The 72,089-nt window shown below is 35.3% G+C and overlaps 3 protein-coding genes and 1 long non-coding RNA gene across 4 annotated transcripts; 2 read left to right on the forward strand and 2 right to left on the reverse strand.

The window, feature by feature from the left end:
• Positions 1 to 3,388: 3,388 nt before the first annotated feature.
• On the forward strand, positions 3,389 to 6,067 carry LOC126670390 (uncharacterized). The gene is made up of 3 exons (XR_007638719.2): positions 3,389 to 3,532; positions 3,623 to 3,698; positions 5,854 to 6,067. It is a non-coding gene; the product is annotated as an uncharacterized LOC126670390 (long non-coding RNA).
• An 8,381-nt stretch (positions 6,068 to 14,448) lies between these two features.
• LOC126670684 (probable polyamine transporter At3g13620) lies at positions 14,449 to 16,216 on the reverse strand. Its single transcript, XM_050364495.2, has one exon. It carries the CDS (start codon positions 15,992 to 15,994, stop codon positions 14,603 to 14,605), a length of 1,392 nt encoding a protein of 463 aa, XP_050220452.1. The 5' UTR covers positions 15,995 to 16,216; the 3' UTR covers positions 14,449 to 14,602.
• Positions 16,217 to 26,062: 9,846 nt separating this feature from the next.
• Positions 26,063 to 29,770, forward strand: LOC126670583 (uncharacterized). Its single transcript, XM_050364348.2, has 3 exons — positions 26,063 to 26,269; positions 27,513 to 27,893; positions 28,578 to 29,770. Exons 1-3 carry the CDS (start codon positions 26,131 to 26,133, stop codon positions 29,252 to 29,254), a joined length of 1,197 nt encoding a protein of 398 aa, XP_050220305.1. The 5' UTR covers positions 26,063 to 26,130; the 3' UTR covers positions 29,255 to 29,770.
• An 18,391-nt stretch (positions 29,771 to 48,161) lies between these two features.
• Positions 48,162 to 50,154, reverse strand: LOC126667182 (phytoene synthase 2, chloroplastic-like). The gene is made up of 6 exons (XM_050360138.2): positions 49,698 to 50,154; positions 49,501 to 49,551; positions 49,174 to 49,346; positions 48,864 to 49,099; positions 48,552 to 48,744; positions 48,162 to 48,475 (listed from the first exon to the last, which is right to left on the reverse strand). The coding sequence occupies exons 1-6, from the start codon at positions 50,008 to 50,010 to the stop codon at positions 48,257 to 48,259; spliced, it is 1,185 nt and encodes a 394-aa protein (XP_050216095.1). The 5' UTR covers positions 50,011 to 50,154; the 3' UTR covers positions 48,162 to 48,256.
• Between the last annotated feature and the right edge of the window lie 21,935 nt (positions 50,155 to 72,089).

The raw sequence follows: 72,089 nt of genomic DNA on the forward strand, positions 1-72,089 counted from the left end.
CCGCTAGGTCTGGAACTTAATCCTGTGGTTGTGATCAGACTGCTGGCTAGCTGGTTGGACTAAACACACAAAGAAAACATGATAAAATACATCAATATATATTTCCTAAAAAATTTCTAGGTCCTTAAACCCAGATCTAGGTCAAACATATAATCATTTAAACATATAGCACTTATGGTCTGTTTTTTTTAAAACCATATTATAAATTCTCGTTTTGAGAAAACGTTCTAACTTCTCTCTAGAAGTTATTTTAGGTATCACAATACCTAAAGAAAACCATTAATAGTATAGACCTAATTGTCAAAACAATTCTCGGTCATATATTAAGTATTTAGCAAAACCGATTGCTAAATCTTTAAAACCGTTTAAACATTGACTTTAACTCTTTTAAAATCCGTTATAAACGTTTAACTTTACTTTTAAAATCTCCTTTTGAAAGTCTTTAGGTTTAGTTTTATAACTCATTTCACTTTCTTCCAAAACAAGTTATCGTTTTAAAACGTTTTCGTATCAGCAAAACTATGTCAAGTTCTTAGGGCAAAAAGCCCCGAAAAGTCTCCATCTGTCGGCGTCTCGGCACGGTGCAGGATCGTGCACCTTAGGGTAGTGCACGATCGTGCACAACTGGTGCACGTTCGTGCACCCCAGATGGTGCACGTTCGTGCACCCTCTCATAGTGCACGTTCGTGCACCAAATGGTGCACCCGAATGCACAGCCCCGGGAAAGTTGATTTCCCGGGCTTTCCAACGTGCTTTAAATCCATTTTTCCGCCCCTAACACGTATACACATTCCAATCTATCCATATTCACGTTCGAAACGTAAAACTAATACGTTTACGTTTGATTCGATACGGTAACCGTTTATAAACGAATATATATTCGAAATATATCGATATATCTCAAAATAAACGTTTAATAAGGATATAATACCTCGATTACTTGAGTAATTGTTGAAGAAATGAGGTTAGAATCGAGAAATCATCGAAATAGGTCGAAACCTAATCGCCGCCGTTGCACTGAGAGCTTCTGCTCTTATTTCATTTGAAAGGAAATGAAAATATGGCTTCTGCGCCTTAAAATCATAACTTAATGTTTTATATATGATTGGTAAAAGTACATTTTAGTACTAGCTCAATCATGCACTTTAAACCAACTTTTAAACTAGTCGTCCGTAGACTAAACGGAAACGATTTTCAAATTTCGTGAAAATTTTATCAAAAATCAAATAAAATATAACGAGAATAAAAATATAATTTTTACTCCCATCCGACTTATATTTTAATCTTAATAAATCATTTTTGATTTATTAAGTCCGCATTAACTGCGCTTGATAAAATTTCTACTTCCAAATTTTATCAGATTTTCACGATAACCCTTTTAAAATATTTCGCGAAAATTGGCACCAAAAATATTCGCTAGGGACTTATGAATTATTCTGCACCCAATTTATAAATCCATATTATCTCCGTTAACTATATAACTAATCAAATTTAAATTCTAAAAATTTAAATTTGCAATCCTATAGCCATATTAAAAATTTAGGGACACTTGTAAATTAAATTTATCTTTAAATTTAATTTACCTACTCCCGTCTAATAAAATATTAGACACGTGGCTATATTTTAACTCTTAAATTTCCGGGTTATCACATTCTCTCTCCCTTATATAAATTCGTCCTCGAATTTACATATACTTACTTTTCACTTATAATCCAAACTTCACTTATACTTAATCTCACTTCATGCTTCGGAAAGCATAGCACCATCTTGATTGGCAGCCTCAATCATATCTCTCTTCCTCACTGTTGTTCTTTTTATCTGTTTCAACTTCCGTTCAGCAACAGATTATCCACTTTGTATACTCCTCTTGATCCTATAACTCGTATAGAATACCTTTTACTCCTTAGCTTAGCGTACTGCAACGCATTCCAAGGACTAATTTCTAGTATCTTTCTTGCTAAGCGATCCAAGTGTGCAAGTTAGCATCATTTAACTTACTCCAGGGTTATCATAAAACTAGGTTACCTTCGCTAGCTTTTGATAACTCCACTTTTAATATACCACCTTTGTCGCACATCTTTATTTATTTTATTTTATTTTTCTTTTATTTTCTTTTCAACATTATTTGTTTGTTTATAGCTCATCTTATTATTGAGATGACTTTTAGTACGTTTTATGATTACTGTTTCAAAAACCAACCACTCATCTTTTAGTTTTCTTACATTTCTATACCTTATATAGAATGTCCTTTTATTTACTCCTCAATCTATAGTAACTTCCTGTTACAGATTGGGTAACTGATCTTTTCTCTTACAGGAATGTGGTTGTATATAGGTGTGGGTGTGGTTAACTATCTCCCATGAAACACCTTTTGACTTCCTTCACATACATAATATCCTTGTTCACAGCTAACAGTTTTCATAACTGTGCTATAGCTGTTACTATCATATTTAATTAACTGACTATCAACTTTAGCTCCACTTTCAAAACATTTTACATTAAAATAAAATGTTCATTAAATATTTTTTAATTTTAGTCGGCCATGCTTTACGCATTTCTAGCCCGACACTTAAAATACATGTACATTACATGTAATAACCTAAATTTTTGAGGTATTACGTGTAGTGCCACAAGACATAATCGTAAAGATTAAGAACGAGAATATCGGATTAAGACTGGATAATAAGGACTTAGACCGAAACGGGTCTATTGAATTTATCGTAAAATAATAATTTTAATTGAAAATTATTATGCGAGCAATTGGTTTTAATCGGGACTAAAGGGAATAAAATAAAATAGGTTAGAAAGCCCGAACTAATAATTTTCACGCCAATATCCATGAGATATTTTTTAGAAATTATGGAAAAGGTTTCATAACTTTCAGACATTATTTAGTTAAACATGTCAGTTAATAGAGAGGTTGAGTTAGAATGCAAATTAGCCACTTTAAGGGCTAAAGTGGACTTTTAACCACAAACTTCCGCAGGAAGTTGTGTTTTACTCTATTTTCTCAAGATAAGAAAATAATATCGATAAAGTGGTTATCGATAGTCATTAAAATGAAAATTGGACGAAAAAGTGAGAAAAAGTGCAAGTTAGCTCAAAATAGAAATTTGAGCGTTTTGGCCAAAATTGCCAAAATAAATTATTGGAAAGTGATATTATAAGATATGAGACTAATCTTATTTATTTGAGAAATAAATAATACGGAATTTATCGAGAACCGAATGATTAAAGGATTAGTGGACTAAATTGGACGAAAGAAAAGTTGAAAAGTGTAGGTTAAGGAGGTGGCAACTTCAAGGACCTAAGTGGACTTTTACCTCACTTATTATCATCATTTATAAATGAGTATTCATTCATTTCAAGTTAAAATTTGCAGCAACAAAGCATGAAATCCGTAACCCTTCTTCTCAAATTTTCTCCAAAATTCAAATGATCATAACTTCTTCGTTTCTCAATGAAATCTAGCGATTCTTGCGGCCACGGAACGAGGAAACGATTATCTACATTTCTATGAATTCAATTTGTGGTAAGAAAATCGAATTTTGATTAAGGTTTCAGAGTTATATTTCGGGATTTTTAGATTTAATGGTGTTATTGCTAAATTGATGATGGTTAGGTAATTATGAGCTTGTTTAGAGGATATTGATGGTGAATTGGAGCATGAACCTTTGGCCAAGAGAAAAATCATCAAGGTGAGGTTAATTTTTGAATTTTTCTAGGTTTTCGTTGATGAATTGAATCATAAAATTGGCTTGTGGTTTGGTCATTACATGTTGGTTGTAGTTGATAAAATGGATTGTTATGCTTTAAAGTTGTTTAAAAATTGAAGATTTAATGAGTTTAGGGTTTGGCCATGGAACCAAGAAGTAGATATGAGACTTAAGTGTTGATTCATGCCTTGTTCATAAGATAATTAGAGCTGAATATGATTTGTTTTAAATTGATTAATATTGATTGGAAAGTGTAGGAACAATATGGCCAAATTGAGTAATTTTGTGTTCAAACGAATTTGGTGATGTTTAAGTCTTGAATTGTATACAATTATGAGGTGTATAGGGTCTAGATTGTGTTGTTGTTAGAGTTTGGTATCGATAGGTTAACTATGATGCGTAAAAGTTGTGATCCGAATGCATAAGCAATAGTTAACGTTTTTGCAGAAAAATATCCTGCAATACAGCCATGTTGCAGAGCTATATCTTGAGCTATATAACTCGAAATCAAGTTCCGTTTGTTGGTACGGAAACTTTGAGATGTTAACTATAATTATCTAGTTTTAAGTTTTCTCTAAATCTGCCTCTAAACCACTCGTATAAGGCAGAATATTTTGGTGTGTAATCTGCCCTGCTGTTCTGGACAGCCAACATATAAAGTTCCAGGCTGGTTTCCGACACCTTCGGGTGAAAATTTTAGTCCGAGACCTAAATGAAAGTTGTAGGCGACATTCTGAAATTTAAGAATGTCACTTTTGTTTAGAGGTTGGACTATGTTAGATAAGCGTTTTGATAGCCAAAGTAAGCTGCAAAACAACCTTTAAATATAAAATTGGAAATTAGAATTTGTTATTGAATGCGCTACTATCGTAATTGCATAGATTCGACGAGGCGACTATCGAGGGGGCTCATAGTTCGTGAATCGAGATTAACTCTTTGCTTGATTAAGAATAAATGTGATAGCAAGTGGTGAGTACACTTTAAATTACTCGTCAATATTCATAAAGCCACGTATTTTCATACGAAAGGCTATATGAATATTTATATATTTGAAATGTATGTTTGCAAATGTACTATGTATATATGTTTTGAAATACCTGTTTATCGTGTTATGTTATTCTCATAATAACATAAATAAATAAAGAGAATTTACTTATTTAAATACCGGGAAAGGGTAAAGTTATACAATATGAAATCGAACATCGAATAAATTACAAGTATCGAATCAAATATGAATAAGGAAATATAGTACATTCCGATATGTACTATCAAACATAATAAATACCCATACGTGCGTGTGTTATAGATGTATGCTTGTAGATTGTAATGTGCATGCCATGGTCCATAAAGGATCAATATAACAGAACGAAAAATACAAAATCAACTAGTAAACATAAAATGAGAATTGTACTATGCTACCACCAATAATAAGAACTGAGATACAAGGTTGAACTCGGTAGAATTATCCCGGGACCTGTATCTCATCCATTCTCGATAATAGTCCTTGGGACACATACGAAATAAAAAGTAAGTATACATCGAGAAATTGTACGAAACAAGATCGTGAAGCAATACGGAACAAACTTTCCTATTAAATGACAACATGAATTATATGAATCAATAGTTAAGTTTAAAAGACCTGCAGGGTGCCGAGTCCGGGTACAGACACGAGGTTAAACTCGTTTGAACTATCTCGGGACCCGTGTCTAAGGAGTAACTCGGTTGAATTATCTCGGGACTGTACCATATGGTTATGGGTAACTCGATTGAACTATCTCGGGACCCAACCATAAGGATCAAGTCACAAGAGACTTGCCAATGATTTAGTTTGACTTAGAATCATGATAATATAAACTTAGATTTAAGATTCAGTCGAAAACTAATACAACAAAACGAGAAAAAAACATCAATATCATCATAAGAAATCAATGACGACAAATACTTATAAACTAGAAGTTTATGAAATAATCAAAGAGTTATGAAGGAAAGTAAAGAAGATACGCAATATGATGTCAAAAGATTATTTTGATATATAAAATGGGTTTTCAACGGATTTTAACCCTTTATGTGATATTGCGTGTAATTTGGTGAACTCACTCAGTTTTATACTGACCCCGTTGCTCCTCCCATTTTTCAGGGATAGTATGATATGATTTGAAGAGTCAAGCTTTCGAAGTTGTAATTCTCGCAAGTCATTTGTACAAGAAGTGAAAGAAGGTTTTCATTCTAGCGGTCCCCAATAGTCTAGATGTTTGTCTATGTATTTGTCTAGCGCATTTTTACTCTGATATTTTTGTAAAATGGGGTCACATGTATTTTGATATATGAAAAATGATTTGATTTGCGAAAAATTTACACAGGATTTTAGGCTTGCTACGGGTTTTGGAGCTAGCACTCCCATTCCCTAGCGCCGGTCGCGACTTATAAATTTTGTTCGTGACATTACATGTATATTCCATTACCAGTCAGCCTAGACTTCGCAGTTATAAGGCTCGGTTCTCGGAATTTATCTTTTAAAATTACTATCTCAATACAGTTTTCAAACTCTTTTTATACATATATGGAGCTTATGTTGATAATTCCAAGCTAACTAAAGTTTACACTTATTATCGTAATCACTTGCGCTTTTGGCTCACTGCCAAAATTCACGCAAGTTTCACAGCATCACCTTCATTTTCGAGTATCATATACCTCTTCATTCGACGATCGCAACGGTTAAAATTTAGATAACCGTCCTGGGATTAGCCTATCCCAATATCAAACCGATCTAACGGTTCGATTACTAGTTACTGGGGTTTTACTACACTTTGTTAGTTTCCAGATAACATCTGAAACTTACTCCTTCGGTTTACTATTTTCATCTTATGTTAATCCAAGGTTTATTATACTATTTAAGTATATTATTTATTCATTAAATAATTAATAATTATTTATTAATGAATACCTTGTTTGACACGACTTCACAAAGTCTGTCAGTCGTCAACATAATCCGCGTCCTCTTCATTCAAATCAGAACTAGTAGTGTAACTACTTAGTTCTGAAAATTATTCTCCTTTTCATAATCTTTCTTTTAGTTGTTTCGTTGTTGTTTGTTGGTTAAGTGCTAAAGTTTACTCCTCTCAGACTTATGAGTTTTGGTTTATCTAACCACTCGTTTGGATTCAAGAGATATGTCCATTAATGACATCTGCTCTCTCTGTAAGACCAATCTCAGATCCACTTTAAACACACACGTATGACTCTGTTCACCGACAGTTACTTGAAGTCAAACTAACCGAGTTATGTTTAATTAGATCCTACTCTCTCTTATCTTAATCGCAATTATCTTCTAATATCTACTCTTGAACTTTTATTTATCATAAAAGTCCATCACTAGACTTACCTCTTAGTCTATCTTAGAGTAAGAATGTAAATTCTCACTTTCTATTCTTCTCAATCCTTAGTATTTCTGATGTTTCGGAATGAAACATTAGAATCCAGATTTTTATTGTTTATTATGAACAATAAAAATCATAACATCTTATCTTCGCTATCTTGTATCCTACCCTGACTTTATTACAGAGTTTTCGTTAAAATACGCTTACATTTTTAAAACAAATACAGTTTGTTTGTAAACAAATTGTTTCTCAACAATTTATTTCACAAAATTTTATTTATAAACAAATGGTTTCTCAAACCAATCATTTCAAACATATGTGCATATACACATATTCACCCACATATACAAGTATATGTGTGTACCAGCTAGATTTTTTTTTAAATTCATCTCTTCAAAACTGTGAATCTAACAATTCACATTTTAAAACTTTTGTACAATTGTGGCTCAGGGTGATGACATCTCTCATCTCCAAAGAGTTGCTATACAATCCACTTTCTCTTTGATATACTAATATACATGATGCATGTCCTAACAAAATCATTTTGTATAGGTATATGGAATTCAAGTATTTCTTTTTCTACAGTGATCGTTGCAATGTGCATTCATGATGCATCTGAGCACAATAATACATTCTTTTAAAACAAAACTGCAATACTCACTCTGTAAGCTTCTTTCAAACTATTTCTCCGTAACATTTCAAGTTTCTTAATCCTAATAATTTATCCTCACATTAGGATTATTATTGCTTCACATCATTTGGTTGATTATCAATAGTTATTGATTTCTATTTAAGGATGTACGTTTCTAGCATCCTTAATTTATCAATTCTCATTTATCATTTAACTTTTAATGTCTACTTATATGTGTATTTCTTTTTGTTTAAGGATATAATTTATATCTGTAGTTTATGTTTTCCAATTCTAACGTGAATATTGAAAACATATAAACAGATTAACTTAAATATTAAACACATAACTAAACATTACCTGACGATGATCGCGAAGACGAAAACGCCTCACGAATCATCGGGCCTTTACCTCGCCCTCCGCGGAATTTCAGTTTTCCCTTATCCTTTCCTCCTCGCGGAACAAAATAGGGGTTGTAGTGCCTCGCGGGTCCAGAATTTCCTACCCTAGGAAATGTAGCAGTAGGTTCTTCAGGTTTGGTGTAATAGTACGGCTGGAGGGGTATGTCATTCCTCCTCAACTTACTCTCTATCTACTTCGCAAGCCCAGCCAGATATGCTACAGAATCAGACTTTACCACCATGAGTTCCTCAAACTCAGGCCCTAAACCTTTGACGTACCTACTTGCAACTTCCTCACCATCACGAACTAACTCAGGTACTTCTTCACATAAACGCATAAACTCAACAGTGTATGCCTCCATATTTAAATCTTCCCTAGTATACTTGTCCATATAATCCCTCAGCCTATCCAAACTTTGATTCTCTTGCACCTCCCACTCGCTCACGTTTTCCCATGACTGATTCGGCGAGTGTCTTATTTGCTGTTGAACCCTCCTTAGATGGTCCACCTCAGCTAAGAACTCTTTTACCTTAAATCCCAGATAAGCCGATGTAGCAGTCGATTCAGACACAGAGCTATGGCTATTTCCAGTACTATTTATGTCTTCATTCAACATTCTCTCTAATTACTCCACTCCAATAGCATCCTCCCATATGTCCATGTCGCATGCTGATGTTGAGTCAACAACCTCTATGGAAATAGATGTATTAGGTATAACAGGCAAATCTGGTACATTATGTGGATCAGACCCCACATGCGTATGAGCTCTACTTGGCCCAGACATACTGAAACACATGAAATTTCAGCATAAGTACCGTATGTAATAGTTGTAGAAAAAATCACATTTTCATGTAACAGGTATCAACTATTAACTCATATAAGCAAAACATATAACAATCATACACAATTCAGAGAAAATCTAACTATTTTCTCGAACAAAAATTCAGAGGAAATCTTCGCTTTGTCTTGTGTTCAAACAGAACCATGCTCCTCGAATACTGGTCATCTGTTCTGACCATTCCGCTCCATGATTGTAACGTGTTTCCAACTTAGGAACATCTTGCATGTTCCATCAGTTGAAATGTGTCTCGAACACAAGAACAACTCATGTGTTCCTGATCAAAACATCAATACACACTACACACATGTATAGTTGCTATTTATAGCTGATTGTATTCAATAACTGATAACTGATCAAGACATGACTTGAATCCTATGTTGCTGCAATAGTTCACTAGGAATTCTTATGACTTCTAGTACCTCTACTTAACAAATATCAGCAACAATACCTCGGACATTCAAGTCCTAAAACATTGCTCTGATACCACAATTGTCATTACCCGATTCCCCCTCGAAACTCAAGCCGAGACTGGCGCTAGGGAATGGGAATGGTTGTTCCGAAACCCGTAGCAAGCCTAAAACCTCTATAAATTTTTTACAAATATAAATCTAGATCGTACCTTGCGTACGACCCGTTTTCAGAAAACACCGTTAAAACTTTTTTTTTCCGTTTAACGTGAAAAACACATTCTGAAAATATTCATATAAGCGAAATCGCGCTCCCAGAAATGCTGGTTGAATAACCCCAGTTATTCTGACCCACGCGCATTTCTGAAAACCGGTGCAGTGGTACAGGGACTTGGCTCACGTGCCTTGCCTCGCAGGCAGCCCTGTCTCAAACCACACATCCGAACAATATGTTTAATGAAATATATCGAACACTTTCCTTTTAAAAGCGTTATATCAAACATATTAAAAACATGCACAACAGGCACACAAACGTAAGGCCAGCTAAACTACACACAGTGTCTTTGCAGACCAAAGACACGAATCTTGGCCCACCCGTAGGGGACACCATAAAACACCATATGCCTATTAAGTAGCCACTTATTAGAGCTAGAGAAAGTCAGGTTCCTATCAGAGTATATAGACAGAGGAACCATGACGTGGCCACAGGCATATCAAACCTATATACACTATTGCAGCATATAAGAGTTTAAAGTGCTATTTACATAACAACAGAATAAGCTTCCCTGATGGAAAAAGGGTGGAAGCTCGACCAGACCCGGTAGCTAGGTACCTGAAAATGATAAACAACGACGGGGTCAGAAATATAAATATTTCTGAGTGAGTAGATAGGTTTACAGTTAAATACCAAAATCGCGTATAGACAAAATATCAGTATATAAAAATATTACCAATCCTCGATCCAAATGAAATCCTAATCCTGATTACGTTATAATGCTATCATATATATAATGCATATGCACAACTCTTGTTTAATACAGGATGAGCTGTATACTTATGTATTGCAGCCATCTTGACTCTGTATAGGGTTGCTGGGCCAGAACTTAAATCACTGCCACCTCAGCACTACCCAATAGGTTTAATCCGCTTTACAAGCATCTGGCATAGAACCTAATCTCAATATGTATGCTTATATTATTTACCTCTCATCTAGTTCATTAACACTGGCGATCACACAGTCCTATTGTTGCCCAATAGATAGCTCGTTTCAGTGGATCTTTCTTGGCTAAGTTTCATACTTAGTGCGATTTATGGATTTAAAAATAATTAAATACTAATATTCAAAAGTAAACAAATGAACTCACAAACACCGCTAGGTCTGGAACTTAATGTTGTGGTTGTGATAAGACTGTTGGCTAGTTGGTCGGACTAAACACACAAAGCAAATAGGATAAAATATATCAATATATGTTTCCTATAAAAAATTTAGGTCCTTAAACCCAGATCTAGGTCAAACATATAATCATTTAAACATATAGCACTTATGGTCTGTTTTCGTTTTGAAACCATATTATAAATTCTCGTTTTGAGAAAACGTTCTAACTTCTCTCTAGAAGTTATTTTAGGTATCACAATACCTAAAGAAAACCATTTATAGTATAGACCTAATTGTCAAAACAATTCTCGGTCATATACTAAGTATTTAGCAAAACCGATTGCTAAATCTTTAAAACCGTTTAAACGTTGACTTTAACTCTTTTAAAGTCTGTTATAAACGTTTAACTTTACTTTTAAAATCTCCTTTTAAAAGTCTTTAGGTTTAGTTTTAGAACTCATTTCACTTTCTTCCAAAACAAGTTATCGTTTTAAAACGTTTTCGGATCAGCAAAAGTATGTCAAGTTCTTAGGGCAAAAAGCCCCGAAAAGTCTCCATCCGTCGGCGTCTCGGCACGGTGCACGATCGTGCACCTTGGGTGCATGATCGTGCACCTTAGGGTAGTGCACGATCGTGCACAGATGGTGCACGTTCGTGCACCCCAGATGGTGCACGTTCGTGCACCCGAGTGCACAGCCCCGGGAAAGTTGATTTCCCGGGCTTTCCGACGTGCTTTAACTCCATTTTTCCGCCCCTAACACGTATACACATTCCAATCTATCCATATTCACGTTCGAAACGTAAAACTAATACGTTTAAGTTTGATTCGATACGGTAACCGTTTATAAACGAATATATATTCGAAATATATCGATATATATCAAAATAAACGTTTAATACGGATATAATACCTCGATTACTTGAGTAATCGTTGAACAAATGAGGTTAGAATCGAAAAATCGTTGAAATAGGTCGAAACCTAATCGCCGCCGTTGCACTGAGAGCTTCTGCTCTTATTTCCTTTGAAAGGAAATGAAAATATGGCTTCTGCGCCTTAAAATCATAACCTAATGTTTTATATATATGATTGGCAAAAGTACATTTTAGTACTAGCTCAATCATGCACTTTAAACCAACTTTTAAACTAGTCGTCCGTAGTCTAAACGGAAATGATTTCCAAATTTCGTGAAAATTTTACCAAAAATTAAATAAAATATAACGAGAATAAAAATATAACTTTTACTCCCATCCGACTTATATTTTATTCTTCATAAATCATTTTTGATTTATTAAGTCCGCATTAACTGCGCTTGATAAAATTTCGACTTCCAAATTTTATCAAATTTTCACGATAACCTTTTTAAAATATTTCGCGAATATTGGCACCAAAAATATTCGCTAGGGACTTATGAATTATTCTGCACCCAATTCATAAATCCATATTATCTCCGCTAATTATATAACTAATCAAATTTAAATTCTAAAAATTTAAATTTACAATCCTATAGCCATATTAAAAATTTAGGGACACTTGTAAATTAAATTTATCTTTAAATTTAATTTAGCTACTCCCGTCTAATAAAATATTAGACACGTGGCTATATTTTAACTCTTAAATTTGCGGGTTACTACAGTTTTATTGGACCTTTTAACTATTTTTTTAGTTCTGTTTAACCCCATGTCAGCAATTTTATCCACGTCAGCGCGTGTTGTTCGCTTATCTCGAATGAGAGGTTAAATAGAACAAAAAAAAAAGAGTTAAGAGGTCCAATAAAATACGAAATTAGTTTAGAGGTCGTAGAGAATAAAATGGTATAATTTAGAAGTCAAATGACGTATTAAGCCTAAGTTTATGGACAACTATAAACTTATAATGTGATGTGTTAAAATTGGTATGATTTAGTTTTAATTAAAATTAAAATTAATTAATTTTTTATTATGTTGAAAAACAAAAATGAATTTATTTTTTTTAAAAGTAAATATTAACTCAAAGGAATAAAATTAAGTTTAATATATTTTTTATTAAATTATTAAAATAATTTATATATCAATGATTCTTCATTTATTAAAAATAATATAACAACATCGCACTTACAAATGTAGACGGACGTCATCCCTAATGTATGTGAACTTCAAACTTAAATGTGTTATACAAGACAGTGCTACACTTCCAATTTTAAAGGAGACATATAAGGCGGAAGTTTGAATTTTTTTAAGTCGTCAATAATTTTTTTAATTAAAGCAAGGACCTCATTTAAGATATATATCCTAATATTTATTTTGATAAAATGATAGTTAATATAATTTTAAAAAATAAGATATTAATTTTTACAAAGAATTAGTTAAAATATTCTTTAAAAAATAATTTTTTTTATTAATTTTTTTTATTAATTTAAATATCATAAAATTTTTAATTAAATTGGATTAACATCTTGTATCATTGATTATACAAACAATATACTTACACACACATATATATATATATATATATATATATATATATATATAAATTTGGGTTTTTATTTCTATGAAAACAATTACAAAAAATTCGTTTCTATAAAATAAAAATATAGGGGCCTTGTTTGTATAAATTAAAAATACAAAAACTTAATTGTTATATATCAAAGTACCAAAATGAATTTATACTTTCATTAACAGGGCGTGTACTACATGCGCTAAGAGAAGAATTTACGTTAAAGCAAAATGAAAGTGGAGGGATTTAATAATGGGATATCTTAGTGCGGAGATTTTATATGGAAAAGGTTTAAAGTGTAGGGACCCGATGATGGGTTAAACTTAAAATTTAAACTATAAACTTAAAATAATGATCCCAAGCGGATACTTGACATATTTCCTCTTTTCGAGGTCCATCACAAGGGAAACGAAAAACAAGATTTGCTTACAAAGGATCAAATCACCCCCTGTACTTGACAAGAAATATTAGAAAAATTATTACCGAGGCTTTTGGGTCAAATAAATCTCCCAACTTCTCGCTTTTGTATCAAATCGCACTTCCGTATTTGAATGGTAAAAAGTTTAAAATAGAGCTTAGTATTCTTTTCATTTTTTGAATTAATATTTAATGATTTTTAAATTCACCATATATGTTTTAAAACTTTAAAAATTATTTTTTTTTAAAACAAAAATTGAGAGATTTTTTTTCTTTTTCCCTTCTTCTCTGGCCAGCTTCCCACGCTTCGATTTTCTCATCGTCACAAAAGTTGTTGCTCCTCGTTTTGGAGGAGCATATATGCTACTCGGAGTTGATCCTCCTTGATGGCAGCACGGTGGTGGCTGTGGAGCGGTAGGTGGCAGTGGTGGTTGTCGGTTTTTGATTTTCGAGCGGTGGATAGCGGCAGACAGTTGTTGCAGCGGTGGGAAGAAAGAAGAAAAAAAAAATTCTAATTGTTTTAAGAAAAACTAATTTAAATTATTGTTAATTAGTGTATAATTTAGGATTTTAATTAGTGTTAATTAAAATTATTTAGAGTTAATTAGAATTAATATTTTTAATTATATAATTTCACTCTCTCTGTTTTGGTTAAAAATTTGAAGTTGATCTGGTTATGCCTCCGGTTTACTCGAAAATGACTTTTTAATATTTTGTGCCAAATACAGTAGTCAATTAATCCTTTGTTCTTAAAATTATAAATAGGCTGGAAGATAACGTATGCAGAGATGATATTGATATGCATAAACTAATAAAAATATTGAGGATATCAAGATTTTTTATATCGAAACAAATCCACTAAATTTTGGATTATGATACTAACCAAAGCTAATTCTAATATTTTTGTTTGAACGATAAACTAATGCCTTAAATTGCTTCCCAGCAATTATTACAATCATAAATATGTCAACTTTGTTCAACATTTTCAGCTGATCTGCTAAAGTGGAACCAATTCTTTGACTTGCACAGCTTCATTAAGAAATACCATCCAATGGCTCCCACAAACATCAAACCACTCACCAAATAAACTACCTTAGTAGCTACGGCCATTATAAGTATCAAAAACACTGATGGTATCAAACACATTATAATTAACCCCGGCAGCTTCATCGGTACCTTGTACGGCCTTTTCAGTTCCGGCAATTTCCTCCGCAGCCAAAGAAACGATGCGAATTCCAATAGCATACCTAAACTGTACAAGAAATTAGCTGATGAAATTATATCCGTAAAGTCCATGTACGAAACCCCGATTGTGATCAAAGTTGAGAGTAATATCCCTATCCATGGAGTATTGAACCGCTTACAACGCTTAGCGAAAAACTGCGGTAGAAACCCTAATTCAGCCATACCGAGAAGCTGATACGCACTGCTACTCATTTGAGCTTCGAATAATCCAACTGCGGATAACACAGAACCGAACTCAATCCAATACTTAAGCCAGTTCCCAGCAATTAATTGCGCTGCTGTCGCATGAAACCCGGATTCCCATTCTCTTTGATCCACCGAAACAGCGCCAATTACGGCCACAAGGGGGATCAAATACGACACACAAGTGAAGATCACAGCAGCAAATAAAGCCCTAGGAAATATTTTTTGAGGTTTTTCGACTTCGCCCGCTAAAGTACTAACATTATCCCAAAAATTCAAGTTCCAGAAAAGCGTATTGAAATACAAAGTCCAATCTTTCTTAACGTCTTTTTGGCCTAAACTAATCCATCTATGCGGTTTAATCATCGGAATCGCGATCCCCGACATGATTATAAACGGCAAAAGCGAAACCACTCCCAGAAAAACAGCAAAATATCCAACAATGGTTAAGCCAGTATAGTTAAGAAAAGATAAAACCAAAGTTGAAACAAATATTGCAACATTACGAGGCCAGCCAGAATTCAATACCGGCCATAACTTCTCCATGTAATCAATACAGAGAACTGGAAACGAAGCAATGTTTATAACACCACTCAAGAATTTCAAAGAGCCCATCAAAGATCCAAAAAACGAACCGAAAGCACGATCTGCCCATATAACAAACCCGCCATTACCAGGATATGCAGTTGAAAGCTCCGCAGTGATAAGAGCTTCCGGTATACTCCATATGAACGGAAAGATTAAAAACCCGAGAATTGCGTAGAGCGGACCTGCAGCTTGAACAGCGGGTTCTTCGCCATACGGACCGCCTGCAACTTCAAAATAAATCAGGAAAATTAGAGGAATGAGACTGAGTTTTTTGGGTAGTTTGGTAGTGGTGGAGGCTGTGGTAACAGGGAGTTCATCAGATTGTTGTTGTGAGTTTTGCATCGTGTGTTCTTCGTTTATGGGATTTTCTTGATTGGATTTTGTAATTATTTGTGGTTTGCTATCGGTTCATGGAAAATTTATATAAACAGAGGAGATGGAGAAAAGATATACAAGGACGGACTCTTTTTGACACAGTTTGTGCAACACTAAAATTGTCATCTCATCCTTCAATTTATGGATTCATTCATAGTATATTTTATCGGTCTATGAGGTCCCGAAACTCTTTTAATTTAGGTCAAATAACTTCGAAACTGTACACTTCAAAATTCAAACGCGGTCTTATTTGACACGAGATGCAAATATAAAAATCTAATTGATTCAAGTGATCTATTTGACTCCAAAAACATAAATTTTGGATCTAATTTACCAAAAAAAAAATAAGTATACTTATTTAATTCGAAAATCCAAATTTAGAGGTTTTTATTGACTCTTTGTTCTAATTATTTTTATCTAATATTATATATTAACTTTAATATATTTATATTTTTCTTTTTTAATACTTTAATATTTGATTTTTTTATTTTATTGATAAATTATTTATTTAATTTTAAAGAGTTTTTATATTAAATTATCAGAATAATGCAAATAGGAGTAGAGTTCATGTTTCTTAAGCTAATGAGAAGGGAAAGATAAAGACAGTATGATACAGCCTTTTTTGTCGGTATTAAAGATTCTATGCATTTTAAAGATATTATAACAAATTGTCCAAAATTATTTGCTAATCCTTTTCCACGGAGTTGATTGGATATTACACATATTATCGTGCAATCAATTTTAATTTTAGTTGTCATTTAATTTAATTTATTTTATTATAAAAAATTACTTTATTTTAAGAAAATACTTTATAATCCAACACTGTGTACCAACTCTTTTGAATCACCTTACATGGTAAAATTTTATTCGTCTAATCCCTACCCAAAAGTGTATATTTCAAAAAACAGAATCTAATCAATCCACTCTTTGATTGCCACGTCAGGCGATACAAAAAGGTGGATTAAAAATAATGGATTATATAGCATTACTTTTTTTTATTGAGAAAATTACACAAATATGTAAAATATGAAAGAATCTTAAAACTTTCTTTCGTAATTTTCAACCCAAGTCTTTCACTCCACCTCCTAAGTGCAAACTTTTAGAAAGGTTTAATTATTAAAAAAAATCCCACCTTATGATTTTTCTGTATTTATATTCTAATTTAGATAAAAATTCAATTGTACCATATTTCGGAATTTTATATTTTACTTTTATTTCAAAATATTAATTTCATGTACAAAAAGCACTAAAATAATTTTTCATATTTAACTTATATTCTAATTAAACATTAATATTATTAATTGTATTAAAATAAATTCTTCTCTAAAAAACTCAATTAATAATAAATATTTAATTTATATTAATTATCAATAATTTTTTTAAATCAAAAACCATTAAAAAATTAAAATTATATAAAACAAAATTTATTTATATTTTCTTTTAAAAAATTCGGACTTCTCTTTGAAAGAGAAGCAAGAGCTGCTCCTTCCTTCCAGCGTGCTCCTTCCTCCTCCTCAACCTTCTTTCATGAACTCCTCCTTCCATCAAAATAAAAAAAAATTCTTTTTTTGAAAAAAATTATAGAGGGTTCGAAAAATCGGAGGAGTATGGTGATAGGCCGAAAATATTTTTCTAAATAATTTATTTTTTTAATAAATTATCTAATGTTGGAGAACTTATTTGTATTTTTTTAAATAAAAAAATTATGATGTAATCCTTCTACATATTTGTTATTAACGTTTTTATTCTTAAATTGTTTAAATAGTCAGTTGTACCTTTTTTCGGGATAAAAATAAAAAAATTATGATGTAATCCTTCTACTTATTTGTTATTAACGTTTTTATTCTTAAATTGTTTAAATTGTTAGTTGTACCTTTTTTCGGGATAAAGGTGAAACATAAAAATTCAAAATAGTACAATTGAATTTTTTGCTAAGTTAGGATATAAACTCAAACAAATTGTAAGGTGAGATTTTTTTAAATAATTAGGCATTCTAGAAACACAAAATCAAACATTTTCTAAGAATGTCTTCTTTCTTTATTTGAGAGGAAATATTAGGGTGAAAAAAGAACTGGACGGTCGAATTAACCAACTGAACTAATAATCTTTGATCGGTTAAGTTCGGTTAAATTTTTAGGCCCAATCAGTTCTGTTTTAATGTAAAAAATTTAGTTTTTCAATTATCGGTTCGATTTAAATTTTAAATTATTCAAATTAACCAAACCGACCGAATTAACCAAAAAATTATTTTCAAATTTAAAAAAAATCTCATATTTTTGCCGGTTTTAACCAAACCGATCGAATTATCTGACCTATCCGGTTGGTTCAGTTTTAAATCGTTTTTCTTTCTTATTTGATCGGTTTGGTTTTTGGTCAAAATTTCTTAACCGTTCGGTTCAGTTTTAGCTATTCGATAGAAGGATTATTCAGTTATAAGAAATATATCATTTTATTAAACAAAATCAAAGATTACAAGTATATTAACTGGGAAAGGAACATTTTTCATAAAATATATGATCTTTTTCAAAAAAAACTCAATTTGTTAAAGTATGAGTAACTTGATTACAGATTCTTAGAACATGACAAAAATTGATAGCACGATACGATAACATTATGGGGCAGGAATCAACCATGACTTGGACATGATCCATTGTGTTGTTAGGATTCTCCTGTAGGTTAAAAGTGAGTAAGAAAATTTCATTTTCATAAAATTTATAATGCATGAGCCCATAAGAAGACAAAAAACACCTCGGAGCCATTTCATTTTACACCCGAAAGAGGTCATCAAAATATAGAATTTCAAATCCTCAGCATACCAGAGATTGGATTCTCAAATTCTCAAAGTGCTAGAATTTAGGTTTTTCAGTAACTAGACAGACAGATCGGACATCGTAAACCATTAAAGGACCGGATAACTTCCCCAATAAAGCGGAACCAAATATTTCCCTAGTGGACATTCACACCTCCCTAGTGGATAAGACGAGGCTATTTACACTTCTCTATTGGATAAAATAAAAGATTAGACCGAATTTTTGTCCTCGGTAGAGCAGGACAACCAACATTTTCCCAACAAATTAGAGTAGATTACCTCCTTAACGGATGAGCCAGAATATTTTCCAAGCAGATCAAAGCAAACTACCTTCTCAGCGGACAAACCAAAATACTTCCCCAATGGATCATGCCATAATACATCTACATCAGACCAGCTATATTTCCAAGACTAGATAGAATCCTCAACAAAGCAGGATAGTCCTAGAAGACGGGATCAAATTCAAACGGCTAACGGTAGAAGGACATCGCCACTCTATTATACCCAGAATAGCATAACATCGCCTGAACCCTACATGTAAAATTCCAGACATAGGAGAATCAAATGTCAAAAGGACATCCATATATTGTCTGCCATAGTTAAAATAAACTTCAGACATTTTCGATAATTGTGGAATAACTACGGAATTTAGGCACGTACGCAATAGGGTGGCCCTTGTGACGGCCAAGGGGATGTTATTCCTTCTTCAAACCTAGGAGGCACCAAAAAGGATAATTACCAAGAACCTATGCAATAGGATGACCCTTAGGATGGCTAAGAGGATGTTGTCCCTTCTGCAAATCTAAAAAGTACCGGACAGGATAATGACTAGAGATCCAAGCCATTGGATCACTCTCAGGACAACTGGAAGAATTTATCTCCATTCCACGAGGCACATAATGGGTAGTCTAAACCCAACAGATGACCTTCAAGCCAATTGAGATGACCTACTCTCGGCTAGATGCTGAGTAGTCCAGAGTCAGGGGGCATAGGATCAGGAGCAAGAAATTATTAAAATTGATCGATCGAGATGTCAAGAAGTGAATAAAGAAAGAGTAAGAAGTTACTGAAGTGGAAGAACTTTCCAAGTACAGAGTTTAAAGGTCTAGAGAACTTACAAAACTCGAAGTTTATAACTTTCTAAAGTTATTTGTTTAAACGATTTTGAAAGCATAATTGTGCCTAGACCCGTGAAAGTCCTTGATAATTGCCACGACATTGATAGAAGTGAATCACTACATACATCAATACATGAATTAATAGGACATGCATCATATGCATTATGCTCAGACGAAGAGGTGAGATGTGACAACTTTTTGGGGATGAGAGGCGTCATCACCCTAGTGCACAATTTTGCTAAGATTTCAACGAAATTTTGATATACATTTCAAAATGAGTCGTTTTATTTGAAAGGGTTTTCAAGAAATTGATTTTTATGTAAGTATACCTAGAACAGAACTCTATAACGAAAGTGAAATGCTCGGGAGCAAGTTGCGATCAAGGCCACGAGAAGAACGAATACGTATAATCTCGAGAACATAAAAGTTATGCTTATAGCATATATAATCGCAAATCGAACTCGCTTAAATCGTGTTGTTTTGACGTTTTTGATGGTTATTGAGCTGGGTTTTGCGATGTTTTGGTGTAGAAGCATGTCGGAGTGAGTTTGGGGTGTCGGAAGCAAGTCGAGACGAGATTTGGAGCTGTGGGGAAGTTTCTCACGACGTGAGACATGTCTCATGACGTGAGACATAGTCTCGAGACGCGAGCGAACTTGCGGTTGGCACAGTTTCTTCGTTCAGACTCGGAATTGAGCGGTTCTTGTTGCGTTGGAAAGAGGAAAGGATTGTCTATCATCCTAGAGCATCAAATTAAGGTAAGAATCAATGTTTTGTTGCTGAAATTAGGGTTCAGTTGCTGTCTAGTGTTCGGGTTCGGTAAAACCGTATTGAATTCACGTAATTTGTTCGTTTTAAGCTTGGTTAATGTGTTTTAATGATTTGGATCATAATTATGAAGTTGGGTATGTGCGGAAATGTCTGAACCACGTCAGAATTGGAAGTAAGGGCTGTTTTTTAGCGTTTCATGACGTGAGATCATCTCTCACAACGTGAGAGGAGCCCTCACGACGTGAGGGACATCCTCACGATGTGAGGAGGGTCCTCGCGACGTGAGGAAGCCTCTCACGATGTGAGGAAGGCCCTCATGACGTGAGAGGGCTTGGTTTCTCTCGGGTATAACGTACCCCGACCCAACATTGACTTATGGACTTTGAAATTTTGAAATTTGGATATAAAACATGACGTTTGTGGTTAGGGCTTTAAAATGAATATACTACGCAGTTGGAAATCGATAAGGTGAATACGACAATTATACCAGCTAAGTACAAGGTGTTTATTAAGAATCTATCGAGGTTAAGAATCGTATATAAAACAAGATGGTATCACTTTAAGTTGCAAATAGGGTTTTGGTATCCAGATAACATTTATAAATTAAACGTACGTGTGTTTGGAATAGGTAACAAACGTGTCGACGAGCTACTAGACCGACGAGCTGGAATAGGTAGGGGATCGAACAACACATGGAACTTACATTCGTGGGATTATGATTTTGCATTTTTGAATAGCAGTCACTGCGAGTTACATTTTACTTTCGTGCATTATTCGTAAAAGCTATTTGATATATTATAAATAGTATTATCGCATACATCACATATTATATGATTTGAATTGTATAGTATAGTATATCGTTGTTTGATTGTTTTAAGTATAATAATCTGGTGTGCGATCCGAGGGAACAACTACCTATTGGGTGTCAATAGGCTAGGTGATCACCAGTGTCAGGTAAGTCTTAGCCAGTAGAACTAGACTATTTATTTGTGAATGTGATACGAGGTCAGCATGATTGAACTATCCCACAGACTGTATCTAGCGAGTCGTCATGATTGAACTATCCCGGGACTCCGATTGATTGTTGGATTAAACGTTGGTACGAGTCACCATGGTTGAACTATCCCGGGGCTGTACCAAATGGTTAGTTAACATGGTTGAACTATGTCGTAACCGACCATCAGGATTAAGAAATTGTTATTGTTAATGAATACTAGGAAATGCCTAGTTCATGATTGTATATAAGATTAGGGTTTTGATCGGATCAAACGCTTGAAAAATAGAATATGTTTATATATACATGCTTTGTTTTTAAATGCGATGTTATATTTTTATAATACCATTAGTAAGATGTAAACTCACTTAGTATTTCCCAAAATACTGACCCCCTCACTATTGTTACTTTTCAGGTGATTGGAGTCGGATTAGACAGACCACCTCCTTTGTGTCAGAAGTCGTTTGACTTGTACAAAGTACGATTCCTTATAGAGCTGAACTAGCCAGTAGGTGTTAATTAGTATTTGATTAAGGTTTTAAATTCAAACGATATTTTATATTGTAAACTTTGATACGGTTTATAAACATTATTTGTTTATAAAAGACGTTTTATCCGTTTGATTTCTGTATCAATTTCCATGAATAGAATTGGTCGTGATTATGACTAGAGACAGAGTAGTGCCTGATATGAGATATCTCTTTGTAAGATCCTTGTTTCTAAGAATCGTTTCGCAGCGGTTTTCAAAAAATGAATACGATATTTTAATATCTATAATTATATTATATAAAGAAGCTTTCTGAAAACGTATTATGCATTGTAATATATTTTACTTTGCGCAAAAATTAATAGTGGTTTTAGCCTTGCTACGGGTTTTGGAGCTACCACTCCCATTCCCTAGCGCCGGTCTCGGCTCAATAATTTGGATCGTGACAAGAGTTTAGCTTTGGAAAAACTCAACACTGGTAAGTTAGAGATTATCTTTGAAAAATCTCATAGTTGGTGTTTAGCTAAAAAACACTAAGTTTAAAGTTAGCCTAAAAAACTCTTTGTGAATTCCTTTTAGTGGATTCTAAATCTCAATCTTTAATTGAGTAGTGGAGTAGAATTGATTTGTGATCTGAACCACTCTAAATCTCTCGTGTCAATCCTCTATCTCTTAAACTCCCTCTAATTCCTATATTCCGCATTCAAAGAGTTTAATTTTTTGATTTACATTTAAAAACCACGGTTGCCATACCCCAAAGGGTCTTTTAATTACTTTGTTACCATTATTGTATCATTTAATGCTACAAAACCCATATACTTTTCAATTAGTACAATCTTCTACAAGTTTACATGTGTCAAAAATAAACACATGTGTTTTCGGTTTTTCACCCAACATCTTCTCTACCAATAGCCTATACGTGTCTCATCTTTCATCTTCCTTTTCTAGAATTTTTTTATTACATTTTCTTTTCAGAATCAAATTCCTAAATTACATACACAACCCTATAAATTCCACCAACTTAAACTTGCCATGACCAGCCCAACTACCATGTTATTGTTTCACAAAATCGAGTACTATATAAATACCAGATTCATAGTTTCTGGATAATGATATACACAGAGACAAATCACTTCCTGCCAAATCTTATGCATTCTCTTGGGGTGGGTTAGATTCTTTTTGTAATATTGTTATGGATGGGTACTGTGTTCTTTGTACAATTTTGTCATTTAAGGATTGGCTCGCTTCGTAATTGCTATGGGTGGGTACTGTTTGTATATAACTTTCTTGGTTTATTAATGTTTTTAATTTGGGTACTTATTTTGTTGTATTTTCTTTCTATTTTTGACTGATTTTAGTGTATTTTTTGTGTTTAAATTTTTGCATTCTGTAAGCAAACCATGGTTTGCATGCAATTATTGCAGGTTTTCATACATTAAGACTGATATTTAAGTGGTTAGTAGCTTTTCTTTTTTAATGAAAAGATAGATGATCATAATTATAGTTTTGAACACAAATAGTTGTATTATCTGTTTTTTGTTTCATCTCAAAAAATTAGTTATCTAATCATAATCTTTAACAGTTGTACATTTCTAAAACATCTTTAATATATTTCATATATATTTTTGATACATCTCAGATAGATAAATCAATAAATATATGAATTAATTTTTGTATTTTAGTATTATTAAATTGATTAAGTATCAATAAAAATAAATTAAAAAGATAATTGAGTGTAGATGTTATAGAGAGGATACTTCTCTGATACATTTCCGATACATATTTGATACATTTCCGATATATATTTAATAAATATTTGACAGTTCGAATCCTCTTTCTTGTTTTTTATACGTCTTCTTTTTAGTAGTTTTGTTACTTATATTTTTATAAATATTTGACACATCTCTAATATATATTTAATGCTCATGAAATCATATTTTCTCCTTGATATATACTTGATACATCTCCGATACATATCCGATACATCTTTAATACATAATTTATCATTTTAGATGTAACTAATAGAAACATCTTCAAATCGTAATTTATACTCTCTCCGTCCTAATAGAGTTGTCCACTTTGAGAATTTTTTTTTGTCCCAAAACTCTTGTCCATTTACAAAAAGTAACAATTTTTACACTCCAATTTTTCTATATTAACCCTATTTCCACTAATGAGTAAATGAAAAGTAAATTGCAAATGCACCTATATTAAATAAGGGCATGATAAGAAAAATAAGGAAAATTTTACAAAACAAATAAACAATGATTGTTTTTTTTAAACTGTGTAATAAAGGCAAAGTAGACAATTTTATTGGAACGGAAGGAGTAGATGATAAATACATTTCAAATTTAATTAATAGATACATGGTTGATACATAATTTAAACATGATAGATAGAAAATTCAATACACTTAATAAATACATTATTGATACATGATTTATACATGATAAGTACAATTTTTAAAATTAAATGGATATGTCGTTGATAAATAATTTATACAAAATATATACATTTTTAAAAATATATTTAATAGATACATCTCAGATACATATTATATATGGTAGATATATTATTTTATACATTAGATCCGTTTTTCATTTGTATCAACAATGTATCCGATGCATAATTCATAAAATTATACTTGTTTTTTAAAATTATTCATGTGTGTATTTTTATTTTAAAATTTAATATTTTAAAATTTAAATAAATATATAAGTAAATTATTATTTTATTAAAAAATTTAAAAGTAAGTATAAAATGAGTACCCAATTCAACTTGCTGAATCGGGTACAAAATGAATTGGGTACAAAAGGAATTGGACCCAATTGAACTTGCTGAATTAGGTACAATTCATACACTGACCCGCGCGTTATGTGCGGATCAGTATTATTTAATTTGGTGCACAAGATAACGCGTCAGCTGGCCTGACGCGCGCGCTAACGTCAGTGTGCGTCAGAAAGACGCACACTGACGTCAGAAAAATGGTATTTTTGATATTTTTTTTAAGAAAATGGTGCAGATGAAATTTTCATAATGACATAATATTGTGTGAAAATAGAAGCTATTTTTCTCGTAATTTTGTTATTTTTTTAACCTTTTTTTCACTTCAATCTAAACAAATAGCTACAATTGAATATGAAAATTGAAAAATGGATTGAAAGCGTAGATTCTGAAAGGTTAGGTCATAAACGAAAAACAATCAAAAAGATGAAGTATTTTTAAATCATTAAGTCTTTTCTATATCATAACATATTTATAGCAAATATATAACTTTTTTGGATCTTCATGTTTATTTGAACATGAGGGGCCATATTCATTAAATCTAGACCATTAATTATAAAATAAACGGTATAGATAAAAAAAATTTAATTTTAATTAAATTAATATACACCATTCATTTTATAAAAATGGTGTAGATCAATGAACATGGTCTCCCTAAGAATCTCTATCCATATTTTTAATTTTTTGCACATAGTCAGCAAAATTCAAAATAATGTATTTGATATAATTTTTAAAAAAATTCACACTAATTGTATTTAAAAATAATATAAGTGTATTCGTGTTTAGATGTTAGTTGAGAGAATTTGAATGTAAATTTTAAAATTATAAAAAGGTAAAACGGTATTTTAAAATACTATTATATTTTTGAGTAATGCTATATAATCTAACACTTTTAATCTACTTTACCGCTTGACATGTTAATTAAAAAAATGGATTGATTAAATTCTATTTTTTGAGATATACGCTTTTGAATGAAAATTAGACGAATGAAACTTTGCCACGCAAGATGGGTTGAAAAAGTTTATAAAATATCTCTTTTTCGTCAAAGAAGAAGTGGTTAAGATACTATTAGTAAACACGATATTTTTGTTGTTATAAGTCATACTGTGTGCCGTTTATCGTTAATGAAGAGTGAGAAAAATGGGAAGGGAGTTATGGGTTTCTCTGAGACATTCCATGTTTCCTATAAATTATAATTCTAACACTTTTATCAGTAGCAGAAGAAGAAGAGGGTTTCGTTTTTCTGTAATCAAGAATTACAAACACTATGATTTCCAAGGTAACCAATTTTCACTCTGATGCTTATTTGATGTATGCTCTTTGATTTCTGATTTATAATCCTTTTTTGTTATATTTAGAATTTCTTAATTTATAGTTTAGAGTCTGGACATCATTATAGATTTTAAGGCGATAACAATGGAGATTCAAATCACAGCCTCTTTCAGTTTGAGCTAATTGCTTTTATTGTTGTTAACAATGGCGGATTCGGAACTTTTTATAAGGCGGAAAAACTATACTATTAAATTTTATATTCGTAATTTTTGAAGATTCAAAGGTGGGCAATTGTCAAAGATAAGCTCTTTCTAAATCTGCCCGTGCTTGGTCCTTAACTTTATAATGATAGCCTGTGTTTAGACTAGAATTAAAAAAAGAAGAGCAAGATATTGCTGTTAACTTAATGCTGATTTTGTGTTAATGTTACTTAGATCAGTTTCTAATTGATTTACTGCAGGGCTTTTGAGTACTTTGGATTTCGGAACATAGCATTTCATAAGTAATTACAAAGTAATTGTCTATTCTAGTAGTAATAGTACACCTGCCAGCCATAGTTTCAACTTATGTTGCACGGAAATTTTCCCGATTTGTTTCATTTTTGTTTCCGGAATACTTCTAAAACTACAAACTCTATATGTTTATAACCTTTGTTTAAAATTTATTGCTTTTTTGTTTTCCATTTCGGTGTATCCCGTTTACCATTTCAACATTTTTTCGTTATGTGCTTGCTAGATTGCTTTCAACAAGCATTCTTATTCATAATTATATCATTGCTTAAACTTTTGCCATTTTTATTTGACTGATATCTATAAAATCATTTCGTCAATATTAGAACCAGGTGATATAGAGAAATTACTGTAAGGATATATTATGTTATCAAATTTGAGTGGCAGGTTACACTTTTTTTTCTTTCACATAATTACATTTTGCATTCACTATGTTTCATATCCGATCTTGCACACATATGGGAATATAGCACATGTGAGAAAACTTGAATTGTATTAATTTGGTTCAAAAACTGATATAAATCATGTTCAATGAATTAAGTAGTCGTGAACAGTATGTTGACAAATTTAGAGTGCAAGTTTAATGGAAGCTTCGTTATCTGAAAAGCCTCATTTTTTTTGGCAAGTGATTTTAAGTTTTCATATCAACATTGTTAATGCCATTTTTTCGGCTTCTATCATATTTGTTTTTATTGCCGCAGTTATTAACTCTTATAGATGCTAAGAAAAATTCTATCTCAGATTTTCAGGGCTATGCAAGACCCTCTCGCCTTTTAGAAGCCACAGAACCAAAAGTTTGCACAGAAATCTCACAGGAAAAAGATAGTCCAACTTTGAAGGTGGGTGGGTCTCGGTCTCTTTTCAAGGTTAAGCTACAGACAAGTAACGCCTATGGGTCAAGCCTTAGCGATCAGAATGCTGGAATACTCTTATGTTTAATAGACACAAATGGTGACTCTATATTGCAGAGGATTCCTATGATTTTGAAGTCCAACTCTGCAGAACCCTTGAACGAGGCAGGGTGCAATGTAGTTCATTTCCAAAGAGGTTCTGTTGATGAATTCACTTTCGAGGGACCAAAACTGGAACGAATTGAAGCTCTTTGGGTCAGCATTGAATCAGGTTAGTCCCTTGTGTACATGTATGTAGTCTATGCAATATAACTGTGGAAGATGTTTGTTGGTAGTGCCCATTTCGCGTTCATTTATTGTGAAGCATAGTGATGCTTAGTTAACAATTGTCATTATAAGGAGGAAGCCTCTGGGCTGTAAGCCTAGAAGAGTAAACCCAGCCTAAGGAATACAATGATAAGAAAAGCATATGTCTGGAATGAGAGGCAAAAAAGGTAGGACTAGTTCTTCTTCATTTGTGAAAACTACTGATTCGAGAACAATTTATTGCCTTGGCACAGCTACCAGCCAAAGCAAATAGATTTCAGGTTGGCGTCAAGGTCTCAACGAGCCTTTCCAAATTATGTTAATAACTGGAGGAAATATCATAGAATAGGCTAAAATTCTCTTAATATCTTTATGTATCTTCTTAAGTGAAGGATTGTTAACGTGAATTGGCCTACTCCTAACCTCCTTATAGGATGTGGCTGTTCGGGGCATATTTAAGACATGAGAATGTTAAAGGAAGAGACTTCTGGTTATTAATAGCATTCCTGACTAAAGTGCGGTCTTTATTTTCCACATTTATACTTGTTAGATACATATGCATTCGGGACAGATATGTAGGATAACTCGTTCATTTGCTACTGGAATTGACGGCCTTTTCTCACCTCTATATTTTTAATTTCCAAGTCAGGTCAGTGGAGATTAGGTGATCTGAGCCTGACAGTCATTAGCCCTTGCCAATCTACATCAGAAGAAACAATTCAGTTTACTGCTTTCGAGTATGAATTTCAAGTTGATGACATTTTACTTGGAGACCAGAGTGAAACATCTGTAGTGGAGCTGAGACCCAGCCTTGTCTCAGAATTTTCCGGGGTTGATCCGTACAACTTGTTTTTCTCAACCTCTACCAAATCAACATCTATGAAGATTTCGAATGAGGAAAGCATGAGAGAGTATGCAGATCTAAAAATATCCTTATTATCTTATGATGCTGCTCTAATTTTTGTTGGTACAATAATAGCAAATTTCGCAGCCGGTGAAAATTCAGGTTTTGCATTCTTCATTGGTGGAATTTGTGGATTCTCATATTTGTTACTACTGCAAAGGTCTGTTGATGGGTTACCAGCTTCACCGCCCACATCCGGGAATGATCAGCTAAATAGAGGAGGGTTCAAGGGGATAGTATTTGGGTTGGCATTGGCAGTAGGATTTACCGCTCTTGCCGTGAAATATGGCTATGGAGATTTCGAGATGATGGTTACCCCTAAAGAAATTTTGGTTGGAACAATGGGGTTTTTGGCATGCAAAGTTGCCGTGGTGCTAGCTGCATTTAAGCCTATTTCCATGGAATTGAACGAGAACGAATGATGCTTTGCCGTTTGTTCTGTGGATTTTCTGTAGAAAATAGAAAGTGCATATGTATATATGTATAGGGCCAAATCCATGTAGAGGCCCCTCTACTTTACACTTTTTTTTCTTTGGGTCCTTATACTTCATTTTTGTATTATCTGGTCCCTCTACTTACCTGTTTTTTATTTTCAAATCATTTTTGAGTTTTTTCCAGTCCTTTTGTGTGACTGGAGGAAAAACAAATTGTAAGTAGAGGGACTGGAGGAAAAAAAATTGAAAGTACAGGGACTGAAAAAACTCAAAAAGGACCTGAAAATCAAAAATATATAAGTAGAAGGACCAGATAATACAAAAATAAAGTATAAGGACCTACGGAAAAAAAAGTATAAAGTGTAGGGATCTCTACATGGGTTAAGCCTATATGTATATACAACATGAAAAAAGATTGAAATATAGAAAAACAGTACATATTTTCTTGTTTTGGACACTATTAACTGAAAATGTATGCTATGGAAGCTCGTAAACTTTTTCTTCTGGTTTTATCTATACTATATCAATTTATATCTATACTATATATAAAAGCACGGATGGGGGGAGGAGACAGACAAATTTACTGAATAATCCTTATTAATTTATTACTAAATAAAAATTTTATGGTCATTACTTAATTAATTAATAAATTAATTGCAAAAGATATATTCTAATTAGAATTCTAATGCGATATAATATAATTAGAGTTCTAATTAGAATAAAATCATAACAAAGATAATAAAAAAAGTTTAGTTATAAAGGTAGCCGGTTTACTCATTATTCCCGAATAATGATTTCACATTGTGACATTCCTAACCCAACTACAATTGATATGTAGCTATAATGATTCACATTGTGGCATTCCTAACCCAACTACAATTGATATGTAGCTATAATTTTATTTTAATAATGAATATTTATATATTATAATGGTCTAAAATATCATTTGATATATGAGTAAAAAATTGTTACTGGCGTTTTGCGTTTGTAACAACAAGCGTGTGAAATGCGGGCGTGCCAGGAAGCGGATTCCAAAATGTAACTTAACTTCTTAAACGAGCGATTGGGGTTTGGTTAACCTTATAACAAGTACTCCAATCAAGTAATGCTAAAACAAAGAATCCAATTGTAAATGTGTTTACTAATTGAATAAAATGAAAATACAAGTGTTTGAGTAGAAATTGCAGAAGTTCAATCGTAAATTTCTTTACTGATTGAAGAAAATTGAGAATGCTAAGTGTTGAGTGTTTTTGCCTTTGGGCTGGTTTTTGTTGGATTTGATCGGGGGTTGCAAATTGGCTGCTCTTCTCTTATTTATAGCTTTTTCCTTTGAAAAATGTTAACTGCACACGTTCTTCCCCACTTTCACGAACTGTCAATCGTGTATTGTTTCTGCTGCACGTGCTTTTTAACCTCTTTTCTTCTGGAATGGACTTCTTGGACTTATGGGCCATTTAAATTAATATTTAATGGCCATCTCAAATTTGGGCTTAATCTTCTGCAAATGGACTTGGACTTTTTGAATCTATTAGGAATAACTAGTCAACCTCTGGAAATCACCTTCTGGAAGTCAACCTCTAAAAATCAACCTCTGAAAATCACCCTCTGGAAATTAACCTCTGGAGTAAAAATTAGTCAACCTCTAGAGACCAACCTTTGGAAACCAACATCTAAAGTCAAAATTAGTCAACCTTTGGAAATCAACATCTGAAGTCAAAATTAGTCAACCTCTAGAAATTAACCTTTGAAAATCAACCTCCGAAGTCAAAATTATTCACACTACTCTTTTTATCTTTTGAAAAAAGAATATGGGCTTTTATGGCCTTTTTGCCATATTTTTAATTTTGGTGCAAACAATACCCCCTATATAATTGGCTTTTTAGAAATAAAGCTATTTATATATTTTTCTTTTAGCCAAAATTTAAAAATTTTAGCTTTCACAATGGTTAGGCCTAAGGTTTTATTTTCTGAAATTGATAAGGATTTATGGAAGGGTGAAAATCCTCTAGAAAACATGGTTTCAAAAGTTTCAAAAATATACAAAAATCCAAAAGGTGAAAAGGTTTTAGAAGATCAAAAAAATTTCAAATTCATCTTCTCTCTAAAATTTAAAACAAAACCCTAATTCAAAAATTAAACCCAATTTTTCCCCAAAAATCACTAGACCTCAAACAATGTCACAAATTGGAGTAGAGGGAGAACAATCGCCGATCATCACCACCGCATCTCCGGCGGTCAGCTCCTTGTCAACGCCCACCGTGCTGCCAACCGACAACGATCCCGCGGTTAGCAGCTTTGGCGTTTTGTCTCCCACGGCAGCAGCTCCTCTCCCGCCGTCCAGCTCCTCGCTTGCAGCAGTTATGGAGTCGCCGATCACCGCGCCGTCCAGCTCCTCGCCAGCAGCAGCGTCTGCTCTTTTAACGCCGGCAGCTGTCACTTCCCAACAACTCGGTGAAGATTCGGCGGGCAGCAGCAATGGCGATGCTTCTCGCCAACAGCAACCGTCCGTCGTTCCTTTCCAGCGGCAGCAATAGTCTTCTGTGGCAACGGACAACAGCTCGGTGCCGTCATCAAGCCGTTCCTCTCCGCCAGCTAATCACCTCTCACCGTCTAGCAGCAGCGGCGTCATTCCTCAGCAGCAGGTGTTCGGAGGTTCTGGCCAGCAGCTGACTTCGGCGGCAGCAAGGGTGGACGACAGCTTCCCCTCGGCAGCCATCGCAGCGGCAGCGAGCTCCTCTCCGGCGATTGCAGCAGGTACATTCTTTTCTCTTTTCAATTAGTCAATTATTTCAGATTTAATTAATTGCTTAGGATTAATTAATCCACTAAAGGAAAAATAGAAAAAAATTGTGTAATGATTTAAAAAAAATTAGAATTCATTAGGTAAAATTTATGAACTCCCTTTGAAATTTTGGTTTGTGTCAATACTAATTTTGTCAAAATTCATTTGTTCGAATTTGATTCAATGTCGACATTTGAACTTTCAATTGTCTGGACTTGGTTTAATGTCAACATTTGAACTTTAAATTTGATTCAATGTCAACATTTGAATTTTAAATGCTAATGATTTTAGCATGTTGTGATTTTGACTTCCTTTGCTATTTTTGTAGATGGCGGTTTGCCAACCAGCTTGATGGCGGAAATTGTAGCTACTACACCTGCCTTTAATTCTAAGACACAAACTTCTGGCTTGGCGATTTCAAAGGCAACAACTTCTGGTTTTCCGCCAACCAACACCTCAGGTAAATTTCTTTTGAAATCAAACTCCTAAGATTTAGCTACTGTGATGTGATGCTTGATCTTTTTTGGTTTACCTAAGATTGTGATTTTTGCTTATGCACTTCAAACTAAAACAATTTGAATTTAATTGCTTAACATTGAATTCAATGCTAAAACAACTAAATTCAATTATTCAAAATTTTAACTTAGTGCCAAGAACCATTTAGATCAATTGCTTAGTAGTGTTTGGCATCAATTTCAGACCTTGCTTCGGCTTCTAAAGAGCCGTTGGTCCTTTATCTGGCTGATGGTACTTTATTTACACCACCCTTCCAACACAATGTAGTGACCAAACCTTTGCAACAAACTGTAATCCTATCAACGGGTAAGAATTGATCTTTAGGACTTTAGATGCATTTTGTCTTCTGGATGGTTGAATACATCTGTATCTTGATATTTGCAGGTTCTCCTAAGTTGGTAGCTACCACTTTCTCTGACTTCGCGGCTCAAAAGCCGGCCTTCAACCCCTTTGCTATACCATCCACCTCTTCTCCTCCAGACAAAGGTAAACCACTGTATTAACTTTTGTGATTGGATTGGTTAGTGTGAATTTTGATGCAGGTTTTATTTTAATGGTTTAGGATACCAATAATACTACTAGGAACTTGTAAATTCTTCAGGCCATTAGATAGAATATTCTAAGCCTTTAGAAGTCAAATTTCTAGGTGGTCAAGTTTAATGAACATTTAAGGCCTTACGACTTTTTAGGCCTAAATTTTGATATGCTACTTGAACCATGTTTGTTTTGGCTTTACTTCAACCATTTAAAAACTCAAATTGGCTAAATGATTGGTTTATGTTTATTTTATTTTGAGAATTGGCAAAAACCAATTTCTTTTGCTTTTGTTTAGCCAATTTTAAAAATGCATATGAAAATTAAAATTTGCACTTACATGTTTTGGGATACCTACTACGGCACCAGTCAGTAGGGCTGTGGGTGTCCCTATTTCTCCTCTCCTAGTGGGGATTCCCGACCGAAAGGATGCTATTGAAAAGGTATGTCATGGTGAACTCCCCTTTTCTTTTTGAGATTGGGTTTCATGTTGTGAGCAAATGCTTCTCTTTTTTAGGAGTTCAATAGACAAATTCTGGATCCACCAGCCCTTGCTCCTTTTCCACCTTATGTCACCTTCCAGTAAGTTTTGTACTAGAGATTTTTTAGCCGATTTTCACCTTAGTCTTGTTTATTTAAAACTATTGTTTTCTCCGCAGGGACACCTCTTTAACTCCCCTTTTGAAAAAGGGTCTCATCATCCAGGGCATTGGCAATAAAGCTACTCCAGAAGCTCCTCCCTACCCTATGCATGAGAGTGACGTATTAGTATGGGATTGTAAAGTGACAGGGGCTTCTGATATTACTTCCGCCATTAAGTCATGGCCTCGTCAGCCTCCTAAATGGACGGATTGGGTGGCTTGTCTACGTCCTTACTTCCAGAGGGATTGGCGGAGACTGGGTTTACTCCAGCTGATAGAGATAAGCGACAGACATATTGAGCTGAATGCTGGTATGTGCAGATCTTTTCTTCGCTATTGGAGTAGTTCGGCCAATTCTTTTATTTTTCCTTTCGGCCCGATGTCAGTTACTTTAAAAGATATCTTCATGCTCACCGGCCTTCCGGTTATTGGATTTGACGCCCCTTGTCTATTTGAGGTGGAGACGAAAGACCTCTATTCTTATCCAATTTGTCCGAGTTACCCGGCGTGTGTTTCCAAGTGGAGTGTCTTAACAACACCTCCTTCTTTAAAAGAACATACAGAGTTTCTATGGGTCCTAATATGCAAGTTCATCATGTGCCCCTCCTCCGGCACTCCTACCAAGGAATATTGGAAGCTTGCAAGTAATCTAGCCAACGGGACTTTTGTGGCTTTGGGGCCTGTGTTGTTAGGCGCCCTCTACTATGTTTTTGAGCAGTCTGTTACTACTCACCTCTTGGCCAAGTTAGATGGTCATGTGTGGTTGCTACAGTTGTGGATTTTTTCCTACTTCGCAGAGCTAATGGGTGTAGCGGTAGGTACTTTGTGCACTCCTATTGTGGATCTTTTGGCAGTCAAGTGTTATTTTGGGGAGACCGCTGTCTTTGATTTTCTTGTTGAACGCACCGCTAGGGAAGCCTCGGTTTTGTCCGTTTTTGATCATCACTCATATATTCCTCAGTGGATGGACATTTTCTCAGGGAAGCCAAGTACGCTCCTCCTTATCAAAAGAAAGCTCTTTTATGCCTTTACTACCTCTAGGATGTTATTTTTGGGAGGATCTCAAGCCTTCTCTACTCGTGCTTCTAGCCAACATTGTGTGTCAAAGTTGTACATGAGTAGCCTTTGGGGTAGGAAGTTTGGGCTTAACCTCTCTCAAATTCATCCTTACCTTGAACAACATGATGGTGAGTGGACAAGATCTATTGTAGAGCAGCTTGTCAAGGTATATGGTTATTATCGTTGTCCTGTGGTGGAGAATTTGATTCCATATGACTTTGCCTCTTGGTGGGACGAGCGGTTTCAACTCATTCTGTCCAAAAATGCAAGTAACGACTTCATCTTTTTAAACTTGTCTCCTATTTGTTTTCTACCTCTAATTCTTTACACCTTTGTAGGGAAAGAAGCAAGGCTTCTAGTTCAACCTCCTCAAAGGCCTACTCCAGTGAGCAAGCCTAAGAAACAGGCTAAGAAAAAGAATCGCAACACCTCTTCAGAGTCATCTTTTGAGAAGACGGAATTGCCTAAGACACAAGCTAAAAGGAAGAGTCGTGACACTTCTTCGGATTCGTCTTTTGAGAGGACAGAATTGCCTAAGACTAGGCAGTCAGGGAGACTCCTCAAAGTAGCCAAAAAACGACATGCTGGACCTCCTGAGACTGTGGTCTTAGAAGATGATTCAGAGGATTATTAACTTCCGGACCTACTTCACGGTAAATCTCTTTCACTTTGCTTCTTATGCTTAATATGTTTCATCCATTTGACATTGACTTTTTTTTTTTACAGAAGCCGCTCATACAGAAGACACAACGCTAGATGTTGATTCCGAGGCAGCCATGGATACAGAGGATGATGGAGTCCTTGACACACAAGGTAACCATCTTTCTTGGTCTTTATTATCTATCATAGTTACCTAGCTCATTTCATTGAAATCTTCTTAGGTATGGAGCATTCAGGGGAGCAATGCTCCAAGTCAGCCTCCGAGTCAACTTCTAAAGGCTCCAAGTCAGCCTCTGAGCCAACTTCTAAAGGCTCCAAATCAGAGTCTGCTTCTAAAGGCTCTAGGTCAGCTTCTGAGTCTGCCTCCAAAGGCTCCAAGTCAGCCTCTGAAAAAGATTCTGCTACCTCCACTGAATCCGAGGTAAATCTCTAACTTTGTTAAGATACGTTTTTATTATACTTTTGGTTGGATATTAACCTTCCTTCAAATTCTTCTTCAGGAACCTTTATCGCAAATTAAGAAACTTTCTTCGATAATAGCAGAAGACCAAGACCTGGTAGATTTAAGCTTCTTGGACGAGATGAGCACCCCGGAAGCTAGTGTTTCTTTTGTCCCCTTGCCGGCTGACGTCGAGAGAGCTGTTTCTTTAGTCAAGCATGTCCTCGGCCAGCACATTTCTATTGTTACAGATTCCCAGAAGAAAGATCTCATTTCCTCTCTCTATGTTCTACGCCTTGTTCCTGACTCCGTCTTCACTGATGAAGTAGAGAAAGATATTCTGGACTCGCTCAACTTGTGGAGGTCTTGTGTTGAGATTGAGTCAAATGACCTCACCAAGTTGAAATCTTCAAAAGCAGATAATGCCAGGTATTTATCTTTGGGATCTAAAAGGCAAGAAGTGGCTCAAAAACTACGAGATCTAGAAGCTAGTGGTAAGGCCTTTGAAAAGGAGATTGAGCAACTGGAAACTGCTATTCTAGCTTTAAAGAGTAAGCAGCTTGATCTTGTGGTGGAAGGCAAGCTTCTAGCCGAGGAATATCAAGGAATCAACTCCCAACTCCAGCCTCTTCATACTACCATTCAAGAGAAGAAAAATGACATGGTTTCATGGGTACAAAATTGTGCTAAGGCTCGTCAAGACAAAGTTGTTTGCCAATCGAGGTGGAGCAAGTTGCAAGGCCTTTTCTCAAATTCTTCACCTACTCCAATGTTGGCTTCCTCTACCTCCACCAACACTACAGCTCTATGATTTTATTTTATTTTGTATATGAACTGTGTTATGTAGTTTAGCTTTAGACTTGGTGACTTTTGTTGAACCAAAAGACTTTGCTTTTGGCTTTTGGATTTTCTTTTTATATAAAGGACACTTTTGCTCACACGGCCTTTTGGCCAGTACTTGCTTCGTGACACGTACACCTGCACCTATGCACTTGTACATGCATTGCATTACAGAGATGCCATTCAGGTACTTTCTAAACTTTAAATGTCTTGGTGTGAAGATGGCTCTCCAGCCATTTGTTTGCTTGTTGTGTTCCACACCAAGATTCACTTACAGGTACAGCCATGCATTACATTTTCACTATGTGTTTATGTTACTGGTATGAAGATGGCTTTTTCCATATACTTGTGTAGTGATGTGATGTCCATACCAGGACTTGTTTCACGAACAAATCACATATATCACTTACAGCCATGCATTGCATTACAGGGCCGTTTTTGTTTGCTGTTGAATGTTGTTGAATTTTCTTTTTATCCCTTTAGCTTAGTTAGCCAAAGTTTAAAAAGTCTTAGAGGAATAGAGAATTTATAAACTGTTTATAGTAGGAGTTTGATACCAGGATAGTGGAAAAACAAATTAAAGTTCTACCACTTATCTTTTCCCCTTCCTCCTATGGACTTCTATAAATCTTCCTGCTAATCTTATGGCAACCTTGCCAGTCAATTCTAAGGTGTCTTGCATGGTCTTTTCTAAGTGACCACTTCCCATATTTCTTTTATTATTTCTAGGTGGTGGCTAGATTACCTTCCACCTTTGACAGTCAACTCTTGAAATCAACTTCTAGAGGATCAACTGAACAGTCAACTTGAACTTCTAGGAATCAACTTTTAGAAGTCAACTTCTAGAACAAACTTCTGGAATTAATTTTAGCCTCACTAATTTAGCTAAAGTAGCCAAACTTTAGAATTTTAATTATCAAAAATGGCTAAAAGCCATTATATTACAACTTGTGCCAAAATCCATAAGTTAATGAAAAAGTACAGGTTTAGCCAAAATAGCCAAACTCCTAAAAATCTGATAATACACTCGGCTAAAAAGCCACAATGTTACAACTCACGTACTGATATTTGCTAAAACAAGTTACATAATCTGCAGTACATGTATGGCTAAAAGCCATTAAGTCATTTCTAAGTTGTATTTCTCCCAGATGGTGGGAGTGTATTTCTTCAAGTACTTTCCATTAATAATTTTTTTATGAGGCTCACCCTCTAGACTTGATAGCCAGTATGCATTCCCCTTCATCACCTTGTGGACTAAGAATGGCCCTTTCCAATTAGTAGACCATTTCCCATATTCTCTGTCTTTAGTACCAGGGGGTAAGATCAACTTCCATACTAGCTCATCCTATTGAAATATCTTAGGTCTAACTTTCTTGTTGTAGCTTCTGGAGACTTTCTTCTTCTGTATAATCATATTGTTTAAAGCCTGAAGTCTCCCTTCTTCTAAATTTTCTAACTCCATCATCATGGTTTCATTGTAATCTTCTGGAGTCAAATGATTCTGCTTAGCTACTCTCAATGACCTCACCACCACCTCCATGGGTAACACTGCATCATGACCATAGGTTAGCATAAATGGACTTACTCCAGTAGCATTTCGCCTAGAGGTGCGATATGCCCAGAGTGCTTCTGATAAAATTCGATGTCAATCCCTTCGATTTTCTTCCAACATCTTTTGAACTATGTTGATGATAATTTTATTAGAAGATTCAGCTTGGCCATTGGCCTGAGCATAATAAGGTGTAGAGGTCAATAATTTTATTCCATAATCAGTGGCAAATCTTGCATCTCCTTACCAGTGAACATTGTGCCCTGTTCAATAGTTACTGATTGTGGAATTCCAAATTGATGGATAATTTCCTCTTTAATAAATTTAATAACATCTTTTTGCTCTGCTTTTACCAATGGCTTAGCGACTACCCATTTGGTAAAATAATCAGTAGCTACAATTATGAAACTGTGATTTTTAGAAGATGGAGGATATATTTTACCTATCAAATCTATGGCCCAACCTCTGAATGGCCATGGTTTGATGACAGACTTCAACTCAGCAGCTGGAAGTCTTTGTATGTTTCTATACCTTTGGCACGATTGACAACCCTTTGCAAAAGTCATGCAATCTTTTAGGATAGATGGCCAGAAGTAACCATGTCTTCGGATCAGCCATCTCATTTTCACTCCAGATTGATGTGCTCCACAAACTCCTTCATGAGTTTGTTTCATGACCTCTAGTGCCTCTGTAGTTGCAAGGCATCTTAGCAATAGGTTGTCGAATCCTCTTCTGTATAAAACATCTTCTATGAGCACGTAGTTAACAGCTCTCACTCTTACTTTATACATCATCTTCTTGCTAGGATTCTCCAGGTACTTTTTAATATCTCTCCTCCAATCCTGTACTAAGTTATCATCAATATTGAAAATATCTAGCTGTACTCCTCTTTTAAAAATTGAAGGGTGAGTTTTTCTTTGTACCATTACTAGTCGGTGGGTTAACTCCTCCGACAGACGTAGGCCAGATGCTAGCTGTGATAATTCATCGGCCTCCCAATTTTCCTCTCTAGGAACATGTACTAATTCAACCTCTTCAAAACTCTCTATTAACTGTATAACAATAGCATAATAAGAAGTTAAAGAGTAACTCATGCATTTATATTCGCCAGACACTTGTCTAATAACCAATTGAGAATCTCCAATTATTTTGACCTTTTTAGCACCTAGATCTAGGAGGATTTCTAATCCAATAATCAAAGCCTCATACTCAGATTGATTATTTATACATTCAAAGTCAAGATTAAAAGACAAGGAGGTCTTAGCTCCAGAAGGTGATACTATTATGATTTCAGCACCCGCAGACCTATCTGTACTAGACCCATCAAATTTAAGCATCCAAGGTCTATGTTCATTCATAAAAACCGGTAAGTCAAATTTACTTTCATCTCCTAGGTTTATACATGGGTGGTCGGCTAGGAAATCTGCTAGAGCCTGACCTTTGACCGACTTCTGGGGGTGATAAATCAAATGAAAGTCTGCCAAACTTAATAACCACTTTCCAATATTGCCGGATTAAACAGGTTTGTTTAGCATATATTTCATCAAGTCGGTTTGGGATACCACATAGACTCTATTACTAAGCAGATATTGTCTTAACTTAGTGCAGGCAAAAAACAAAGCCAGACACAATTTCATGATAGGAGTGTATCTAACCTCTGTAGATGTCATCGAACGGCTCAAATAATAAATAGCCTGTTCATGTCCATCTTGGTTGCTCTAGGCTAGCAGACACCCAATTGAACCTTCAGCTGCTGAAATGTACAACCTCAGAGGTATACCCTTTTTGGGAGGCATCAATACAGGAGACTTCATTAGATAATCTTTAATTTCATCAAAAGCCTCTTGATGGATGGTTTCCCATCTGAAGACATCCTCCTTTTTTAATTTCAACAGTTTTGAGAACACTTTTGTTTTTCCTGCAAGATTAGATATAAATCTCCTTAAGTAATTAACCTGCCCAAGAAACCTCTGAAGTTCTGTTTTATTTCTAGGCGGTTTAGCTTCTCGAATAGCTTTGGTTTTGTTTTGGTCCACTTCAATGCCTCTTTCATGAACCAAAAACCCCAAAAAAATTCCAGCTTTTACACCAAAGGCGCATTTCAGAGGATTGAGTTTTAAACAGTGAACTCTCATCCTCCTAAATGCTTCCTCTAGATTTTTCAAATGATCTTTTATTAGTTTTGATTTTACAACAACATCATCAATATAAACCTCCATAGTTTTACCTAAGAGGTCGTGGAAGATGGCATTCATATCCCTCTGATATGTTGCACCATCATTATGTAAACCAAACGGCATGACCACCCATTCAAATGTCCCAATAGATCCTGGACATCTAAATGCCGTTTTGGAGATGTCTTCTTTAGCCACCATAATCTGGTTATATCCAGCAAAACAATCCATAAAAGACAAAAGAGAATGATTAGCTGTAGCATCAATAAGAGTGCCAGCAATTGGCATGGCATAAATATCTTTAGGAGTTGCTTCATTTAAGTCTCTAAAGTCTATGCATATTCTAAGTTTTCCATTCTTTTTAGCCACTGGAACAACATTAGCCAACCAATTACTATATTTAGCAGGCCTAATAAAGCCTGCTTTACACAATTTTTCAATTTCTTTTGACACTCTTCTTGGAGGTTGGCAGTATGGTTGAAACTTAGGCTTAATAGGAAGCCGATGTTCTACCAATGTCCTGCTTAACCCCGGCATATCAGAATATTGCCATGCAAAGCAATCTTTGTATTCCTGCAAGAGTACAGTTAATTTTGTTTTTAAACCAACCTCTAGGTTTTTACTAACAAAAGTTACCTGAGGTTCCTCAGAGGTTCCAAGATTCACTTCTTCTAACTCCTCTCTAACGTGGATGGCTTCATCATCTATCCAAGGAGGTGCTTGTTCTAGCTCCTCCAAGCCAATCTCATGATCTTCAGAAACTTCTTCTTCTTCATAAACTACTTCAGCATCTAGAACCTCTGCCAAGTTATTTTCCTCCATAATTCCTTCCATAATGTACTGCATACGTTCTTTTAAGATAGCAGATGCAGCTGCTGCAAACTCACTGGAAGTGAGCTTAATCATTAATTTCTTCAATTATGATTGAGGAGCACGGCTTGTTGTAAGGAACAATAGCCGTTGATCCCAAAATTTCTTCTACTTTCTTTTTGACCTCCTCATGGGTTTCCAGAGGTTTGCTTTCCTTTGATTTGCCCTTTTTATTTCTTCCAGTGAACTTGATGGGGCCAACACATGAATCATAATAACGGGCTTCAACCATGTTGGTGGCAGTAGTGAATGGTTTTGTATCTGCCCATACCACCTCCACCTCATTTCCTTTCCAAAAGAGCAAAAATTGATGCAGTGATGAAGGCACACACCAGTTAGCATGAATCCAATCTCGTCCCAAAAGAGCTTGGTAACTGGCTGAGGAATTCACCACGAAGAAAGCAGATAGAGAAGTCTTGCTTCCAACAGTTACCTCTACTGGGAGAACACCAATCGTTTTTGTAAGTTCTCCAGTAAAGGCAGACACACTAACCTCTGTTGAAATGAGGTCTTATGTAGTTTTTCCCAGAAGGTGTAACATTTTGAATGGCATAATGTTGACTACCGATCCATTATCAATTAGGACCCTGGAGGTTGGCCTGCCATTGAAGTGAGCTTTAATATACAGAGGCTTGATGTGTTTGGTCATCGCCTCTGCTGGTTTGTCAAAAATTACCCTCTTTGGCCCTCCATCAGTTGGCTCTTGTATAGTAATCTGGCTGCGACACCCATCCTTTGGGAATTTAGGTTCCTCCCTCTGAATTTCCTCTACCTCATTAGAATCATCCAAGGTTCCATGCACATCTGGACTTTTAAAATCGTTTGGCAGGATTAGAGTAAAAGCATTGCAGGTGAGGGGGATTTCGATTTCACCCACTTTGATGGAGGTTTGCTTCCCACCTTCTGTGTCCGACTCTGAATCGCCATTTTCTAGAGATCTCCTCTGAAATTTGCCGCTTTCCTTAACTGGTGGAGTATCATCAGTATCCTCTTTCAAGAGGTCATTTAGTCTCATGCTCTCCTTTAGGATTTCCTCATCCACGAGATCATCCAACTTCATGTCGTCTTTTAGGAGGTCATCTAAGTTCATGCCATCTCCTGCAAATTCTCCTTCAAGAAAAGCTTCTAACTCCATGTCTGAAATTTCCTTCTTCGAAGGCACGTGGGAAGTTTTATTTTTCACTTCCACTGCCTCTGAAGATTTTTGGCTTCCAGATTGCTCCTTCTCAATTAAGATCTTTTTTGACCCCTTTTCCTCAATAACTTTTCTAGGATTTTCCAAGTGTCTGGACTGCCACTCGTTTCTTGCAGCAGCCCTCAACCTCTGGCGCCTCCTCTTCTGAGTTCTTGTTAGTGGAGGCGGAAACTTCTTGTGATAATTGGTATGCCACCTTGAACTAGGAGAGACCAATGGTGGTACCACAAATCTTTGTTCTTTTCTTCGGTTTTCAAAGGTAGAAGAAACCTCTGGCTGTTTTTCTCTAAGTGCCAAAGGAGCTTTTGGCTGTTCCTCCCTCTTCCACACGAAGGATCGCCTCTCCGGGAAGACATGTCTTTCTGGCCTTCTTTGATAGTAAGAGGCCCTGTTTTGTTTTTTCAAAGGAGGACGGTTAGTAGAAACAAAATTATTAGAGTTTCTAGAACCAGATACCTGCCTTCTCTCTCCTCTGTAATCTCGCTTCACCTCTGATCTCCTCTCCCTTTCAACTCTTTGATCATTTTGTTCTCTGATCCTGACCTTTCTCTTTATGTCCAACAACAACTTCAAGTCAAGCTATGAAAGGTCACTGGCATTCACAGATGCCACTGCTGGGAAAGGATCCTCATCTATTACAAGTGCCTCTTTCTTTTCTGGGAATTTCAAAACTCCCTTGGCAATCCTATCCTGTATAATATTTTTAAACCCCCAACAAGAATTGGTTGAGTGGTTCCAGGAGTTGTGGAACTTGCAATATTCTCTGCCTTTCAATTCTTCCTTTGAAGGCATTTTATGATCAGGAGGCAGAGTGATGAACTTCTCTTTCAACAGAAAGTCAAAAATTTCTTCTGTTTTTGATACCTCAAAAGTGTACAGAGGTTGGGCATTAGAATGTTGTTGTTTCTTCCAGCCATCAGGTGCCTTCTTAATCAACATAGGGCAGGTGCATGAACCGGTGGCCGTGAGGTCGGCTACTGCGGTTTCATATGCTCCCACCTCCTGATAGTAGGTGCCCATTGCCACCTTCTTCTTGTGGCTTTATTCTCTTAGGAGTTCCTCATATTCAGAGACTTTGGCAGCTAACTCATAAAAGTCCCTGAATTCCATCCCTTGAAATTTTTTCCGGAGCTCAATGTCTAAGCCCCTCTGAGCCATTTTCACATACTCATTTTCTGGGAGGACAATCTTACACCTGCTCCTCATCTTTTTGAAGCGGTGGATATACATGTCGGCATCCTCTCCCGACCTTTGAGAAATTCTGGATAACTCAGCAATACAAATCTCCGGCTCGGCCCGGTAGAACTGGGTGTGGAACAACCTTTCCATCTCTGCCCATGTTAACACTGAGTTCCTTGGTAAGGTGGCATACCATGTGAAAGCCGTACCTGTTAAGGAATTAGGGAACAAATGTAACTTAAAATTGGCAATATTGTCAAGGTTGGCCAAAACCCCACACTGAACAGTAAATTTAGCAATATGTTCAATAGTGGAGTGGCCATCCTCTCCAGAAAATAATGAAAAATTTGGGATCTTATATCCTCTAGGATAAGGATTTTCCCTGTCAATATAGTCTGGATATGGTTTGTGGAATTGAGGTCGGTCTACTTGTCTCAGACCTGGACCATACAACTCCTGGACGACCTCTCTCACTGCCTCCATGTCAATTGGCCGTGCTGGAGGTTGGTGTGGTAGAGGTTGGTTCCTCTCCTGGGGAAAATAATTGCCCCCAGTGCCCAGAGGTTGAGTGTAATTTTGGTTAACCTCTGGATCCTCCATGGGAGGATGATTAGCACCTGCATTAAACGGCCTAGAATTCCGGCCAGTTTGATTATTAGTTTTAAATGAATTAAAATGAGCAGGTTCATCTCTTTTGTGAGGAGGTACATACCTTTCTTCAGAGGGTGAGTTTGAGATTGGCACATGACTAGTGCTCCCAATCTCCTGGATTCCTCCAGATGACTGCCCCCCGTGTCCATTAGGATCTTGTTTGGCCGTATTAACAGCCTCTGGTACATCACCACCATGAGATGATACTTTGACAGCAACTATCAATTCTGCCAAATAGCGTTCCATTTCGAACTGCTTCTTATCCATCACCTCATGTTTCTTGGTCAACTCGGCCTGTGCTTGGTTAAAGCTAGCCTGAGTCTGTTTCATGTCTAACATGGCTTTTGACAACATGTCTAAAGCCTCTACCAATCTTGGCTCAGAATTTCGCCGAGTTGGTGTCTGTTGCTCTCCAAAGCCAGGAGGCACATCATCACTCGCCTCTCCTAGAGGCAAATTTTCTTTTTCAATGCTTCTGACCATGTGAGCCACATAGTCTCCATGTTTTACATTTGTAGCAGTAGGATCATCCACTGTATCCTGGGATACAATAACATCTTTTCCTTTTTCACTTCGAGTTCTAGCCATAACTCTTAGTGTCCTACTGGGCGTGCCAAAAATTGTTACTGGCGTTTTGCGTTTGTAACAACAAACGTGTGAAATGCGGGTGTGCCAGGAAGCGGATTCCAAAATGTAACTTAACTTCTTAAACGAGTGATTGGGGTTTGGTTAACCTTATAACAAATACTCCAATCAAGTAATGCTAAAACAAAGAATCCAATTGTAAATATGTTTACTAATTGAATGAAATGAAAATACAAGTGTTGGAGTAGAAATTGCATAAGTTCAATCGTAAAGTTCTTTACTGATTGAAGAAAATTGAGAATGCTAAGTGTTGAGTGTTTTTGCCTTTGGGCTGGTTTTTGTTGGATTTGATCGGGGGTTGCAAATTGGCTGCTCTTCTCTTATTTATAGCTTTTTCCTTTGAAAAATGTTAACTGCACACGTTCTTCCCCACTTTTACGAACTGTCAATCGTGTCTTGTTTCTGCTGCACGTGCTTTTTAACCTCTTTTCTTCTGGAATGGACTTTTTGGGCTTATGGGTCATTTAAATTAATATTTAATGGCCATCTCAAATTTGGACTTAATCTTCTGCAAATGGACTTGGACTTTTTGAATCTCTTAGGAATAACTAGTCAACCTCTGAAAATCACCTTCTGGAAGTCAACCTCTAAAAATCAACCTCTGGAAATCACCCTCTGGAAATTAACCTCTGGAGTAAAAATTAGTCAACCTCTAGAGACCAACCTTTGGAAACCAACATCTAAAGTCAAAATTAGTTAACCTTTGGAAATCAACATCTGAAGTCAAAATTAGTTAACCTCTAGAAATTAACCTTTGAAAATCAACCTCCGAAGTCAAAATTATTCACAGTACTCTTTTTATCTTTTGAAAAAAGAATATGGGCTTTTATGGCCTTTTGGCCATATTTTTAATTTTGGTGCAAACAAGAATATAAAATATAAAATTAATAAAATTTATATTTCTAATACAAAATATATATATCGACTAAGATAATTAATAGTAATATAGTATATATTTAGCAAATTTAGCGCATTTTCTCATGACATTGTTCTTTTAAAACTAAATAATATTATAAAATATACTATTTTTAGTATGTAATTATTATTTAATCATATACAAATTTAACTAAAGTAAAACTATTTATTATTATTTCATATTTCATATTTTCTATTACTTAAAAACAATTTATAATTATAGAGATAATTATTAATTAAAAATAAATATAATTAGCATAATCATAATAAATATAATTATCATTATTTTGAGATCAGCTAATACTGTTTTGCGATATCTAGAAAATTACTCTGAAGCCTCAACATATTTGGTCCCTTTTGTTTTGAAATCAAACAATATTGTCCTTTTTTATTTTCGTCAATAGATTAGTCTTTCTGTCTATTTTTATTGTTAGTCAACTGAGTCAAATGACTTAACTAAAAACAATGAATTTAAATTTAGTCCTTAAATTGATCACAAAAATTACTATTTAGCCAGTTGGTGGTCACGAGACTACTAAGAAAGCCAAATATAATTTATAAATTTATCAACATTTACTTTCAAACCATTTGTTTTCCCACTTTCAATTTTGTAAACGATTTTATCCCTCACTTTTAATTTTTAAACGATATGTAACCTCACTTTCAATTCCGTTAACGATTTGGTACCCCGAATTAACAAAAGACCCTAATATTTAAAAAAAAGGCTAATCCCCTGAAAACCCCCCCACCTTTCAACCCCCCTTCGTTTGCACCATCATCTTTCAAAATCTCCAATTTTACCCAAATTCTCACCTTTCATTTTCAATTGCACCCAAATTGGAGATTTTGAAAGGTGAGGGTGCAAACGAAAGGGGGTTGAAAGGTGGGGGGTTTTTCATGGGTTAAGCCTTAAAAAAATTGAAATTGAGGACCATTAAGTAAGATTTTCAAATAAGAGGTAGCAAAATATTAAATATGATATATGTGAGGAATCTCATAATATTTTGCTCTATATATAAATGTATCATTGTGCACATAGTCATCGTCATTTTTTACTAATTTGACGTATAAATTTAAGTTAATAGAAAGTTATTTTTACCTTTTAATACACTAGTGACCAGAAAGGGCTAAGAGCATTTGTTTGATATATTTTTGAAAGTTGAATACTGATATAAAGGAAATAAAAGTTTAAACTCAAAATGTAAAATTTGAAAAAATTCAGACACGATTGATGTAATTTGTCATGTATTCTTGGCCCTAATCACTCAAAACCCCTCACCTTTAACCTCTTTTGCAATTTTATCCTGGCGTAGGAAAAACTTCAATTTTACCCTATTTTGCCCTTTTGTGTGTCAATTGTACCCCAAAATATTAAATTGACCTCTTTTCACCTGGAAAAAAGTTTAAAATAATCCATTATTTTTAGAATCAACAAATAATAATTATTTTTTATTTAATTTATATTGATCATCAATAACTTTTAAAATCAAAAACCGTTAAAAGTACCTTTTACAAAAAACAAAATAAAGTCGATTTAGGAAAAAAAAACAAACATTGAGGAAAAAAAGACGACGGTCTTCCACCGCGATCCGCCGGAGGCCGGAGCACCTTCTCCGATGGAGAAGGAACTGCTTCTGCTCCTTCTTAGATATGAGAAGGAAGAGCAACAGCTCCATCTCCATCGGAGAAGGAGCTACGGCGGGTCGGGATGGAATCAGTATTCCGGTGGTGGGAACGGGAGCGGTTTTAATAAAATTTTGATTATTTATTTATTTATTTTTAATAAAAATTAATTAATTATTCATTTAAGATTTATTTAATTTTTTTTAAAGATTAAGGATTTGTTTGTATTTTTTCAAATAAAAAAGAATATGATATTATCTTTTTATTTAGTTATTTTGAATTTTTTTCATCCTTAAAGTAATTAAATTGTCAAAAAAAATTCAATTCGGGGTACAATTGAAACACAAAAGGGTAAAATAGGATAAAATTGAGGATTTTCCTACGTAATGTAAAATTGCAAAAGAGGCAAAAGATGGGGGTTTTTGAGTGATTAGATGATTCCCATGATAAAGGATAGATGATTCCTTCCAAAATTATATCACACTCAAATTGGATATAGCTAATTAAGCTTTTAGTTTGAAATGTGATGGATTTCAATATGCAATGGGAGTGTACAAGAATTTGATAGAAGACCCTAAATTCAACAACAGTCATCACTATAAGATAAGTGCAAGTCTAGTATTGCATTATGATGAAGAATATGAGATAAAATGTGAGATTTATGTCATAAGACTTTTCTTGTGAAACTATTGGTTTATTGAATTATATACATACTAGTTCATTTCTTGATCAGAAATGTGTTTTGATATATTCCTAAATACTCTAACATTGTTGATGACAAATCAAATTGGTTTGGGGATTGAGCTTTAGAGTATGCTAAGGGCAAGGTGAGAAGCTTCTCAGTCTTTCCAACATAAGCTCTCTTGGTCAAGTTATCATAATCATTATCCTCAATTGCATCCAAGATTTTTCTGTACAACATCAAGCATGACCATACCTGAAAAATCACATATCAACTTGTTAAGATTGTTGTGCATTTGATGAATTATTTAAGCAAATGAATAAGCATTTACCGGCCAACGGCTAGCCTTGTCGAGTTGAGAGGCTCCTTCTTCAGCAAGGTTGAAATAGTATCTTGCTCTTGTAATTTGTTCCTTCATGAACTCTCTCCATCCGTCGCTTACTTTTCCATCCAAAACATCTTTGTCGCATAATCCGAATTGTTCAAGCTCGTCTTGTGGGAGGTAAACTCTTCCTCTCCTCGCACTGTCACGAAATACCATTATTCGAGTGTTAATTTACCGACAAACTGTTCCGACAGACTATTGAGTCACACCGTAGTGTTCTACAACATATTGAATGTAGAAGGGAAGAGAATGACTTACTCCTCTCCTACATCTCTGAGGATGTTAGTGAGCTGATTGCCAATACCCAAGTTGAGTGCTGCATTATAGATTGTCTGAGCAGAAGCAGAAGCTTCGGGTGCTATTCCCATTACAGGAACACTCATTAGGCCCACAGTCCCAGCAACATAGTAGCAGTAACGGTACAGCTCTTCGAAATTCGAGTACCGACTTTTCCTTGTATCCATTCTCATTCCCTCAATCATGTCCTTGAATGCCTGCCAAAATTCATATTATTAGCTAACTGACTGATTATTTCACGCAACGGTAAGTGAAGTGATAAGGCACACACCTTAATGTCTAGGGGAAACTTGAAAACAGTATCGGTAAGTGCAGCATCGAGCATGTCATAAGGCCGGCCATCGAAGATATCGTGTAATCGTTCTTCCCATCGGTCCAGAACAGAGGAGCTCATGTAGTCTGCATTGGGTCCATCTACTAGTTCATCTGTCCTCCTACACCAAACTGCAACACAAAAATATAAGAAAATGACACCAACACCTCTAAATCGATGTTGTTTCCATGTCGAACATCAAAATTCTTCACACGATTTAATGAAAATGTTGGTTTTTTTTAAAGTATGATCCATTAACGATTTTCTTGAATTTGTATATCCTACCATAAATTGCCCAAATAGCTTTCTGCCTTTCCTCTGTCATTAGTAAAGTTCCTGTATCAAAAAAGCAAAGAACAATCAAGAAATTAGTCAGTCACAAGAAGTTGAAGAACTATTTAAAATTTATAAAAGTATATTTTTAACATAAAATTTTAGCATTTTGAAAATGGAAAAAATGCTCCGAAAGAGAAGTAAAGTACCTAGGTAGAAAGTCTTGGCATATTCAGCACAAATGTGTTTGCAGCCCTCATAAGCTTCTTCAAGAAACAAAGGATGAAACTCTGGCTTTTTACAAAGATGTTGGCGGGCTAATAACGAATCAGATTGCGACTGCCTTTCGACAATTTCGCGCACATGAACATCGTTACGAACAATTATTTGCTGAGGTAAAGCAGAAGTTGAGTTTGATTGGGTTGGAGCTATCATCACTTGAGCTTTTGCTCTTGTAACTACAGATTTGGCATGGTTGCTTCTAATGCAAGGCTTAGCCGAAACTGAAAATATTGAGCTCATTTCAATTATTTAGAGCTCAAAAGATAATTATAATAACTTACTGACTCTCTATTTTTTTTCTTTACAACTCAAGGCAATGGATTTTATATCATAGTATACTACTCTACCTCTCTTTACTCTTTCAATGTAATGAACAAACTTATAAGCTTTTGTCTCTTTATTTGTTTCTTGCACCAAACCAACTATATATAATACTCAGTGAAATTGGCAGAATTATAAAAATACATAGTACTTAACTAATTAGGAAATACTCTATTATTTTATGAAAAATTATGGAAGTTTTCCACATGACAACATTCATCTATTTAGATGGTACTTCATACATTTAGAGAAATAAATACTATCATTTTCCTATATTAAGTCAAAATTATTAATTTTCTGCTATATTTTAAAAATCAATGTTTTTGCTGATATATATATTTCCATTTGATTAAAACTCTATTTCTTGCAAGAAGGTTTTCAGTTATGAATATCTAAAAAAAATATAGAAGAAGAAACACATTTTTAAAGTTAAGCGAGATATGAGCAATTTTAAATTAAAATTATTTTTATAAAAAAAATAATGTTTTTATTTTGTAGTTCACACGGTTTATTATTAGATCTTCAATAAATTCAAAAAAATATAATATTTATTTATCAATCAAATTAAAAGTATCAAAATGTGTCGGTAATTTGTATTCATATCAGCCTACTCAGATAAGACTTATGTTGATAAAATATTATGTACATTTAGTTTGTCCTTTAAAAATTATTCATATTTATATATTTTTAAGTTTTTATTGATGTGTAGATTATGATTATGTATTTCTTTTAAGAATGATTATATATGCTTAAAAATATAGTTTCATATACATTTAATTTGATTTCTATAAAAAAATGAAATAAAGATCTGCCATTGTATGTTGATGAGTCCTAATAAATAGAAGAGTATTAGTTATATCGAGGCAAGAAAATGTCGCTATTAGAAAAGTTACATAGTTATAGAAATAGTCGCAACCTATAAAAAAAATGTTTAATTTTTGTAATCATTTGATAAGTAAGTTAAGACAATGTCTTTTGCATAATAAATAAATAAATAAATATAGGTTCTGAGTAGTTTTGTTTGAAGACAAATGTTGAAATAAAGGATATTGAAGAGAGTGGGCATTACAAAGATGCTAAATTTGTCATGTACATGCCAAGCCAAAAACTTGTTACAATGTCTTCTTGTGCTATTAGAATGAGAATCTTTGATGGCATTTGATACCTTTATTCAACTATTTTGCTTCTGAGGTTATCCACCATAAATGTTAATCTTTGGTGTCACTTTCCATTTCAGAATTAAATAATAAAAAATAAGAGTTGAAAGTAAAATAAAAATTCCACCAACCAAAAAACACTAAATATGAATTTTATGTTTATGTCATTTTTTTGAATGACGGGTTCAAAAGTTTTGCATAGTAAAATTATATAGAATTTAAAATTTAAATTCTAGAATACATATACATTTTTAAAAAATCAATATTCAAACAATAAAATACTTATTTTTTTAGTATAGATAAATTATACCAGGAATGACTGTCTATTTATTTTTCATTGTGTTCGCTACAAGATATATTATAATAGTTGTAAGCCCGCGCATTTGTGATGAATTAAATTAATATTTAATTAAGATTAAGATTTTATTTAATACGATTACTACTCATAATAGATAAAAAATTCGACAGGTAAGCCACCCCAAAACCCTAACCCTAACTATCAAGACAACCAAACTACGGCAGCCAGCTATATCAGGCAGGTGACTTCATTCAAAGTGGGAATCAACAGGTTTGATGTGGTGGAAAAACCAATCAATTCAATGATCTATTTTGAGAACGTGCCAAAGAACTGGAGACACTTTGATCTTGAAAAAGTTTTTGCTCGATACGGAGTGATTGGAAGGGTATCGCTTACAACAAACGTTACGAAACACAATGTTAGTTTTGGTTTTCTAAGGCCGGATTCCAGCAAAACTAAGTCTTGGATTATCGATGGAATGAATATGATTTGCATTGGATAATTCAGACTTAGGGGTTATGTTTCTAAGTTTCCAGAGAAGAATACTCCTCTCAGCATTGCTAAACGTCCTCTGCTGAACCGGCAAGAACTATTTCTTCACCCTCCTTGTAGATAATCGATCTTTTAAGGAAGTTATTTCAGGGATAATTAATGTGGTGGAAAACTCTTTACAGAGAACAAAATTTCAGGCCCAACGTATCTCTCTTCCAATAGAGAAAGGGTCAGTTGAGGCGGAATGGGTTCACCGATCTATGGTAGCTAGGGGTTCAGACATCACTTTGGTACTGAGGACGAAGAAGTACCTTGCTGAACATCATATTCAGATTGAAAACCTAGCTTTACTGGGTAGCAATTCGGTCCTTATCACGTTCGGTTCTATGTCGATGGCTGAAAGATTTTTATTGCATAATGGTCCATCGTTATTAGGTATCTTTCAATCCTTTTCTTGGGTTGAATATTACAAACAAGCATATACGCGTTTGGTTGGGTTTCTTTATCCGAAATTCCTATTTCACTATGGTCTCCAAAGGTTTTCAGGGAAATTGGTATCTCTATTGGTGAAACGATTATGGTACGCATGGATATGGGTCTCGTTCTTATATCAAGCACATGCCATTTTATTAATCACCCGTTGGAACTACAATTAGGTGAAAAAATTGTTTCCATATTTGCAATGGAATCTAGATTGTCGGTGAACTTTGATAGTCTGGATGATGAGGGTTCTATATATACATCGAGTTTTGTCAAGGATTTAACGTTAATGGGGGACGTTGCCAAGTCTCCATTGATCTTAATTTCTAAGGACAAATAGATACATGACTTGGAAAAGGCTGTTTCACCGGTGTTCAGTAGCAGAATTGATGAGTTAGGTTATGAGGAGAAGAATAACTCAACAATGAGAATACATAATGGAAAAAATTTTGAAGTCAAGCCATCATTTTCAACATCAGGTTGTATATGAGTGACAAACATCACAACAGCTTCAACAGCAGGTCCTGGTTGAAATAAGTAGCAGCCCGACGTTGCATAATGCAGACACAGAAACAGTGCGCCAGCAGTAATTAATTTTGGCAGATTCTAGTACTAACCAGAGGGTAGAAACGTTGCGGGTTGCTGGTGTTCGTCGGCCAATTAAAAAAATTATTATTTGAGCATTCAGTCGTGCTAACCTAGTAAAGTTGAAGAGGTGAATGAGTTATCTAATGAAGATATAATAAACATGAATATGCAAAATGTTACTACTGCAGAGGTTAGGCGACACCCATCTCCGCGTAATCATGCGGTACCATTCTATCTATTGGGAATGATAATGGGGAGTGAATAATCGGATCCCCGCCAATGACATACTATGTCCTACAGTTCCACGTATCCATATAACTCATGTGCGTCGTTGTGAAGTTGTCGCTACCTCTCTTTCGTGTGGCGTGCAGCACCGAGTCTTGTTTGGAGGGCGACGGAATGGGCCGTTGCAACCCGAACTTCCAAAAAACTCTATCTGGTTGGTTCCACTCAACTATGTGAAAATAAATGAGACGGCGTCAAATTAAACTGTTCATAAGGTATAAATGAAAAGACGTTAGAAAATATTTACATGTGACCAACTGAAAAAAATACTACGATCATGATTAGAATTCTTACTTTTTCTTCGCTGTACTGATCAAAGCGGTGGCAGAAGATCGGTAAAGAATGTCTCGGCGTGCCTCTCTGCACTCGAGCCCCCCTATCTGTAATAATTAATAATATCCACATGATATTAACAGTTCCAATTGTTAATTTTAATACAAAATTTTATGAACTGAAATAAACTATGATAGTGATTAATAATATGCAATTATACATGCCACCCAATGGCATATCTGTCCAATATCGCCATCGGCCAATTTAGGAGCGACGGCTGTCAAATGGTCGTAAGCCCGAATCTGGAGGATCCATATAGGACCGGCAATACCCGTGCGGCATACACGTGTAGCGCCTAAGCACAACTTTCTGTACAAATATGCTAGAGTTCCTAATCCCCAGTTGTAGCAGATAACATCCTCTAGACGATCCAAGAAAGGGAGGATCCTTAGCGTTGTCCGTCCGTTAATACCCCAAAAGATTAAATTATCTAATTGGACCACGTGTCCAGTTTTGACTCGCCGAAGTGGCGATATCGGAAGAATTTCCGAGAAGATAAAGTAAATACAAATCCAAGTAGGTCGGTCTCGGGAAAGTAATTATGCAAACTTTAATATTATATTTCAATTCTAAAGTTGGAATTGGAATTAAGAGGAAAAATGTTAAGAAAAGTCTCAAAACAAAGTTCAGGGACTAAAGTGGTAATTTAGCCACTACGTCTCAAAAATGGAAATTTTAGATTTTGACGGGAAAATATTAATATCATGATTCGTATTATTTAATGGATATAAATAATACGTATAAATTATGATTAAAGTATTATTTGATATATTTATGGATTGAATCGAACAAAAGGTAAGTTTAAAGGAAAGTTTGTAACAAATGAAGAGAATGATGACTTAAGTGGGATTTTAACCAAAATATATATAATTCTGAATATGAAAGAATAGAATCAGATGAGAAGAAAAGAAGAGAGTCCAGAAGCATCATTTCCATCGTTCTCGATCGTTTCGCCGCCGTTTCTCCGTTCGACATCCAATTCAAGTGATTCTCGCGGCGATCTCTTCAGAATTGAAAGCCCTATCATCTCCGGGCATCAAATTAAGGTAAAAATTCGATTATTGACATGGAAATGATTATTTTATAGGCTTCTTTATGGAAAATAACGTATTCATATTGAATTCGATGTTTCGAGGTTGTTTTAGCGTTTTAACAAAAACGAAGATATGGATGTGGGAGGTGAAAGTGTTATTAGCACGTCGGGATGGTTGGAAACCCCCAAAATTGAATTTCCGGGGCTGTGCACGATCGTGCACCACAGGTGCACGAACGTGCACCCTCCAAGGTGCACGAAAGTGCACCAGGATTGCATGATAGTGCACACATCGAGATGCACGCACGTGCACCCCGACTCGCACATATGTGCATACGGATCATGTCGACCTAGGTATTTGACGTTTTTTAATATTTGACTCTAAAAGACAACTTTCGGACCCTCGAGAATCATAACTTTCGAGATTAACTCGACGTTTTGAGCAACTCATGATAATAGTACACGTCGATTAAGATCTACGATTCTCGAATACGAGGATTAGTATCCGTTAAGTCGTAAATACGACTATGAGTTATCGAATACGAGAATAATATCAAGAATGAAACTAAACCCTATAATTTGAAAGTATTATACGTGTAACAACACGGGATTAATGTCTAACTATTAAACGTTAATGTATCAGACGTATCCGCGAGCAGTGAGGGTACCAGACGTGGGCTACAAGAGCATATCATTACATAGATCACTTCATTGATTGGATAGCGGTCACAGTGAGTTGCACTTTACTTTTGTATATTATATATATTAACGTTATTTTATATATATGTATATTGTTTATACGCATCGCATTATATATGATTGGTTGAAATGTTATATGTTTTATTAAGTTTTATATACGAAAGACTAGTATGCGATCCGAAGAAACTAGTTACCTATTGGGTGTCAATAAGCTGTGTGATCACCAGTATCAAGTCGGTCTAGTGTGTTTGCATATGATAAATGATTTGATACATATATACTTGCATGATATGAATATGAATACGAATTGCGATGTTGGACAATGAATTTGATACGAGCGAGCACTCGGTTACGGTGTAGCCTGGAGTCTCGTATCTAGTGAGTTGGACTCACACTTTGGGATTAAGAAATAGGTCGCGATCGACGAGGCAGAGTGTGAACACTCCCGGGTCAGACCATTTGGATCAGTATGATTTGAATACTCGTAAGTTGTGTCATATTTTAGGATATTAGTTTCGAACGGATCAAATACTTGTTTATATGCATTACTTTATATTATTTTTTTCTTGAAATGCGATGTTATGTTTTTATATTAATACCGTTAGTAAAATGCAAACTCACTCAGTATTTTCCCAAATACTGACCCCTTACTTTTGATGTCTTTCAGGTGCTTAGCGGCTGGGCCTAGTTAGAAGTCAGTTTTGGGATCCGGAAGTCAGCTATGTATGTATTGTTCTTTGACTTCCGTAGTGATCCGGTAGTGGTCCTGTGTCGACAGAGTCGTAGCCTAGACAGCAGTATATTTTGAATGTACATACTACTTGTTGTCTTGTTTATATTTTTGTAGGCTACGTATATTATGTTTTGTTCACGGCACCAGATGCCCGTGATATGTTTTATACACTAACATATCTATATAATGTCGCGAGGCCAGTTCGTAAAGGGTACGGTAACTAGAGCCCGTGAGGTTTCTGAAAGTTAGTGTAAATATTTGATTATATGATATATAGGTATATTAGCTTCCGTATGTGAATGTATTGTATTATATTTGCGAAAAATTAATAATGATTTTTGGCTTGCTACGGGTTCCGGAGCTACCGCTCCCGTTCCCTAGAGCCGGTCTCGGCTCAATAATTTGGGTCGTGACAATGTTGGTATCAGAGCAGTTGGTCCAGTTACCACTACAAGTTGTTTCAGTGTTTGTTTGAGAGCAGTTGGTCCAATTACCACTGCAAGTTGTTTCAGTGTTTGTTTGAGAGCAGTTGGTCCAGTTACCACTACCAGTTTTGTCTGAATGTCTTTTTGACTTGGGATACTTGTCAAGTAAGTAAACATAGGAACTACTACAGCAAGAGAGTCGGACCTTCGTTGCTTGCATTTGTTTGATATGTGCATTAGTAGTATGTTGCATAACGCGCGCGAACCAAGATAGTTAAGTGAATAAAGTGTTTATTATTTGTGTGAGGAATATTAAGTGACTACATGCTTGTGAATTACGTACAGATTGATCGAATGTTAAGTGTTTACAGCACCTTATAAGTAAATATAGGAGTTACGTGTTGAAATGGGCTCAGATGGTCGCTTATATTTGAAATTGTTTCTTTTCAGCATGTCTGGGAAAAACGGAGCTCAACCACATGTTGCAGAAGAATGGGAGGAAGCGCCTCCTATATTTCAAAATGGGTTTCACAATGAAGTAGGCGAACCATCTGAAGTCTGCCAGAATGGATTCCACACAGACACTAGAGGATCACCATAAATTTATCAGAATGGATTCATGTCAGTATCGGAAATTGGTAGTTCTTCTAGGGTTAGAGGCAGAACTCACTCACCTGAAATAGAATACAGTGAGGAAAGTGAAGAGGATCCATAGGAGGACCCAGAAGAGTATCCAGAGGAGGACCTAGAAGAGGATCCAGAAGAGGATCCAGAGGAAGAATCAGAAGAAGATCCTCAAGAAGCGGACTTCGAAGAAGAAGAGCTGTTAAATGAGTCAGACATTGAAGAGTACAGAAGTGAGCATTTCTGGTCCAGTGTGCGGAGATACCGCAATTTGAGAGAGGATGCAGAGATAGCCAACGGTCAGGCACAAGTGGATCTGAATCAAGTTAGGAGGCAAATGCACTCCTTTTTTCGAGGAATAGTACCAGTGGGATTGTATTCCACTAACTTTCTGCGTATGGTCGAAGGAGTTCCAGACCTAAATGAAGATAATAGGACAATCAACCGTAGGTATGTTAGGGGTTTGGGACTTGAGTTTATAGAGTTGTATGATCACGTAAGTGAACACTTTGGAACGCACACTACCATGGCTCGTAGGATCGAGAGCGACCGCGAGTGGGACGGCAATCCCGTTCGACCCTACTACTTTAGACGTGAGTTTTATCCAGACTACGTTAATCCATCCTCTGGTATTAGGACTAACCCCTACTTTGTGCATAGAGGCGGAGGCAACTCCGGTAGAAGAATTAGGGGTCGACACACTGGCATAGTTATTAGGGAATCGAGCGTTCCACATCAGGCACCCCCAGGTATTAGCAATTTATATGCTTTGTGTATTTCTGTTTATATGTTTTCATTGCTGTGTATATATGTTTGTTGCATTGCAGAATAAAATATAACAACTAGGATATACCTATAGGATAACACCTCAGATAACTAGAACCTATAGGAAGCGATATCGATAAACACGCGCCTAATAAAAGAATATATAAACATAACTTACAAACACAATAATATAATTAACTATACATAATACATTAATTGCGAACGTAATTTCTATATTACATTCTAGAAGTTACGAAGAAAAGTGGATTATTGAAGAAGAATTGATGAGGAAGATTGGTACTGGTACTTGTATATGATGCGATACAAGTATATGGAAGTAGCGAATGTAATGACTACAATAATAAAGGACTTTGAGTTGAATTGAGTATCGGAGACATGAAAAAGGAGTGATGTTAACAGAAGAATACTCAGAACATGATGGAAGGTGACAGCAATATAAAAATTTATAATGTACCCAATAACAATAAAGAAAGCCGTTATTAGTTGCAGAGTGTACAATCTAGAGTAAACTTACGTTTTACAAAAAATATGAAATTTTTTATGATTTTTCAAAGTACAATTGTGCTTAGATATCACATATAACACTGCACAATCACGATATGCATAAAAGGAAGATTTTCAAAATATAGATCATGCATCATATCTTTATAACGATAAAGAAAATGTGATTTTAAGCAACTCTTTGGTGATGAGAGGTGTCATCACTCTGAGCTACAATCGTACTAACGATTTAAAACGATTTATGAAAAGTAGTTTAAAGAGCTGGCCAGCCAAAGGATGTTTTGAAATCGTTTTGTTTAGTAAGTAAACTCAGATGTGAAACTCTGCGACGAATAATAAAAGATTCTTAATAATTACAATTGAAAATTCATAAAATGAACCTCAATAAAAGAGTTAAGCCATCTTAACGAGTAATTTTAATAAAGGCTAACGAAGCTAAGGTAAAATGCAAGTAAGAAGTTAACGCCGGAGAGCATACGCAATCAAGACGCGATGCGCTGGCAATGACTGGAGGACGCAAAATCTATACTCATATTAGGATAAAGGACGTAATGACAGAGAGTCATATTTGAATAAAGAAAAGCAAAGGATACGAAATGACAGAGAATATAATGATTATCTTTATGACAAGATAAGTAATGCGATCAAAAATCATATCGGAGGAAAGAGAGTAAGAGTATAAAGAATGATGAAGAAGATGATATTGTATGATGAACATCAAGTGATATTCTAAGAATATGCAACCTTATCAATATCAGCATTAGGAGATATAAGTTACATAAACAGAAAGAAGAGAAGTTAAGTTGCAGAATTCTAGTATAGAGATAAAGAAAATGCATATAAACATATGCATCAGTAAATGTAAAGATGACGATAAACATGAAGGAAACGTAGTAAGATACATGTATAAATAAAAGATTTCGCGAAATGATTAGAGAAGTGGAAAGTTCCAGATATACGTCGGGAGAATCATCAAAGTAAATACAGATAGAGCTGTCATAATCAGACGAAGGATATAAGCGATACGACAAGAAAGGAGCGTAATGATACCTTATTTCTATCTAATGAACAGGAACAGGTTATGTAAGAGAAACTACAGAGTTATAAGGACGAAGGCGGATATTATATAAGAAAGCTAAGATGATTAAAGGATGTTTAAGACTACGTAATAAGCATAGAGAAAGTACAATACAAAGACGGTACCTCGAAGAGTAAGAATAAAATTGTGAAGCTATTCGAAAGTAAGAAGAAGAAGGATAAGATGAAAGAGAAAGTTTTTCATACAGCAAGGAGAAATTGTGATAAAGAAAGTGGTGAAAACTTACGACATTGTCGGTTAGAGATTAATATAAATACAAAAGTAGATAATTGTGAAATTAAGTAAGCAAGCCATTAAGGATCCATTGGATCAGTTAAAGCTTAAAGGTAAGAATGAAGTTAAGCAAAGGCTAGTCAGTGAGAAAGATGTTCGAGAAAGTTAAATGTTAAAGAAACATATAAGATTCTTATGAGGCCAACGTGAATAAGGAATTGTGATGTAAAGGAAAGACAGTTTTGACCAATAAATCAATAAGAGACTCGAGACGATCTTTAAAGGATCATATAAAGAAAGATAACGGAGATAAAAAATATATAGATAGTATTGGCTAACGAAGATAGCTATGCAAGCTACACGATTTAGGTTAATGTAAAGCGGAGCATTTATAGCAATGGTGAACGGATGAAAGATCACGATTAACTGAAAGACGCGAAGTTCACGGTAGCTTAAAGAAGCAAAGGAAAGAGAGACAAAAGATAACAAAAGATGTATCAGGCTTGAAAGGGTTAGTTGATAAAGAAACAAAAGAGGATATTTGTGACAGTTAGTGCGAGTAAAGTAAGTACGTCATTAAGGATGTGAATAACACGTCATTGATTACTCATGCATAAAAGAGGCAGATAACTACCTAATGATTTATAGGAATGAGATGATGGATCGAGAAGACATTAGGCAACGCTTAATGACAACCAAGAAGAAAAGTCCCAACTAGGTAATAATAACGTAAGGATGATAATATCAAGGATACGTTTAAAACTACACTACTTTGGAGAGGCAATAGACGGAACGAAAGTAACAATACAAAGATTTTCACTACGCAACGGCAAGCAGCAACTATGAGCAGGATAGATAATCGATTAACAATAAGTACGAAGTCACAGCTATAACTGGAGAGCTAAGAGTTAAAGTAAAAGAAGAAACTACGACTGACGTGTAGTAATGGACGTCAAAGAAGGTATAAGAACAACTTAAAGGTTCCAACAAGTTTTATGAAAATTCGAGGACGAATTTTTATAAGGCGGGAAGAATGTAATACTCCAAAATATTTAATTATCTAATTGGACCACGTGTACAGTTTTGACTTGCCGGAGTGGCGATATCGGAAGAATTTCTGAGAAGATAAAGTAAATACAAATCCAAGTAGGTCGGTCTCGGGAAAGTAATTATGCGCAATTTAATATTATATTTCAATTCTAAAGTTGGAATTGGAATTAAGAGGAAAAATGTTAAGAAAAGTCCCATAACAAAGTTTAGGGACTAAAGTGGTAATTTAGCCATTACGTCTCAAAATGGAAATATTAGGTTTTGACGGAAAAATATTAATATCGGGATTCGTATTATTTATTGGATATAAATAATACGTATAAGTTATGATTAAAGTATTAATTGATATAGTTATGGACTAAATCGAACAAAAGGAAATTTTAAAGGAAAGTTTGTAACAAATGAAGAGAATGATGACTTAAATGGTTTTTTAACCAAAATATATATAATTCTGAATATGAAAGAATAGAAGCAGATGAGCAGATGAGAAGAAGAGAAGAGAGTCCACAAGCATCATTTTCATCGTTCTCGATCGTTTCGCCGTCGTTTCTCTATTCGACGTCTGATTCAAGCGATTCTCGCTGCGATCTCTTCGGAATTGGAAGCCCTATCATCACCGGGCATCAAATTAAGGTAAAAAGTCAATAATTGACATGGAAATGATGATTTTATGGGCTGTTTTATTGAAAATAATGTATTGATATTGGATTCGATGTTTCGAGGTTGTTTTACCGTTTTAACAAAAACGAAGATATGGGTTTTGGAGGTGAAAGTGTCATTTGCACGTTGGGATGATTGGAAACCCTGGAAATCAAATTTTTGGGGCTGTGCACCCTCTAAGGTGCACGACGTTGCACCAGGTGAGGTGCACGAACGTGCACCAGGGTTGCACGATCGTGCACCCACCGAGATGCACGCACGTGCACTCCAACTCGCACAAATGTGCGTACGGACCGTGTCGACCTAGGTATTTGACGTTTTTTAATATTTGACTCTAAAAGACAACTTTCGGACCCTCGAGAATCATAAGTTTTGAGATTAACTCAACGTTTTGAGAAACTAATGATAATAGAACACGTCGATTAAGATCTACGATTCTCAAATACGAGGATTAGTATTCGTTAAGTTGTAAATACGACTAAGAGTTATCGAATACGAGAATAATATCAAGAATGAAACTAAACCCTAGAATTTAAAAGTATTATACGTGTAACAACACAGGATTAATATCTAACTATTAAACGTTAATCAATTATGTATCAGATGTATCCGCGAGCAGTGAGGGCACCAGACGTGGGGTAACACGAGCACATCATTACATAGATCACTTTATTGATTGGATAGCGGTCACAGTGAGTTGCACTTTACTTTCGTGTAATATATATATTAAAGTTATTTTATATATATGTATATTGTTTATACGCATCGCATTATATATGATTGGTTGAAATGTTATATGTTTTATTAAGTTTTATATACGAAAGACTAGTATGTGATCCGAAGAAACTAGCTACCTATTGGGTGTCATCACCAGTATCGAGTCGGTCTAGTGTGTTTGCATATGATAATTGATTTGATACATATATACTTGCATGATATGAATATGATACGAATTTCGAAGTTGGACAATGAATTCGATACGAGTGAGCACTCGGTTACGGTGTAACCTGGAGTCCCCGTATCTACTGAGTTGGACTCACACTTTGGGATTAAGAAATAGGTCGTGATCGACGAGGTTGAGTGTGAACACTCCCGGGTCGGACCATTTGGATCAGTATGATTTGAATACTTGTAAGTTGTGTCACATTTTAGGATATTAGTTTCGAACGGATCAAATACATGTTTATATGCATTACTTTATATTATTGTTTTCTTGAAATGCGATGTTATGTTTTTATATTAATACCGTTAGTAAAATGCAATCTCACTCAGTATTTTCCTAAATACTGACCTCTCAGTTTTGATGTCTTTCAGGTGCTTAGCGTCTGGGCCTAGTTAGAAGCCAGTTTTGGGATCCAGAAGTCAGCTATGTATGTATAGTTCTTTAACTTTCGTAGTGTTGCAGTAGTGGTCCTGTGTCGACAGAGTCGTAGCCTAGACATCAGTATATTTTGATTGTACATACTACTTGTTGTCTTGTTTATATTTTTGTAGGCTACGTATATTATGTTTTGTTCACGGCACCAGATGCTCGCGATATGTTTAATACACTAACTTATGTATATAATGCTGCGAGGCCAGTTCGTACAGGGTACGGTAACTAGAGTCCGTGAGGTTTCCGACAGTTAGCGTAAATATTTGATTATATGTTATATAGGTATATTAGCTTCCGTATGTGAATGTATTGTATTATATTTGCGAAAAATTAATAACGGTTTTAGGCTTGCTACGGGTTCCAGAGCTACCGCTCCCGTTTCCTAGTGCCGGTCTCGGCTCAATAATTTGGGTCGTGACAATCCGATACCCAAGTCTCTAAACCATAATCCAAAAATGGCCACCAATAGGTAGGCTTGTGTGTACTGTAGCACCTGCTCATTCGTAACACCGGGAGGCAACTCGATCCCTGAATGTATCTTCCAGCCAAGCGGTAGGACAAACTAAATCGTCGGGTGAACGTCTCAAATTGTTTAAAGGGGGAGTCCTCCCTAATAGTCTCAAACAGACTCATCCTAGTGAGCATATTCATGGTCGGTAACCAGGAGCCCATCGATGGATAACCAGTCTATATAGTTATCTCCTACAACGTAACCATGCACCCACCCTCTGGAAAATGGAAAGTATGAGTCTCCGGCCTCCACTTCTCCAATAGTACCGTGATAAGTGACATATCAATACTTATCTGACGCAAATGCAATACTCTGACAAGTCTAGTCGGACGTACCAATTCATGTATGCAAGGATGTAATGTATCGAAAGATCGATCCCGGTAAATGGAGAGTGCAGTGCTATGAACATCAATAGGAGTGATAGGATCCTGCATAAAGTTGCAAATAAAATTAAGTTACGTACGTATTCCACATATTCAAATAAAAGTAAAAACAATAGAGTAGTACTACCTCGTTTTCCCAAACATCTACTGATCTATGATCCGCATGTGCACATAATCCACTAGTGTTATGGGGCCCCGGTCTAAGATAATCATGCGGCTGTGGAGCTACCATATCTACATGTTGAAAATAATAAGTATGAAGACATACGAACTCAAATCATTCAAAAATGGTAAAATTGTTAACATTATATTCAGAACAATGCAACTATACGAACATGTTTGATTGCATTTGAAATCGAAGTTTACAAATGTTCATCACATAAACATGCATAAATTATCAATGTCTAACAGCATTTTGGCAAATAAAGTGGAAGATAAATAATTAATAGAACACATCATCTTGTATAAGTGCTAGCATGATGGCCCATTCTACAATATTTGTTATAATAATTGGAATTTGTTCCCTCCCAAAAGGTATCTCATTTTATCTCATATGGGAGATTGGCCTTTCTTTCGTTTACATCCATTCCTTGTTCGGCACGAAATGAATTTCTTCTGAATCGACCCAATAAGCTCGGTCATGAAGGGGGTGAAAAGGGGTTTTCTAGTACTTGAGCGCATTCTCAACCAAGTAGTATTTGGTAACGTACTTGTGGAAATCTATGTTGTGCTGAGTGCAAGAAGCAATGGCATGGGAACACGATATTTTGTTCTGTTGAAATTTACCGCACGTGCATGGTCTTCGACGTAGTTTAGCTGTATGCATATTTCCACTTCTTTGTGTTGTGTTGTTCCTCGTAGTCAGAACTGAGTACAACCCGGCTCGATTTTGGAAGGGTGTGAAAACATGAGTTTGGGTTGTAATGCATCTCTTCTCGATATAGTCTCTACAAATAGGGGTGTACCGGAATATTTAGGCCTTATGCTCTTCATACATCTTGCTAAGTTTGTAGAATTTACTGACGAGCTTGAAAATATGCCTTCCAACATAGTCGTGATAGGCAACCCTTGAATATTTTTAAACATGGCATTCACGGACTCATCGTAGTTTGTAGTCATCACACCATGTCACAGACCTTTTCAATCATCAAACATTGTCCACAATTTTGGTAGTATTTCATCCAAATAATCTTTCACTTCATCTGAATGTTCTGCTCCCGTAATCTTACTTCTTCGTCTGATACGCCCGTCCTATAAGTTTAACGTTATAAATTTCATGACTTTCACTGTTTTCTTTTTAAATTCTTATGCTTATACAAAATGATGTAACTGTAACGTATCCGCTTTCTCAGCCATCTTTTTCAAATTTTTGTTCCTTATTAGGTTATGAAAATTGTATACAAAATGGCGTATGCAGAATTTGTGATGGAATCCTTCCCATTCTTCTCGGTGCATTACAGCGAGAATGCAAAGAGCTCGATCGGATATGACGCACATTTTCCAATCACCAAAAATTTATATCCGAACGTAGTTCATAAAATATGACCAGCTTTTCTCGCTTTACGATTTTACCAAGGAAAATGCAAGGGGCATGATATGGTTATTTCCATCGATAGCTTGCGCTGTCATCAACATCATCTGGTATTTTCCGTATAAAAATGTGCCATCAATGTAAAGGACATGCTTGCAATGCAAAAAACCATCCAACGGTGGCTTGAATGTCCAAAACATTCTCTCCAATTTTTTGACTGTCGTATCTACTTGTCCTCTCCGTATTACGGACAACCCTGTGTGCAAAACTTTTACTAATCAGATAGGCTATTTTATTTTTAAAATAAAACATTCACATTTTATTATTATTTAAATATTATAATTATACTTTCAACACGCCATATTGTTCCAAGATTTGTGATTTGCACAATAGCCATAAAGTTGCAGATCTCACAGAAAGATTTGTCTTATTCTCCGAACATGCTTGCAATTGCCTTTTCCCTGGCATGTCAAGTTTTCTTATATCGTGGTTTCACATGAAATCTTTCCAAAAGCCCAACTTGCAGCGTCTTGATTATTATCTCACGTTGCTCTCTTAGTTTAAATATGTTATATTCTCTTATGAATTTTGCCCTGAAATTTTGGTGGTCTTGAGAGTTACCGTCAAAGTCACAAATATGACTGCCATTATATCTTGTTATCGTCCAATTTCCTATACGTTTCAACTTTGTCGCACGCAACCTCCAATTGCACACGTCGACATTTCTACATATCAACACTAATGCTCTTTCTATTGTTCAAGAACTCTTGTGCTCTCTCTTTGCTTGCATAGAATAAAGAGTGGCACATTTCTTAATGGCAATCCTTGAAGCAAATATCGTACCCTTCTCAAATTCTCTCCCGGGTTCCCAATGTAGATTATTTTCGGCCCACAAACCCATATTCACCTGCATGTTCTCGATATTTGCATGAAGGTTCCCTAGAGGTAATGTTGACTGATACTCACCGTAGTCAAAGTCACGGTTATCACTAGCTTCTCTAGCTTGGCCATCCTCCTCATGGACGACATGGGCCCCATTACCTTCTCCAACTTGCCCGTCGTTGGCACTATCGGTTTCCTCATTGTCATCATTGGCCACTTCTTCGGTCGGCCTATAGCAGTGGCGTTCTTCCTCCTCCTCACTATCAGATTTCTCGCTTTTAGAAGCATTTTCTTCATCAAAATTCTCAGTTTCGCTTAAATTTTCTACTCTATTAGATATATGGTTGCAAAAGGTAGAGACCCTACAGTGATTCATGTACAAGTCGATGTGCGTTAGTTCCGTAACTTGTGAAAAATTACGAATTATTGTACCCACGTCGTTAACATTGTTGAGAAAATAAGAATTGTAGCAAACTAGCTGATTCCCTTGGAAATGTGGGACTTGTAATGTAATCTGTGTAATTGTAATTTCTGTTTCCAATCTTATTCTCCTTCTAATTATGTTTTTTAATTCCTCGATAGTCATTTTGGCACCTATTATCATACGCCACGCCACCCGGACTGTTTACCATTTCACCATTCCAATATTTTAAAAAAGGATTGCACCATGATTTCTCAGGATCACCGCCTAATAAATGTCAGTTTATCAACCGGCATGCGCTCTTATTATTTATTAAAAATTATATGATTAAGATGGCCTATAAAATATAAGGTTTTGATTCACAGGATCCTCAAAAGAGGCAGGTAAAGAGCAATACCCTTATATCTTTTCTTTTCCCATTATATAGATAACAAAATTATAAATACAGAAATCTAATATTTAATCCAATTAAAAAATAATTTACAACTACGAAAATTACATGCATAACTGCTCGGGATCAAAACTTAATAAATGGCAGTTTATCAACCGGCGTGCATTCTTTTTATTTATTAAAATTAATATGATTAAGATGGCGTTTAAATATAAAGTTTTGATTCACAGGATCCGTAGAAGAAGCAAGTGAAGAGCATACCTTTAAAATTTATAATACTATCGGAGCGTTAAAGAAACAAGCTTTTGATTCACATGATCCTCATTCGAGGCAAGTGAAGAGCATATCCTTATACTTTTTATTGCATATAATATGATAAAAAATATATAATATCAGACATTTACACATTTAAATGCATTAATAAAAAATTGTAATATTATTAAAAATTAAAACAGACCTCTTGAAGATAACGTGCTTTCCGATAAATATTAATAATAAAAATTCCAACCACTTTAAAAACATTCACCGCTCAAAAGATACTCTGAATTCTTGCCGCTACACCAATATATGAAGTTATGCTAACAAAATTAAAATTAGTATAAAATTATATTAACAATTGTTGATACAGTAGCTGAAAAACGATGAGGCTGAGTCGCGGATTAGGTCGCTCTCTTTTATACGTTTCGCGGCACAACTCGGTGGTGCAAAGCTGACAAGCAACCGCGTCGCCCCTAGGATAAAACAGCCGGATATACTACTGACCACTGCAGTGTGGTAGTAGCTCTAACAAACACTTTTGTAATTGCTCATTTTCTCTGTATTCTTTACAAATGAGAAACTTTCAATATTTATAGGCAAAAAGGAAGAGCTGTTAGAAGAGAAATGAATAAGTGAATAAATACTGAAAAACGTATTAGTAATAAATAATAACTTCAACAATCAAAAACGTTTGATCAGATAAAGGGATTTACGTAATTAAATAATAAAAAATTAATTACGTATCCAAAAAAATAAAGTCCTGATCGAACCGAACCACCCACCCAACCCAGACCAGTCCAGGCCGAGCCGGCGGACGGACAGACGGCGCGCGTGTGTGGTAAATCGGGAAGGATTTAACCCCTACCCCATTCACAAAACTGGGTACCCCTTGGGGCTCAAACCCATATGAGAATTACCAAGTATATAAACTCAATAATTTGAGTTCTCTTAAGCAATGTGGGAAAACCACAAAACTCTTCATATTCTCATTTCCACTAACAAGTTACTTTTTCATTTATTTTTCAAATTCAATTAAATTCCAACCCCACTTTGAATTTTTAAAAATTATATCGAACAATTTTTGTATCAATAAGATTGTGCATAAATAAAGGTATCTTTCGATTTGAACCTTTGCGCATTGAGTTAGATTCTGATTCTTCAAGAGTAACTCGTAATCTTGAACTCTATCTCGGACATCAAACCACACACAACCTTTTCAAAGTGTTTTTCTTATGCCCGTGCAATTATGGCCATGCACGTCTATCCCAGTTTAGTGAACGCTCTAGAAATTTGCCCCAAATTTCATAGGAAGCGGCCCCACTTCCACATTCACAAAGGTGAAGCTATCAAAAGTACTCCTGTAGCTAGGTACTCTACTCCATGTGGAGTATAGACTTCATTAAGAGATTCTATTAGCTCATCCTCTATTCGCTTCAGGAATCATGCAACAATGTTGCATGTTCTAGCTCATATCATTCATAACTTGTTATTACCCATTGAACCTATTTCTTGGGATCTCCAGTCAGTTAGGTCGGGTTTCCATTATGTATGATTCATTCTATAGGCAATAGTCCCATTCCTTTAGAAGTTTTATGGACTTTCTCTCTATCCAATCCTTTTGTCAAAGGATCAGCTAAATTTTCATCAGTGCGTACATGATCCACTCTTACAGCCCCTGTTGAGATGTATTCTCTAACAGTGTTGTGCTTACGACGTATTTGTCGTTTCTTACCATTATAGTAACAGTTCTCAATTTTTGCAAGAGCTGCCGTACTATCGCAATGGATCAACACAGCTGGTATCGGTCTTTCCCATAAGGGAATCTCAGCTAACAGGCTTCTTAGCCATCCTGCTTCTTCACTAGCAGCAGCCAGTGCTATCATTTCTGACTCCATGGTGGATTGTGCCAGAATAGTCTATTTCTTTGATTTCCAAGAAACAACTCCCCCAGCTATACTAAAATATAGCCACTGGTGGCTTTGGAATCATCAGACAATGTATTCCAATTTGCATCACTGTACCCTTCAAGGAAAGCAGGATGCTTCTAATAATGTAACCCAAGGTTCATTGTTCTTTTAAGGTATCTCATTACGCTTGCAATAGCATTCCAATGCTCCATACTAGGTCTACTAGTAAACCTGCACAGTAATCCAACGACATATGCAATGTCTGGTCTAGTACAATCAGTGGCATACCGAAGGATGCCAATGATGCTCGCATATTCTGACTGTCGTACACTATCACCAATGTTCTTAAACAATTTTACACTTGGATCATATGGTGTACAAGCAGGTTTAAAGTCAAAGTAGTTATATTTCTTAAGAATCTTCTCAACATAGTGAGATTGATCTAGAGAAATTCCCTTATCAGATCTAGTAATCTTTATGCCAAGAATGACATTCGCTTCTCCAAGATCTTTCATATCAAAGTTGGTACTCAATATTGATTTCACAGAATTCACAATATGAATATTTGATCCAAAGATCAACAAGTCATCTACGTAAAGACATATGAAAGTACAAAGCTCTTTTTCACATTTGTAGTAAATGCATTTGTCACTTTCATTCACTTTAAAACCATTCGAGATAACAAGGTTATCAAACTTTTCATGTCATTGCTTAGGTGCTTGTTTTAGACCATACAAAGACTTGTCTAATTTACACACCTTATGTTCCTGACCATGTATCACAAAACCCTCTTGTTGGTCCATGTATATTCTTCCTCCAATTCACCGTTTAAAAAGGCAGTCTTAACATCCATTTGGTGTACAACCAAATCATATAGAGCAGCGATTGAAATCAGCACTCTAATGGATATTATTCTAGTGACGGGTGAATAAATATCAAAGAAATCAACATTTTCACGTTGTCTATAGCCTTTGGCAACAAGACGAGCTTTATACTTATCTACGGTGCCATCAGGTTTCAACTTCTTTTTCAGTATCCATTTACAACCAATGGTTTTGCAACCGGGAGGCAGATCAGTTAGATGCCATGTCTTATTGGACTCTAATGAGTCCATCTCATCATTTATGGCTTCTTGCCAAAGATCAAAATCTAAATAAGTTAGAGCTTCCTGAAGATTAGCAGGATCCTCCTCTAAGGAGTAGACATGGAAATCAGAACCATAGTCTTTCAAAGTTCATGCTCTTTTACTTCTTCTGATCTCTGGTTCTATATCATCAATAATCTCTCTACTCCTAACCACAGAAGCATTACCGGATGATTCGCCCCCACTATTCCCCATCCTAAAAGGAAATTTATGTTCATAAAAATCAGCATCCACAGATTCAATAGTCACTCGTGCAGTCAAGTCATAAAATTTATAGGCTTGATTGACAGCATAACCAATGAACACACATTCATAGGTTCTACTTGCTAATTTTATTCTTTTCCGATCAGGAATCCGAACATAGGCCAAACAGCCCCAAGTTCTCAAATAAGACAAATTTGGTTGTCTTTTCTTTATTATCTCATAAGGTGAAACCTTACTGTTTGATTTTGGAACTCGGTTGAGTACGTAACAAACAGTCAACAGAATCTCACCCCACCAATAAGAAGCAACACCAGAATTCAATAAAATAGACACTACAGCTTTTGTAAGTGTTCTATTTTTTCTTTCGGCTTTGTCGTTCATTTCAGGTGAATATGGTGCGGTTCTTTCACATACGATACCATGCAAGTTATAAAAATCTATAAACAAGCTTGATTCGTATTATGTACCTCTATCACTTCTAAATCTTTTGATTTTTCTATTGAATCGATTATCAATTTCTGAGACAAATAACTTGAACATTTCAAGAGCATCACTTTTATTTTTCATCAAATACACATATGTAAAATCTGAACAGTCATCAATAAAAATAATAAAGTATCATTTTCCATTTCTGGTCAAAGTGCCATCGAGTTCACATACATCAGAATGTATTAAATCTAATGGTTCAGATTCTCCATTTACTGATTTATGTGAAGTTTTTGTTATTTTTGCTTGGCTATAGAATTCACATTTTTCAAACTCAGTTTGATTCATTTTTGGAATTAATTCTAGGGTGCTCATGTTACTTATTATTCTTTTTGTTTACATGACAAAGTCTAGCATGCCAAATGTTAAAATCACAAACCATATAAACATAAACAGAATCTTTATTGATAATTTTAACATTCATTTTGAACATACCCTCGCAAGCATAGCCCTTTCCCACAAAGATACCATTTTTGGTAATAGTGTACAAATCACCTCCAATAGTTTGAAAAAAACCCAGCCTTGTTGAGGAGATAGCCAGACACCGAATTCTTCCTCATGATAGGAGTGTGCATCACATCCTTCAAAGTTAAAGTTTTTTCTGAAGTAAACTTCAGTTCAACAGTACCAATTCCAGCAACAATAGTGGTGTGAGTATCACCCAACAACACTATCTTATCATTAACAGTCATGTATGTTTTGAACATAGCACGATCATAGCAGACATGACTATTTGCACCGGTGACTACCCACCACCCATTAGATCCACCAACAAGGTTGATCGCAGCCATCATTTCAGTTATCATAGCCGTAAAAGGCTCTTCAGTCAGGTTAGCCTGCGGAGCAGCATTTGGTCTGTTCCGACACTTACGTGCCATATGACCTGGTTTGCCACAGTTAAAACATAAAAATGGTGTCAGGTCATTTCTCACAGGTTGTTGCTGTTTCACATTATGGTTTCTTGAAGGATTGTCATTCTGGTTCATTTTGTTGTAGTTTACATTTTGGTTTGAGGTCGAATTGCGATTCTGGTTCTTAAAGTTTTTGCC

The sequence above is a fragment of the Mercurialis annua genome, linkage group LG2 (genome assembly GCF_937616625.2).
Source record: "Mercurialis annua linkage group LG2, ddMerAnnu1.2, whole genome shotgun sequence".
Taxonomy (NCBI): Eukaryota; Viridiplantae; Streptophyta; class Magnoliopsida; order Malpighiales; family Euphorbiaceae; genus Mercurialis; species Mercurialis annua.

Bases quoted from the DNA above. Each gene is read 5' to 3' on its own strand.
- LOC126667182 (XM_050360138.2), bottom strand. From the start codon at position 50,010: ATGAGCTCAATATTTTCAGTTTCGGCTAAGCCTTGCATTAGAAGCAAC. The intron at 49,552-49,697 runs GTACTTTACTTC...TTTTTGATACAG, and splicing joins TGCCAAGACTTTCTACCTAG to GAACTTTACTAATGACAGAG. The intron at 48,745-48,863 runs GTAAGTCATTCT...ATTTCGTGACAG, and splicing joins CTCAGAGATGTAGGAGAGGA to TGCGAGGAGAGGAAGAGTTT.
- LOC126670684 (XM_050364495.2), bottom strand. From the start codon at position 15,994: ATGCAAAACTCACAACAACAATCTGATGAACTCCCTGTTACCACAGCC.
- LOC126670583 (XM_050364348.2), top strand. From the start codon at position 26,131: ATGGGAAGGGAGTTATGGGTTTCTCTGAGACATTCCATGTTTCCTATA. The intron at 26,270-27,512 runs GTAACCAATTTT...ATTCTATCTCAG, and splicing joins CAAACACTATGATTTCCAAG to ATTTTCAGGGCTATGCAAGA. The intron at 27,894-28,577 runs GTTAGTCCCTTG...TTTCCAAGTCAG, and splicing joins TTGGGTCAGCATTGAATCAG to GTCAGTGGAGATTAGGTGAT.